Source organism: Leopardus geoffroyi, chromosome E1 (genome assembly GCF_018350155.1).
Source record: "Leopardus geoffroyi isolate Oge1 chromosome E1, O.geoffroyi_Oge1_pat1.0, whole genome shotgun sequence".
NCBI lineage: Eukaryota > Metazoa > Chordata > Mammalia > Carnivora > Felidae > Leopardus > Leopardus geoffroyi.
The window spans coordinates 58,206,861-58,267,808 of record NC_059330.1 but is presented as its reverse complement, the minus strand read 5'-3'; the positions used below and the strand labels follow the sequence as shown (position 1 = coordinate 58,267,808).

Here is a 60,948-nt window from a genome sequence, read left to right as displayed (position 1 = left end):
ACCTTCATGGAGAACCTTTGGACCGTCGAGCGGGGCGACAGGAATGTGTGTTGTTGTAGGCCATCGGGCTTGTGGCGGGTTGTCACGGCAACCCGGGGACAGCAGCACAGTTGCCTGCCTCCCGCCTGCCCCTCACAGACCCCTCGGGCACAGGGCGCCCAACGGGCCACGCCCCGCTGAGCCTGAGAAACACGCCCGGAGGAACAAGGCAGTTCGGGGCCGGCCTGTGCCCGCCGGTACCTAGGTTCCCGGTGCCGAGCCGCCGCGGGCCCCCAGGCTTCCCGCGGGCGGCCGGTGGGGTGCGGGGAGGGGGAGAGAAAGGGGCAGGATGTGGTTCAAGGACCAAACTGGAGAGGCCATGATGCTCAAACGCATGGTTCCAAGTTTAATGTTTTCCGAAAGAGCACCGGGACAGCACAAAGCAGCAGGCGGACGCTCCACTCACCAGCACGCCCATAGAAACACCGTTTTGAAAGTCTGACCAGCAGAAGTCCTTCAGAGGGAAGGAGGCACGGGGCCCAGACCCGGTGGCCCGGCCCCCGGGAGGGCAGAGGGATGGGTCAAGGCCAAGGGTCACCAGGGAAGGACCGACCCTTCCCTGAGGGAAGGAAGGTTCCCGTAGGGGCTTAGGGGCCCAAGCAGGTAGGAGAGGGACCTTGGCCCTGGGCGTTAACGGAGAGAGGCAGGGAAGGGCCACCGGGCCGAAGTCAGCCACGGGCCAGAGCACCAAATCTAGGCAGCAGCCGCTTCGGGTGTTTCTACACCCCACCTCCCAGAGAGGGTTCTGACTCCAGTGCTTCAGACGTGCTTCTCTCCTGGTCAGAGGGACGGCGCCCCGCGGGGGCCCCGAGGCAGGCGGAGCCTTCCAGCCCCTTCGGGCTCTTTCCGGCTCTTCCCTGCTCCGGGGCCCAGAGGAAGATCCTCCCGTGGTGTCCTAGGCTACTGGTCAAAGAGGCCTGGGGGAGAGCACTGAGCCCTCAGGGAAACAGGACTGGAGATGGTGTGCAGGGAGCTTGTATAGCAAATATTATATAACCACGACAGCTGTTACCAAAGTATGTCTCCAGTGCCTTCCATGGCGGACCCGTCTGAGAGGAGGAGCGGAAAGCCAGCGCCAGGGTGGCGGGCGTGAAGGCCCTGCCCAGGGCTCCGGGGCAGTCTGGGGCCGTGGGGGCAGAACCACACCAGATGGATGGCTCTGCCTTGATTGTGCTGAGCAGACCCAGGGACTCCCGAGGTCCCCGGCTGTTGTCAGGAGTCTGCAGGTTCCAACAAGCAGGCTGTTCGTCTCAGCCCGGAGGCCGAGGCCCAGGGCTTGGCTGCCCTGCTGAGAGCTGACATTCGCTACCCCCACCCCAGCCACCGCCCCCCCCCCCCGCTGTTGTGGCTCAGAGAGACCAGCCGAACCCTAGGTGCGGCCGGCCGGTGGGAAGGCCGATGTTGCTTCTTTAACAAACTTTACAATTTCCTTAATTACTTCCAGCCACGGGAGGGAGCGGGATGACTCTGGGACACCCTGCCCCGTGGCCGTGGCCGCGCGCCTGCTGGGTCGCCTGGGGTTACGTGCTTGGAGGGGAGCCGCCCCCCCCGCCCCCCCGCAGGTGCCCACCCGGGAGCCCCCAAGGCCCTTCAGCGAGGGGCGTGGTGTGGAGGGCCGAAGCTGGGCAGTGAGGCGGGGAAGCCAGGCCTGGGGGAGGGGCTGCAGTGAGACCCGTGCGCCCCCCACCCCTCCCCAGGGTGGGGGGGGGGGACGCGGGGCCGGCGGGGCTAGGGCTCCAGGGCGTGCTTGACCAGGTAGCCGCTGAAGGTGATGTACGTGTCAAACTCGTCGCTGAATATGGCGTTCTCCCGCTCGCCCTTGAAGAGCCGCACCCACACCTCGTCCTGGTCCCGCAGCTCCAGCATCAGGCTCTGACTCTGCATGATGCTGCGGTCGCTCACCTGCGCAAACAGGATCACCACCTCCTCCCCGTTCTTCATGATGTGCAGGTACGTCTCCTTCTGGTTCCAGGTGTGCACGTTGAGGCTGAAGAAGTAGATGCCCGGCACGTAGCAGTAGAACTTGCCGGTGAACATGTTGAAGTGGCCGTAGAGATTCACGAACTCCGTGTCGAAGATCACCGTCTGGTAGTAGTCGTTGCTGTGGAGGGGCTTCTTCCGGCCCACCGAGAAGGCGGCGTAATGGTTCTTGCAGCGGTCCCCGGGGGCCCCCATGGACCCTTTCTGCCCTTTGGGGCCCGTGTGGCCCCTGGCGCCCGCGGAGCCTGTTTTGCCGTATTTCCCCTGCAAGCCTCGGTCTCCTCGGTCACCCTTCTCACCTAAAAGGGGCGAGAGAGCACGCGGCGTCGAGCACAGCTGGCCCGGCCGCCACGGTGGTTCTATTTTCATCCAGAAGCCTTCATTGTTTCCCCCTCCGGAAAGTGCTGGCAAAGCAAAGGGAACATGTGGGTTTGTCCAAAAGCGGCAGGCGCTGCGGCCGGGCCCACGGCCGACTCGCAGCAAATGAACTGCAGATGTCGGGCTCGCCCGGGAGGCTCCCGGTCAGATTTTTGCAGGGCTGCGCGAGGTTATGCGGACCGCGGCGGCCGCTGGCATTTCAGAAGGCGGGCTGGGGGCGGGGGGTGGGGTGCTGAGCCCCTGAACAGAGGACACAGAGGCTCGGATGCAGCCGGGGGCGGGGGGCGAGACCCTGGTCCTGCGGGCCGCTTCTTTCCAATCTGCCGTCTTGGAAAGGGGACAGAGCCTCGGATGGAATTTCCTCCTCCTCCACCTCCAGAGGTCAGCCTGCCTCTGCTCTGTGCCCTGAGGGGCGGCCCGCCTCATCCACCCTAAAGACCACCGTCTTCCTGGGGTGCCTGGGTGGCTTAGGTCATGATCTCACAGGTTCATGTGAGTTCAAGCCCCGCATCGGGCTCCACGCTGACAGCACGGAGCCTGCCTGGGATTCTCTCTCTGCCCCTCCTCTGCTCTGTCTCTCAAAATAAATAAACTCAATTAAAAAAAAAAAAAAAAAAAAAAAGACTACGTCCTCTCCCCCTCCCCCCCGCCCCCCGCAGAACAGAGCACTCCCCACCCCCACCCGGGAGAAGGTCCCCTCGGTGGCTTGGCAGCAGCCTGACCTTTCAGGATGGTGATGTTGATCTGCGGCACCGGGATGGCCTGGTACACGGGCGTGCCGGGGTCACAGCAGCGGAAGCATCGGGAAGCGGGCTCGTCCTCCCCCTGCCTGGGGCTGTATTTTTCATGGTTCTTTTCATCCCTAAGGGAATAAAGACGTTACCGTGGGAGCCAAGAGCTCTCTGAGCTGGGACCTCTTCTCTCTCCTGCTGCCAGAGGGTCTGGTCTAACCTGCTTGCCTCCCCTCTCTCCTGGGCGTGCCAGGGCGTGCACTCGCTTTCCCTCCACAGAGGCAGCGTTGGCTCTTGGCGAAGTCTGGGACCCCTGAATGAAATTTCTGGAAGAGCCCCACCCCCCGCCTTCTGGTCACAGCAATCCTCACCAACAGCGGTAACAAACACAGCAGTAATTTGCGGGCCGTGGGAGCCGAGCCCGGGCTGCTTGGAGAGCTCTGCCCCTCCGGGAGGGGTTTCAGAGGATGTGTGACAGTGCTGTGAACCCCCTCCATCAACTGTGGTTCTAGAAGATACTACATGAAGCTGACTCATTTGTAAATGAAAGGGCTCGGCCAGATCTTTACGGTTCCTTTGAGCTTTGAGCTGGAGACTCCACTCTAACTTTTGCTACCCACGCTACAGGGGCGGCCGGGGCGGGGTGGCCGGGGACAGCTCCGTGCTGCCACCTCGCGGCCTCGCCCTGCGCTGCGCGGTGCTCTTTCTGGCTTCCCTGTTTGCTCCCAGGCTCTGGAGCTGAAGGTACCATCTCAGAGGTAGTCACTCCATCTCAAAAGGCCGGTTCCTTCTCTGCCTCCGCTCCTGCTTTTAAACCCCAGATAATCCAGGAAGCGGATCTGCACACCCTAAATTCAGGCCCCACAGGTGCCAGGTGGGGACTCCCAGGGGGACCCCCGCCTCTTGCCGGAAGTCTCCATCTAGACCCCGCAAACCCCACAGAGGTGATGTGTCCCAAAGTGTCGGCCCGTCACTGCGCCCCCAGAACCTTCTCCCTCCAAGCCTTCCTCACGTTACCGTCATCGGCCACCCAGAATGGAGCTTCAGGCTCATTTGGGAGATGTCTCTGGCCTCGCCACCGCATTCTGAGGACCACGGGGTCCTGAGCAGTCAGCACCCCCCACCAAGGCACCTGCAGAAGCTGGGTCCTCAGGCCTCCCCATCTCTGGGGGACCATCACCACTCTGACCGCCCTCCTGGAATCTGCCTCCCCCCACACCTCCCATCCATCTTCTCTGCCTTCTCCAGCCTTCTTTCTGGAACCCCAGGACCCTGAAGCCTCTCCATGACATCCCCAGACATCCCCACCTTCTCCGTGATAATCGTCCATGACTCCCTGTAGGATTAAGTTCAGGAGTTCCCTTCCCATTCCCACCCTCCACTACCCCAAAGCCACCCGGCACGGCCGCAACTTCCCACACACCCTCCTTCCGCACCCGGATGCCCCCCGGGTGTCCTTCAAGATGAGGTCACTCCTCTGCTCGGGCCCCCCCTCCCACCGCCACCCCCAGCATTGCGGGCATACCTGTCCTTCCTCACTGTTCACCACTCTGCTCCCCCATAGCCTCAGGGTTCCCGGAGGCCAGGGACTGTCATCTGTGCAGGTTCCCCCGGATGGGCCAGACCAATATGAAATGCTCAGTGTTCGTTGAACGAAAAGAGAGGAGGAGGAGGAGGAGGAGGGGGAAGAGGGGGAAGTGGAGGATGAGGAAAAGGAGCAGGAGGTGACAGATGTCACCGTGTGCCACATCGCATGCAATTCCATCGTCCTGTAAAGCACACCTAAAGCCTGGGGCATCAGGTCGGCCAGACCAATATGAAATGCTCAGTGTTCGTTGAACGAAAAGAGAGGAGGAGGAGGAGGAGGAGGGGGAAGAGGGGGAAGTGGAGGATGAGGAAAAGGAGCAGGAGGTGACAGATGTCACCGTGTGCCACATCGCATGCAATTCCATCGTCCTGTAAAGCACACCTAAAGCCTGGGGCATCAGGTCGGCCCGAAGCTGAAACTAATGCAGAAAGTCAAAGCATCGGGCTGGAACCTCACATGCGAGGAACGACAGTTTTGTGAGTAACACCCTAGGCATTTGGTGTGTCCCTACAAAATATTCCCAGCGGCGCTTCTCAGAGCCCTGGCCTGTCCTCAAAGGACAAGGCCAGAATGGAAAGACAACCCGAGGGCTGGGGTGGGGAGGCTTGGTGTACTCTTTTTTTTTTAATGTTTATTTATTTTTCAGAGATAGAGCACGCAGGGAAGGGGCAGAGAGAGGGGGAGACAGAATCTCAAACAGGCTCCGCGCTGTCCGCGCAGAGCCCGACGTGGGGCTTGAACCCACGAACTGTGAGATCACGACCTGAGCTGAAGTCAAGGGTCAGACGCTTAACGCGCTGAGCCACCCAGGCGCCCCTTCGGTGAACTCTTTATTTAAGGATGTGGCTGCAAAACCGAACAGACCCAATCCCTTTGGGGCTAGAACGAGGAGGGGTACAGACCTCAGTTTCAGGTAAGGCTCGCTGAAAGGGGAGATGGCTGGTCTGTCCTCAAGGATCGGCCCCCGCGAGGACCGTCCCTTGGCCTTGGCTGTTGCTCCCTCGCGTCCGGCCCCCCGAACGAGCCCCCTGCGGTGCTCCGGACCCCAGGCTCAACCCGCCAAGCCCGAGCGCCCGCGTGCACACCGCCCCGGTGTCTCACCTCTCCGCGTGGTCCAGCGGCGGCTCCTCGGTCCCCTCCTGCTCCTGAAGCTTCTGTGGGCCGCGCGGCGCACGGCCCAGCACCGGGCCACAGGCGAAGGCCAGCAGCAGGCAGCTCGCCAGCCCGAGTCTCAGTCCCCGGGAGCCCATGTTCCCGCGCGCCCTGCTGGGAAAGACACACGGGCAAGGACACGGGCTGCGAGGGGGCCCACGGAGACGCAACCGGAGGCGTCGCCAGACCCGCGAAGCCGGGAGGGGCTTCGGCCACGGCCCCTTCCGGGAGGGCGACCACACACGGGCCGCCGCACTCACCCGCTCCGCGCACACTCACACACGCGCCCTCGCGTCCTCTTGCACGAGACACGTGTGCACCCGTGCACTTAGTGCCCTGGTGCTTACACACGTGCGCACGTATCCTCGGTACTCTCACACTCACGTGGACCCGTGCACTCGCGTACTCTCACACGTGCCAGCGTGCACACGTACACTCGGTACTCCCACGCGGCAGGTGCACACGAAAGCTCACGCTCTTACACGTGACACACTCTTGTACATACGTGCACACGCTCTTGTGCTCACACACTTTTGCACAGTCCTAACACGTTTACTCGCGCTCACACACGCACACACCTCCGTGCATACCCACGCGCCCCGTGTACATATTCTCACACACTTGACACAGTCACACACTCTCACACACTCCCACACACATTCAGCACACTCAGTACCTGTATATACGCACACTTTCAACACACTTGCACCCGCGGGCATGGTCACACAATTAGCGTGCACACCCGCGTACTCTTCCACAGCCACACACGTGTGCACGCACACGCATGCACACACTCACATGCACTCACACACCGTCACGTGTGCACGTCCTCTGCCCCCGGAGCCTCAGCCAGTGGGCTCTCCGGGTGACCATTTATCAGCCCTGTTAGAACAATGAGCACACTCCCGGATGAATGCGTGTGGTCACTGCCCTGTGCCGTAGGCGTGGATGGGGAGGGAGGGAGGTTACGCATCTCACTCAGGGAGGGGGTGGGGTCCAGCCCTTGACGCCTCGGTCACTGATCAGAGCCAGCTCTGTCACATGTCTCTCATGGTGTTCTCAGGTGAACGCTCTGGACGGGTCCTCACCCAGTATTGAAAACAGTCCTTCTAGAAAGACACCTCCACTGGGGGTCCCCAGTGAGCCCATTAGGGGGCAGTGCTTGGGCTTAAAATAGGCAAAAAAGGGGCGCCTGGGTGGCGCAGTCGGTTGAGCGTCCGACTTCAGCCAGGTCACGATCTCGCGGTCCGCGAGTTCGAGCCCCGCGTCAGGCTCTGGGCTGATGGCTCGGAGCCTGGAGCCTGTTTCCGATTCTGTGTCTCCCTCTCTCTCTGCCCCTCCCCCGTTCATGCTCTGTCTCTCTCTGTCCCAAAAATAAATAAACGTTGAAAAAAAAATTTAAAAAAAAAATAGGCAAAAAAAACCCATCCTATCCACTTCCACCATTAGAGCCATCTCCCCGAGCTAACTTGGGGGAGCTTCTGGATGGATGGATAGACAGCTAGATGGCCTTGACTGCTTCTGGTGGGTTGGAAAACCTCCCCACTGCAGGAGTGAGCAACTGGCCAATCCCAGCCAATCTTTGTTCACCAAAACATACAATTCAACACCTCGAAGGGCCTGCCAGGACACCCTGCCCAACACTTTCAGCTGCCCAGTGAGAGACAGAGGCCCAGTGACGATGAGAACCACCCTCCCCTTGAAGCCAAGTTAGGAGTGGGATCCAGGTTGTTACTGACAGGCAAATCACAGAAGGTCCCAGGTCGGATTTTCCTTCAGTTCCTCCTTTATGTTTAAGGAGAATTAAGTACTGAGACAGATTTTGTTTTTTGTCAGTAATTATCCACCCAGATGAACGTTCCTTTCGCTGATCATGGGAGGCCGTGGACTTCCCTCAAACACCCCGTTGCTCAGAGGCCTTGTGGCTGGTAGGTCGACTCGGGGGCTTTGTTCTTTATTCTGTGTGTTGGTGGGCTCGCTGTTATAGCTCTGCGGAGAGGGTGCTCCGTTAGCCCTCCCTGCTGGAGCCCCCGTGCCAAATAAAGACAACATGGGGGAGGCAGACAGCCAGGAACCAGAGCCCTGGGATAAAAGGCAGAGGCCAGAGGTTCTCCAGATGGATCCTTGGAGATGTAATGAGCCTCTGCACTAGGGAGGCTGCGTCCCCAGAAACCCCTTCCTTCCTTGTCACCCACACCTCCGCCAAGTCTTCAGTTGGCTGCAGCACTCCCCACCTCATACACCGCAGTGGATTAGCTGGGCCTCCCTACCTCTTAGTTCTCTACCAACCAGCTATCCCTCCCAAGCTCCAGGACCCAGTAGAGCTTCCCAATGACCAAGAGACTGCTTGGACAAGCCCCCCACTCAGAATCTCTACTGTACATGTTTATGTGAATTTATAAAATACATATTAAAATTATCTATCCATCTATCTATTCATCCATCAATCCATCCATCCATCCATCTATCCATCTGTCCATCCTTCCTTCCATCCATCCATCCATCCATCCACCCATTTATCCATCCATCCATCTACCCATCCATCTATCCATCTATCCATCCTTCCATCCACCCATCCTTCCATCCATCCATCCATCCACCCATCTATCCATCCATCCATCTACCCATCCATCCATCTATCCATCCATCCATCCATCCATCCATCCACCATTTATGCCTGACAGGTCATACATGACACCCCACTCTTCAGCTACCTTGTACAGCACCCCTCATCCTACGCCCAAGCTCCCTGCTTTGCAAACACTAACATACACACATACCACCTGGGAAACCTGGTTTAAATGCAGGTTCTGATTCAGAAGGTCTGGGATAGGGCCTTGAGGGTCTGCACTTTCAAAAAGCCCAGATGCTGCCAGTGCTCCTAGTCCTCGGACCATACTTTGAATCCCAGCTTCAGCCGTGCTCCCCAAACTCCTGGCATCTGTCCATCTGTACGTATCCTTCTCCCCTGGCCAAGAGTTCCCCTTCTCGTCCTTCTACTAAAAACCAGCCTTGTTGGGCCACCAGTGCACCAGGCGCAGCCCTGAGCATCCACCCCAGGCATCATTTCAGTGCATCCTTCTAGCCCGGTAAGTTAGGGTTAGGTCTGAGAACACGTCCTCATTAGCAATTCTTACCCCGACATAGGCCTCAGAGGGACCTCCAGTGAATCCTTTAAGAAGACAATACTCATTCGTTATTACACCAACCTTACAGATGAGCAAACAGAGACGTAGGGAAGTTATTAGCTTCAGACTGCCCAATCTTTAAGCGGGGGCTGGTGGGGGGCACTGGTTTTGACTCAACAGGCTGTCCTCAGATCACATCATTATCCTACCTGGTCCTCCAGACCAAAGCCAAGTGCTTCCCCTTCCTCCCGACGCCTTCCCAGACCCTCAGCTGCCAAAACCTCTCCCTCCCCTTTTTAAACTTTGTTTTTCCTGTTGTCTTATTCTGCAGAGTTTTGCTTGGCCCGTAGGATTCTGCACAGCAGCCCGTGACCTCCTAGTCGTGTTCCTCTTGGACCGGCCAAGCATCCTGCGGCACCCTGAACTTGATTGCTACTCAACAAATATTTGTGAAATGGAGTTTTCTAAAGTTGTTTATTTCCCTTCTTCTGTATTTCCTCTGTTTTTCCTCGGCCCCTCAATAATTACTTTTTTTTTTTTTTTTTTTTCTGTAAATGCCAAGCTTGCATCACTTGAAAGGAAAAGAGGTTTTCCTTTCTTTAAACCTTTTTCTTCCTGAATCCAAAGTAATATATATTCATTTGGGGAAACTCAGGAAATAACAACAAACACACATAAAAAGCTACCTTGGATTCTTTTGTCCCCAGGGTTTCTCAACCTCAGCACTACTGACATTTGGGGCTGACTCACTCTTTGTTGTGGGAGGTTGTCCTGTGCGTTTGCAGGATATTTATCAGTATCCCTGGACTCCACATACTAGATTCTATTAACACGCCCCACTCCCAGCGGTGACTGACAGCCAAAGATGTCTCCGGACTCTGCTGCGTGTCCCCTGGGAGGCAAAACTCCCCCCCGCCTCCCCCAGCTGAGGATCAGGGCTCTGCCCCCAGTGGGAGCCCCGTTTGGCGTGTTGGCTTGTCTCTTACCAGTCTGGAAAAGGAATTTTCTGGACTTTGATCGGAAGAGGTGGGGACGAGAACGCAGCCGACCTAAGGGGGATGATATCAATGGGGACAGAGCCAGCAAAGAGTCCCAGGCGCCAGGCTGACGTCGTGAGGGCAGCAGAGGCTGGTGATTCTCCTCAAGAACCTCCTCTTTGGGGCCAAAGCAAACCGTGAGTGAAATCTTTTTCCTTCTTCAAAAATATCCTCAGAACCCGGGCGCCTGGGTGGCTCAGGCGGTTAAGCGTCTGACCTCAGCTCGGGTCACGATCTCAGGGTTCGTGGGTTCGAGCCCCGCGTCGGGCTCTGTGCGGACAGCCCGGAGCCCGCTACGGATTCTGTGTCTCCCTCTCTGTCTCTGCCCCTCCCCCGCTCGTGCTCTGTCTCTCTTTCTCTCTCAAAAATAAATGAACATTAAGATAGAAGAAAAAATGTCTTCGGAACCATTTTACCAAAGGCCACAGAAAAGTCAGCATCACGACACCACCATTTTCGTAACTTTTGGGCAAAAACAGTATTGCCCAACATCCAAACCAAACTTGCCTCCAAATCACTTTTAGCAATTTCCAGTGAAATGAAGTCACCTACAAAGGGTGAGGCTCTGCCCCCAGTAGGGTGACTCAGAAGAATATACACACACACAGCAAAGGCAGGTCCGGGAGGCGGGAATTCTCCGCCAGCCGTGGACAACCCTCACCGGCCCACACGGCCCGGTCTCCAGGCTGCCTTGTGGTCAAGGCCTCTGAGGCCAGCTCCAACGTGACTCAAGTTCCCGACTTGCCCTTCTGAAACCCTGTGAAGAAAGTCATCTGCCAAATCCCACGTCAGCTCGGTGAACTCCATTTTTCTCCCGTTTCTGCCCCAGACTCTCCAGCTGGGGGTCTCCAGCTGCTCTCCCCTCGGCCCTGCCATCTGCCTCCTGCTTACCCTCCCCCAAAGGAAAAACCCCCCCTCCCCGGGTAGGAGTAGGGGTGCGGAAGGGGGAAACGGGCCAATGGCAGGGTCTGGAGGAAGCCTGAGAACACGTCCTCGTTCATGATTTTCATCCGTTTGGGGCTCCCGGGTGGTTCAATGAGTGGAGCGTCTGACTCTTGATTTCAGCTCAGGTCATGATCCCAGGGTCGTGGGATCGAGCCCCGTGTCGGACTCCATGCTGAGCTTGGAACCTGCTTGAGACTCTCTTTCCCTCTCTCTCTCCGCCCCTCTCCCCAACTCAGCACTCTCTCTCTCGCTCTTTCCCTCTCTCTGCCTCCCTCTTTAAAACAATAATAGTAATTTTCACCCCCTTCTCAGACCTTTTGTGGACACGGGGTAAATCCTTCAAGCAGATGGAATTCATACCCACGTTCAAGTTTCCTGGTATCTGTTCAAGACGGGCCCCACCCACCCCCACAGTGTCCCGCCTGCCTGTGCTCTGATGGGAAACTCGCAGAGTTTGGGCACCACATGTTTGCATTTTTGCCTCGATGCCACACCCAGCCCAGTGCCATTTGACAAAAGCATTTATGAAGTTTTCCCTCTTCCGAAATGCTCATCGGGTGACCAGCTGTTCGGGGAGGCAAGGAGCCTAGGATCTCCCTGGATTAGAGGAAGCTTGGAAGACAAGCCCCACGGCCTGTGCAGCTCAAGATTTCCTCTTGGCAGAAGGCGTCACACGGGCCTGGCTTACTGAGTGCCCACGATTTGCCCAGCCTTGCGTCGGAACTCAGGAGAAACTGACTCCACCACCAGTGAGGTTTCCTCCCTGACCTCGAGAAGATTACGGTCCAGCGAAGGAGACGGACGGACGGACGTGTACCGTATAGCTCGGGACGGGACAGAAATTGTCGAATCAAAATGGTGAGCGGGTCACATCCCGGGCCTGTGCGGTCCGGTGTCACTGCCGCTGGCCACGGCTGGCTATTTCATTTTAAACTAACTGACTAAGATTCAAGACTTCAGTTCCTCTCTCACACTAGCCACGTTCCACGCCCTCCGCAGCAACACGGCTTTGGTAGTTACCACGTCGGCCGCAGCACAGAACAGAGCATTCCGATGGTGGCAGAAAGCGCTGTCGGACAAAACGCAACCAGCGGGGGGAGGAAGCGGGACTAAGAACAAGCAGCCGGCCGGAAACCTGGGAGTCATTTGGGCTCCTTCCTCTCATGCACGCGCCACGTCGAATCCGTCACCGACCGCCTTGAATGTCTCTGAAGGTCTCTTCTCCATTCTACCACTCGCCTCTCTGTGATGCCTTCCAGGAGCTCTGGCTGCATCCCAGACCTCAATACCCCCAAGACAAGTGACTTTGCCTGGCTTTTCTAGGGCCTGGACATCACCCCAAAATTTTACACGCAGCTCCCGAGGAAGCTCGGCACGAGAGGAGGACTGTCTCCCACACCTGATGGCGTCTAGGCCAAGAACGCAATTCGGCGTGGTGGGCAATCACTCCTTGTTTCCACGTGGCATCCGACATCCCTCCCCTATCTGTTTCTGCCACCTCCCTCTCCCCGGCATCCTGCCAGCCGGAAAGGGAGCCCCGAGGCTGCCCCTCTCCTCTTGGACATCTTTCTCCCACTGAGGAGATCCGAGCTCTCCAGCAGGACCTCTCCTCGATGTCGATCCTGGGGTGCCCAGGAAGGAGAAAGCGCCATGTTGGGGCATCCCTCCGGCCCTGATGACCGTCAGGGTTTTCTCACACATGACATCTGCTTTCCTGCCCCAGACACCATGCATCACACTGATTTTCCACTTACGGAACTCCTCTGGTGACGGGAAGGAGGGAGGCAGACTGACTTCCAGTTGATGAATGACATTTGCTCACCAACTCCAGAAGCCCATTTAATATCGAATTTCCCCTTCTATAATCGGGCAGCCCAGTGGGTCTCTGGCCCTCTCCCGCTTCCCCCCCTCCCCAAGCCCTGAAAAGGAAGCAGCAGTGGGCAGGATAAGGACCCCCTTACTGAAGGAAACTGGGTCAGTAAGGGTGGGGTCCCGGCATCCACGCCCCTCGCTGAATCTCACCCTTTCCCCTTCTCCAAGAAGCTGCTCTCTGGCTTAGAGAAGAAGGATTTATTTTCTAAGGTTTGGGGGTTTATTTGGTGACCTTCAAACACATGGCCAGGGACAGAGATGGGGTCTTTCTAGTTAATAAGCAAGAGCTTCCCTTTCCCTGCACAGCAGAGAGGTCTGGCTTGGGAGAAAACTGAAAAGAACAGAAGGCAAGAATCACCTCCCCCGGCCCCCACCCCATCTGCTGGGCGCCTGGCTGGCTCAGTCTCAAGAGCGTGTGACTCTTGATCTCGGGATCATGAGTTCGAGCCCCTCGTTGGGTGTAGAGATTACTTAAATGAATGGATAAAAACTTTACATTAAAAAAGGAAAAAGAATCCCTCCCCTGATTCCTAACACGTCTCCATCGCTCCTGGGGCAGCTGGGCCTCGGGAAGGAAAGGCTCACCCGGATGGAGAGGGTACACCGTGTTGTGCCCAGGCCCTGAAAACAGTGAGACCACGTGGGCTGCCGGCGTCGGGCCTCCGGGGGCACCTGGCCAGCCCAGCCTCCACAGCTCCGAGTCTGTCCCGGTGCAAACAAAGACCTCCTTGACTAGAGCACTGTCCTTAGATCACCTCCCAGCTGCGAGGCCTTGGGCTGCAGGCCTGCCCCTGCTTTGAGAGCTGCGTGACAGAGAAGGGCCACTGACAGCTCGTGCCCCGCCGTGAGCCCGCTCTGCAGGTGGCCTGGCCCAGGGCCCACGTTCCCACAGCAGGGACGCCCTCTGGGAGGAGAGAACCTGGGAGTTCCAAGGCCTGTGTCCCACCACACCCGCCTCTTTACAAGCGGCTCTAACGTCTGCTTCTTCTGAGGCCTGGACATCAATCGCCCCAACATCTCACAGACGCCTCCCAAGGAAGCTTGTCATAAGAGAGAACGTGGTCCCACACCTAAGGGCTTCTAGGCCAAGAACAGAATTTAGCTCAGCATGCAATCTGCAGTCAGGACAGGGCTGGCCACCTCTTCTGTCCCCGCTCTGGCCCAGCCTGCCTCCCAGCGTTCATCCTTCACGGGCGCGCCCGCAGAGACGGGTGTCTACGGGGGCTGTGGCCTGGGCAGTCAGCCCCTCCCCCTCCAGACCCGCTGTCTGTCTGTCACTTTCTACAGTGACAGCTCCCTGAGATCCTCGTCTGCGCTCCGGCCTGGCCTGAGGGCTTTCGTCCCACGTCCTCCGGAGCAGTAGCCGCTAGCCAAGGGGGCCAGTAAGATTTGTTCAAATGAAGCGAAATTGGAGAATTCAGTTCTCACCCACGGCAGGTGATGTCAGGCGACCAGCCTCTCAGATGGCACACCTGGGACGACATCTCCACGATGGCAGAAAGCTCTACAGGACAGCCTGGGTTATCAGTCTTCTGAGCACCGGCGCTCCGCTCTGCCGTAGACCCGCGAACCCCTGAATTAACGCCGCTCCTGTCCCCACCATACCTGCTTCTCCTGCAGCTACAGCGGCCGCCCACACAAGGGCGCCAGGCCGGAAATCTGGGGGCCACTCAGACCCCACCTCTCACGCACCTGTCACCTCTCACCCACCACCCAGCTTCCCCAGGGCCTCCGGTCCCCTCCTCGCTGGCCGGCCACCGCTTCCTTCCCAGCTCTCCACTGCCCCGTCTCCCCTCTGTCTCCCCTCTGTCTTCCAACCTGCTCACCAGAGAGGCACCTTGCAGAATCGCCAGTCTGAGTCCCGCCCTGGGTGGAAAAGGCTTCCCACGAAGTAAGGAAAGCGGGTAAACCCTGAGCGCCACCACCTGGCTCCTGCCCCGCCTCTGGCCAAGCTGCCGCCCCCCTGCTCCCATCTGGAGCCGCTCGCAGACCCAACACAAGCCACACGCTCTCCTCCGTCGGTCCCTTCCCCGCCACCCTCTCCATCGTGTGTTCTTCAGAGCCCGGCCTGGGGGCACTCCTCCAGAAAGGTGCTCCCCCAGCCTCCCGTAGGGTCTACACCCCCCGCCCCCGGACAAGGAGCCCCTCCAAGGCAGCTGTGTCTCCCCTCCTCGAGTCCCCAGTCTCTGGTGTCTGATGCGCAACACAGAACTCCACGCTCAACCTTTCCGCAGAGCCAACGTGCAACCAGGACTCGAGGATCCCACGCTTCTTGCTAGGGCCTCAAGCCAAGGTGTTCAAATCTCTCTCTAGCTCAAGGTGGAGCTGTCTGGGGAGAGAGGAGGGAAGGGGGCAGAGTGACCGAGGGTGCCCCGTAGAGTGCCATCGCAAGGCTGAATCCTGGTGTGGCCATCTCCAGCCACCTTACCCTCAGAGGCTCGTCTTATCTGCGCTCAGAAAACTCTCCTGCTTCACAAAGGGCTACATCCCCGGCTTCCTTTAGCCAAGGTTCCAAGCTCCAGGGGACGCGGGCTTCGAGTAAAGGCAGGTAAATAAATAAATAAAGCGGGGAGGGGCGAGCGCAGCCAGCCGCGCCAATTAGCAACCTCTGTAAACAGATGACTGTTTGCAGACGTGGAAAGACGTTCATGATGAGTGAAGGTCGGGTTGGAAACACACACACATCAGTGCCCGTCTGTGTGCTCAGCCGCCGAGATCTGAAGGCCACCCACCTGGCTGCTCACAGCAATTATCCCTGGGCGAGGAAAATAGGGATGTTTGCCATTTTCTTATTTTGGCTTCTCCGATTTCTTTCCCCTGCCATAGTTTTTCACACGAAGTACGCATTATTTTCCACTTAGAACAATGACAAATCCATAAGCCCCACCCTGGGGACGAAGAAAGGATTTTGTGTCTTCCGGGGGGGGGGGGGGGGGGGAGGGGGCGGGGGGAGGGGAGGGGACGCGGTAGAGAAGGAGAATGAAGGAGGGGGGCTCGGGGACAGTGCTGTGGCAAATCTGTGCCTCATCGAAGTGGGGACCGCGTGGAGTCGAAACTGCCCCGGAGCTCCCGCCTCGAGTTCCCGCACCAGCATTTATTAAGCGTCTGCTGTGTACCGGGCCGAGGGCTGGATTCCAGGAGACACGGCCTACCCGGCCCCCTCCCGGGGAGCAGACCCCCTGGAGTTGCCATGGCTACAGGTTGGGCCAGGGAGGGCCCTCTGACCCGGGCTAGAGTCAGGCCTGGTAGAGCGATCACGTTTCCCAGGAGGGAGTTCGTGTTCCGTCCCAGGCACGCCTCTCACTGCTGGCACCTGCTCCCGAAGGAAGCTGCCCGAGGCCTTGAAACCGAAGGCAACGGTGCCAGATCCTTGAGACCATCTTCAGGGATTCTGGGCGATGGCCTGGAGAGCTAACGGGCCCCCTGGGAGCAGCCTCAGCATTTATCAGAGATTCCTTCTAACGAAGCCCTATACCATCAACTCAGCAAGCACCTACTACGTGCCGGGCTCCGGGCACCGTGCTTTCTGGACGCCATTGAACCTGACCCCTCCGATGCGCCCGAATGGTGAGCAAGTGGGCGCGGAGGGAAGGAGTGCCCGCCCCAGGCCCCACAGCGGGGAGGTGCTGGTGCTCAGGTGTGTGTGACAGCACAGTGCCTTTTCCACTTCACCTCCGGCGGCCTTTGGAAAGAGGCCGGGTAGGCAGGCGCATCCTGCCACCCCACCCGACACCCGCTCGGCTCACTTGGTCAGAGCTGCAGCAGGGGCGGTGGCATCGGCTCTGAGGGGTCTCTCCACCAGCCGAGCCCTTGCATTCATTCATTCATTCATTCATTCAGCAGGTTCTTGAGTGCCTACTCTGTGACAGGCGTGGCACGAGGCGCGGGGCCGGGGGGGGGGGGTGGCAACCGTCTCCACCGAGGCCGTGCGCTGAGACCTCGCTGGCACCAGGCTGCCGGCATCTTAAAACCCACCGCTGAGTTTAATCCCTTTGGATTTAGGCACAGGATCACCAGGAACCACCCCGCCCCATACCTCAAAATGTAAGAGGCGTGGGAGGTGTGGTCCGTTGAACGTGCGTTTTTAGAGCATCGCTCTTGCACGGCGGAGAGAGCAGCCCATTGGTGAGTTCCGGAAGGGAGAGAGAGAGGGGGGAGGCCACGTGGTGGAGGGATGGCAAATGGTTTCATCGGGCCCCCAGTGCTCTCTGAGGGACAGAGGCCGACCGGAGGGCTGGACTGCAGGGGAACCTGAGGCCAAGTGCAGCCAGCAGGAACCAGTGGTATGAGCGGTTGCCGTTGCGGTGGGAGCAGCCTGGGTGACCTGTGTCTGCCCATCCTTTGGGGTGCTGCTGGGGATCGGGCTCGCGGGGAGCCCTAGTGGAGGCTCCTGCAGAGAAAGGCCTGGAAGCAAGAGAGTGCAGGAGCAGAGGGTGGAACGGAAAGGTGGGCGTCAGGCTCCAGCCCACCTCCCCAGATGCCGGGGTCTAGCTCTGTTTGCTCCCTAGGCCCGCGATTGGTTCTTCCCCAGGAACCATGGGTCTTGCTGTCATAGCCCTGGCTCTGCGGGGAGGGGGGCTGCCCTCAATGCCAGCGGAATTGAAGGGCCCCATGGCCACCCCGAAAGCCACCAGGACCTACTCGTCTCTCTCCGGAATCCGCTTTCAGACTCCTCCCGAGGGGAAAGGGCCCAAGTGTCTCTGAACACACCCCATTCCCCAACTCTACAGCCCAGCCCCAGAAACCTGCAGGGCAAAGTTGCTGGGCCCAGCCCGCTTCCGGCCTGCACCCGCCTGCAAATCCACCAGGGCTGGCAGCTGGCCCAGGAGAGGTCTTTTTCCCTCCCTGGTCCCCAGGGCAGAGGGCGGCTGGTAACCAGATGTCCCCATTTGGGGTGGGGGTGCAACTCAAGGCAAAAGGTTTAGGGCGTTCCCCATGTATGGCTCTACCAGCGGCCAGCAGGAGCCTCTGACCAAGCCTGGGGCACCTTGACTCCCGCACTCCTCCAGCCCCCGCCCTGCCTGCCCCCGCCTGTCTGCCTCCTTTCCCGTCCTCCCTTCCCATCCTGCCTCCCTGCCCACAATCTCCAACTCTGCTCCGTCTTGTTTCAAGGAAAATTCCTACAGGAGCCAGGGAGATGGTCAGACACTGAGGCCCAGCCTGGCCCACAGCCATCCCGACAGCCATCCCGGACAGGGCAGGACGTCCCGCAGGAGGCCTGCGCCAGTCCCGTCCAGAGCCGGACAAGGGGTCGACTGCAGGGGCCTCCAGGGCAGGCCGGAGACACCCTGGTGGGCAGTAAGGGGGGCCTCCGCACCTCCGCCCACACCCAGTCCACTTTGAGCCCAGTCCTAGAAAGCAAGCGTGGGCAAGAATGAGTGACTAGAGGGGATGCCGGGACCTCACGTCTCCCGCTCACAGCCCCGAGTCCCTCCCCGCGAGGCTGAAGGACAAGGGTCCGAGGACCCAGGCTGCCACAGCAGAACTCCCCCCAGCAGGGCCCCGAGCACCCCAAACCCCAGGCTCGCTGGGCTGCCTTGAGGGAGTGGAGAGCAGCGCCTTGCGCACGCTTCGATGGTCCTTTTCCACTCTGTCCTCCAGGGGGGCGGCCGGTTCCTTGCACCGTGCGGGGGCTCAGGGAGACGCCCTCGTTCCTGCCCAGGGAGCTGCCTTAGTCTCCCTCGACTTTAAGAGAAGGCGGATTTCAGCAGGTAAAGACAGGAAAAAAAATTAATAACCCTAGGCCCACGGAGTTGTCACATCACCAAGAAGGCGTGCCCGGGGGTGGGGTGGGGGAAGGTATCACCTCCACCTAAATATCTGGCCTCTCGGGGCAGGGAGGTGAAGCTGCTTCTAAACACCCATTTTCCTCTCCAGTGGATCCACAGACAGGGCTGCCTTAGGCAGTGAGTGCAGGAGGACCTCTCCATTCTTCCCTTCCTCTGTGAGCTGTCACCGCCACCCTGCCCCTGGGGCCCTCAGCCACCCCCAGCGCCAGGAGCAGGGTCCCACACAGGGGGCTAGCCCCTGAAGACATAAACCCGATGGCAAGCTTCTGTCCGGTGAGGACACCCAGCAGCAAGACTGTATCTACAAAATTCTTTTCATCTTTGTTTTGATGGGTGAAGTTCAGTGCCAGAATATTTGGTTTATGAGTCATGCTAATTATAGCTGGGGGTGGGGAGGGCCCAAGGCACCAGGAAGAACGACAGAAAGCACGTTCTGAAAGATTATGCTGGGTTGCCCTGGATAGGAAGGTTTACAGCCCAGGAATGAAGGGGGGAGACGTCTGTGCACCTTTCTGGGATCAGGTCAGCTTCTCACTGTCCACCTGTGAGGGTGCCTCTCGCTGGCTGGCTGCACCTGTCCCGGGCAGGCAGAGGCCTCCTCTGGCCGGCTGGAGCCCCACCAAAGATCCCCCCTGCACCCGTGTTTCTCTGTCTCCTTGACCTGCTGCTCACTGGGAACACCAGAGGCTGGAGAAGGGAGAAGGGGGAGGGAGAGAACCAGAGGAGACGGCCGCATTCCTGGGAAACGGAACGTGGCTGTCCGTCCTGCCCCTGGGCGCTTTCTCCGTGGACAGCTGGGAAATGGATTTTTGCAGACTTGAGAAGCTCAGGTCCCAGCCTCAGTTTGGAGAGCTGGGCATCCTTGAGCAAGTTACATGCCCTCTCTGGGCACAGAGATGCTGGTCCTCCATCGGGTCCTCTATCTACTGTCTGTGAGCAAGTCACGAGCCTCTCTGAGCTCTTCAGGGGTGACAGCGACGTCGATGGAGTCATCGAGAATCCACGTTTGCTCAGCGCCTGCCGTGTGGGACACACACACACACGCGCGCGCGCACATGCACACGCACACACGTGCACCCATGGCCACCGTTATTTTTATTGCCATTATTGTAACAGGTTACCCTAAGCTCCTCTCGGCTCTCAGGTCAAGGGAGGGGGAGGAACGCAGGACAGGAGAACCCAACCCTCTGCCCCCCATCTCCCCTTCCTCCTAATTTCTTCCCTCCTCCTGTTGCCGGGAACACTGGGCAGGCTTCCCCTTGCAGCAAACACAACAGTCAAATGCATCGAGTTGTGACCTTGCATGTGGGGCCGGCTGCGTGCTTTCCTACCCTATGAAAAGCAAAGGCCCGGCAGCCTTCGAGGACCTCACATCCTCCCCCAGGGACCTGGGGTGTCGCTCATGGTTGAGAAAACTCAGTTTCCCAGGACACTCCTCATTTTCAAAGCTCAGAAAGAAGGATCTCCAGTGTGCCAAACTGCCTCCATTCCTGGAAATGAAGGGACGGACGAGTCGCAGAGGGAGGCCGCTTCCTCCGATGGACCGGGAGGGGCCCGGAGGGCCCGTGTGCACCCCCAGAGGACACGGGGCTGCCCAGGAGTTGGCACGCTGGGAGCCAGGCTAACATGATGGGGGTGCCCAGGACAGGTGGGGACCACACCTGTCCCCATGGAACGCCTAGAAGAACAGGGCGGTGCATGCTGGCTCGACCCAGGGAGGTGTTTGAGGTCCAGAGACTCAAAGACAGCTGGGTGACTCGGCCCCAGGCCAGGCATGGTTCTCAGTGGTGCAGGCACCCCAGGAGCGTCCCCAGGGAAAGGGACATTATTCTCCCCTGTTCAGACTGATTCTCCTCCAGGAGCACCGAGACCATCAGATGCCGGGGCCAAAGTCAGCGTTTCCTGTTCTGTGTGGGGTCCAAACTGGCCACCGCAGGGCAAACCTGTCTCCCAGGTGACCCAGGCAATATCGGGGCGGGGCCCCCCTCGGGACAGCGGGGACCCGGGTGCCACTCCTTTTCCTCTCACACCTCGAGAAGTGTGGAGCGAGATAATCAGCCCACAAACACGAGGGGAGGCACAGTCATTCCCGACGCCATCCAGCTGCCACAGAGCCCCTGCTCCCTCGTCTCAAGGGGAGACCGCGACCCGGAGCCGCGGAACAGGAGCGGAGCGGCCCCCGTGGCATCCCGCCCGCCAGAGCCGCCACCTACCTCCGGCCAGCGTCCTGGGGCGGCCTCTCGGGCTTAGAGCATCTCCCAGCAGCGTCGTAGCCTCCTCCCAGCCAGGTCGGAGGGGGCAGAACAGCCTGGTCAGCGGAGAGAGCGAGAAGGAAGGAAAAAGTCCTCCGGGAAGAAGGTGCAGGATGATGGGGGGAGGGGTGGGGGGGCGCGGGGCAGCCACCCGCCGGTCCCTGCCTTCCCGGCACCTTGACCTCCTCTGTTCCAAGGTCTCTCTGGCCAGAAGCGGAAGCGCGGTTTCTCGAAAGTAAAGGAAGAGCTGAAGAGAGCGGGACAGACTCGTAAAGAGCAAACCCCAGCCAGATGTGAGCGGGGCCGCGGAGCCTCCAACGCTCCCAGTGCGTATTATCCAAACAGCAGCCGCCGAGGATTAACTGTGTGTGTGCCCGGCGGGCAGGGGAAAGCCAGCGCTGCCCTACCCCTGGCCACCCTGGGGAGCCGGCCCAGGCCGGCGGGTACGGGTGACCACTCCCAGCCTCCGGAAGTCCCTCCAGGTGTGGGGGTGGCTGGGGGCCGAGGACAAAGAGTCGGTTGGGAACCCCGACTTGCTGGGCGCTGGAGGATGGGCTCCAAGCAGCCCCGGGGGCACTTGTAGCCAATGCTGTGGAATCAAGCCCCCCAATGGCGGCAGACCCGAGAGATTGTCCATCAGAGGCTCCCCCTGGGGTCCAGGGACCACAGACAAGTTTTGGGGAATCTGTGACCCCCCCTCCCCCTAAAAAAAACAATGTGTGTGCACGCACGTGGGCACACACGTGCACTGTCAGACAGGGACGGACTTTCGCTTTGATCAGACTCTCAGAGAGCCCCGTGAAGACCCCAGGCTGGGGGCGCAGACTTTCCAGAGGACCGTGTGGCCAGGGGACAACGAGGAGGGACATCAGCATCTCTAGATTCCTATCAGCCTCTGGTTCCTTGATAGGAAACCCAGGCCTTTTCCCCAACTTAATCGCACAAGGTCTCACCAGGCCCCTTGGGCCCCTCCTCACACGCCGATAGCTGCTACGGGCTTCTCTGGAGCTGCCCCCGGGCCGGGCTGGTCTCCCTCCTGAGTCAGAACAGACAGTTCTGGAGTCTTATCGTATCGCAAAAAGAGGAAGGATCTGGCCAGAGTAACGGAGCTGCGCCGTGGCGATAACAGCACTCTTGCTTGCTTCTCTCTGAGCCACGTTCCCACGTTCTCCGCGAGCTTCGTGGACGTCACACCTGCGCCTGTTTGTCATTTATCACCGCTCCTCCCGAGGGCCCCTCTCTCTGGCTACCCGCGGACAGGAGATGTACAAACAGGGGTGCTGGTTTGGGGTGTTGCGGGCGAGGCACAGAGACCGCACCCCACCCCACCTTGCCTTGGAAATTCCTTCCCGCCACTGCTGCCCACGTGTCTGCCCAAAAGGCTGAGAAGTCGAGAGGAAAGGGGGCTGGGTGAGCCTGACACCCACCAGGCTCACCAGGTCGCCAGCAGAGCAGAGAACGTGGAGGTGGAAGGGGAGGGAAGGCTTGGGCGGCCCCGTGGCCGCTCCGCAGAGACACCGGCAGCCCCGCTGCTCCTGTGGGAACAAAGGGGAAGTGCCCTGACCCCCAGGGGCCCTGGGGAGCTCCAAGGGCACTACGGCAAGATGAGGTAAACACGTCCCATCGGAGACGGCGTTTCGGCTGGCGTGAGAAGATCCAGGAATTGCTCGTGATCTCTGGCGTGTGTCTGAGGCCTGGCGAAACTTACAACAGCCCTGGCTGCTTATCGACACGGGAAGCCCGGAGATAAGCGCGTCTTCGTTTCTGTGCGCAACACGAGGAACTTTCCTGGTCAGCAGGACCCAGGCCTAGCGCCCCGACTGACCTTCCGCCGGTCGCTCGCTCTGTCCTCGGATGGCCTTCGTGGCGGGGACACTGGAGGAGAGTCCTCAGAAGTCCCGTGCCCCAGGATCTCCCTGAATGCGGAGGGAACGCTCTCCACCACAGCACCCCGGAGGCCCAGACCTTGGGGGTCCTGGACGGACACCACGGCTCAGGGCGCACGACGCCGGGCGTGTGGCTTGGAAGAGAAGCTGATGCAGAGATCTGCTCCCTTTCCTTACTCCATCTGAGAACTGAAAGACAGTTATCTTGAAGATAATCCCAAGACAGAAGTCCAGGGGCCCGACGGAGAGCAGGGCTCTAGAAATACACCCACACGATGACCCTCTCTTCCAGCGGCAGCTTCTCGTTCTAGCCGGCGGCCTTAAGTCCTGAGCCTGGAACGCTGCCCAACCCCAATGGGCCTTAGTTTCCTCACCTGTAAAGCAGGGATAGGCCCAGGACCTCTTCTCTGGACCCCAGGCAGCCAGATGTGTTCAGAGGACGATGCAGACATCACCCGGAGCATCTCGCCCCGCCGGGCTCGGCCGGATGCCTGTGGATATTTCCCAACAGAGGAGAGACAGAAGCCGTGCGTGGCCTCACCGCACTACAGGTCACACTGTCCTGTGCCCTCACGCCACACTCAGGGGGAAACCACGCTGTCAGGGTTTTTTGTATCTGGGGCACTTGGGGTTCAAGGATTGTGACTCTGTAATTGTCACACGGCGGAGGAAAGGACCGACGGAGCAGACACAAGGCCCGAGGATGTTCGTCGCAACGGTCATGATTGTATGATCTTGTTCCTTCCCTCCTCTTGGGTTGAGCGCCCACATCTCCCCAGAGATTAGGAAAGCGATTCCTCCTATCTCTTGAGGCAGAAACCAGGAGGGTGACGGGTGCTGATAGGAAAGGTGGCAGTCAGGACCTGGGGTTTCCCGAGATGTCCATGCGAGACAGAAAGCTCAGAGGCGTGGGGAGTTCCAGAGAAAGGGAACTGCGGTCTGAGCACCTCCTGGGCACACAGCCCGCAGCTCAAGCCAACGGACAAATGGGCAAAATTTCTCAAGGCCAGTTCAGCCCTCAGTGAAAGAAATAAAATCTGTCACCCAAACCCAAAGCTAGTCAGGCCCCTAATGCCCTTTGTCACCCACTTCATTGTTGCTTTGACACGGTAAGTAGGAAAGCCACGTTGGGCAAGCCAGGGATGGTCTTGCAGACTATTTGAGCACCGCCCCCCCGCCCCCCCCCCCCCGAGCAACCGAGGCAGAAGGCTCCCGATCCAGCCAATATCTTCCCGTTGGAAAGTCCTGGCCAGCGCTAAGGACAAGAGTCATGGCCAAAACAAAACAAAACAAAACAACATTGACAAATCAGAACCCAAAGCCAGCAGCACTGCCTGGGGGAGATTTCATCAGCCCAGTGATGGGCAGAGGCCAGGGCCAACCAGAACCATGAACCCCCACACCCCCAAGGTCTCTCTCTTTGGTTCCCAAATGAGTTACAGGTCACGCCCATTCTGGAATTCCCTGGGAGCTCACACCTCCCACACAAGGATGTCTGGGCCAAACACCAGGGCTTCCTAAACATTCCCCAGGGGCCCCACATTCTCAGACAAGGGCAGCTCATGGGATGTAAAACCCAGAGACTCACGGGGAAGAGAACATTCCCTAGAATCCTTGCCCAGAAGACAGCACATTCTATGTCCTCTGTTTGGCAATCCCTTCTCTCTCCCTGGGCATATCACTGCGGCTCTCTCTGTTTTCTCATCACGGGGAGAAAGCCATGTGACCTCGGTTAACGTCTGTAAGGCGCTCGGTGCCAGATACGCACAGCCTGTCATTAGGAGCGCTGTGATTTTTTTTTTCCCCACTGTGGCCCCAACATTCCGCCTCTCCCAGCTATTTTGGGCCAGGCTGCCCAGTCATCCCACAAGGGCAGAGACTGGTATTGTGAACTTCTGAATTCAGGCTCGGATGCTGGCGTCCCACTGCCAAAGGGTGGGGGGGAAGGCGTCTCTGTGGACATTGGAGGGTGAAGCTGAGATGGAAACTTGGCGGCCAGACCCAGCCTCCCTGGCCGCGGGCCCAAGCTCGTTGCTCCTGGATGGCAGTGCCCGCGTTCTGGAAGGCTGGGGGGCAGGTGGGGATCAGGGCTGCAAGGACAGAACAGGGCCATCTGCTGCTCGGTGGCTCTCACACCTCCTCTGTCGGAGGAGAACAAGCCTTCCTCTGGCGGGTCCCCCCTGGACTCGACGCAGAGACGGGCGGCCAGGGACACCTCTTGCCATTTATGTGCTTTCTGACTCTCAGCAGGCATTTAACGCCCCATGCCTCGGTTTCCCCACTGCTCAGTCTTAGAACTTCCTTTTCAGCACTTTCAGAGACGTGTACAGATGGAATCATCACGCAGCATTTTGCCTGCTAGATAAAATGGGAGGGCCCCCTGGTGGACCACACAAGTCTAAGCCTTAACTGCGCAATGAGTGAGTGAGGCTGTGAGTAAGTAAACACACGGTGGATGATTACAGTGAAAAAATTTCAGTCTTTTATGTAGAGCCACAGGAACAAAAGGAGGAGAAAAGCTCCAGAAAAAGGCCATGGCGAAGTCTCCAATGTTGCAAAGGAGGGAAGGGGGATTCAAATCGCAGGAGGTGCCCACGAAAAGCACTTTCCCGGCACCGCCTGTCCGGAAGGCAGGAAGGCAGGGTCTATTCACCAGGGGATGCAAACGCCCTCTGACCTAGAAATCTTCCTTCCAGGAATTTATCCTGCAGATAGACTTGGTGCTGTGCTCAAACAAGCAAGTTCAAGGATATGCCCTGAAGCATTGTTGTAATGTAAAGATCACAGATATCCAAAGGGACGGTATTGGGGACCTGGTAAATAAGTAACAGGACATTCCCCACAGCGGAATACTATGCAGCTGTTTAGAGAAGGGAACACCTCTGTACGGAACCATACGGAAAAAGCCGTGTTGTGAAGAGAAAACTTACAAACCTCATTGAAAAACATTAACAAAGACCTAAGTAAATGGAAAGGCAAACCATGTTCTGGGTAGAAGGTTCAACATCAGAGAAATCTCAGTTCTCTCTGAATTAATTTATGGATTTAAAGCAATTCCATTCAAAACCCCAAAAGTGAAGGGTGGATGGAATGTAGGAGGGAGGTGAGGGGGAAGTGTCCTACAGCACATGAAAGTTTATTCTTTTTTTTTTATTTTTTTTATGTTTATTTTATTTTTGAGACAGAGAGAGACAAAGTGTGAGTGGGGGAAGGGCAGAGAGAGAGGGAGACACCGAATCCCAAGCAGGCTCCAGGCTCCGAGCCGTCAGCACGGAGACCGACGTGGGGCTTGAACTTGGGAATGGCAAGATCGTGACTAGAGCGGAAGTCAGACGCTTAACCGACTGAGCCACCCAGGCGCCCGAAAGGTGAGAGAGGTAAGAACAGTTGTATTGGAGTGCAGATAAGAGCAACTATACTGATACGACATAATAGAAAGTCCTAAACAGACCCATGTGTATACGGAAACTTGATCAGGGCAACAAATGGCATTGCATACATGCTAGTGGGGAAAAGAATGGATTATTTCCTAAAAATCACACTGAAATGTTGGGGCATCTGCAGAAGAAGGAATATAAATGGTGGGGGGGTGGGGGGAACCATAAGAAAGGTAACACAACTTCTCAGCAATCCAGACAATGAGAAGACATTTAATGCCATCAGATTGGCAAAACGAATGCACCTGATAATATCTGTAGAGCGACGGGGTCTCCCATCCATTGCATATAGTTTTATTTCATTTTTGTACAAGTTATAAGAGGCATATATATTGTTGAGGGATGCATATCTATACGCTAAAATTATAAGATAAAGGATGTGAGTGATTCAAGACTGCAGTCACCTCTTGGGGTGAGAGGGGTTGGGAAAAGGGAAGAGTATGGAGAGCTTTCGGGAGAGCAGGGCCAGCGTTTTCTTTCTCAAGCTGGAAGGCATATGTAGATACAGATAGTTCGGTAAATGAAAGGTTTGAAAATCATTTAAAAATAATAGTAATATATGATATGTAGTTAGGACTCAGTTTAGCACAACGGGAAACAAGTGAATTCCAGAAGGGTTTGTCCCCTTTCCACCCCCCCCCCCAAAATGCAGAACCGAGTGTTTAGCAAATTTCCATTCGGCTTTTTAAAAAGGTAATTTAGGGGCGCCTGGGTGGCTCAGTCGGTTGGGCATCCGACTTCAGCTCAGGTCACGATCTCGCGGTCCGTGAGTTCGAGCCCCGCGTCGGGCTCTGGGCTGATGGCTCAGAGCCTGGAGCCTGCTTCCGATTCTGTGTCTCCCTCTCTCTCTGCCCCTCCCCTGTTCATGCTCTGTCTCTCTCTGTCTCAAAAATAAATAAACGTTAAAAATTTTTAAAAAAAATATTTAAAAAGGTAATTTAACGGTATGTGTTCATGATTTGTTTGTGTGTCCCGAAATACCTCTGACAATAACCATGAGAAACTAGTAATAGTGATTGCCTCTGGACAAGGAATGCAGAACAGGGGTGAGAGGGTTATTATTACCGGACACCATTTACAGAATCTGAATTTTTCTCTCGCGCCTGTTACCTAATGCGAGGCTCCCCCGGGAAGGATGGGTGATTGCGCGCACGCAGAGGCTGGAGGTGCAGACCCGCAGCTCTGACCCTCGCCTAGCTCCCAGCTCTCGTGGGACACTTCACTGCTACCAGGCTTTTTTTCATGACTGCTAAAATGGGCATCTTTGCAGGACTTGGGGGTGGAGGGCAGGGATGTCCGTTAAAATAGCTCAGGGGCCAAGGAGGGGACCAGAGCAACAGGACGAACTGGATACCCTTATTTGGGACACTCCAGCCTGCAGACCTGAGCCCAGATCTTTAGTTTGGAACCCGAGCAGCTTTCCAACGTGGCGGATTAGAAGGGCCGAGGAGAGAGGGGCTCTCTCTGATGAGGGTGGCAGGAAGGGGTCCGCGCTCCCCCGCCTCCCGGGAGACCACAAAGGTCGAGAGGGCCAGGCAAGAGGTCCTCAAATCTCGGCTGGAGAACTGATAGCCGCCTCCCGGAGCCGTTGCTCCGCCAGCGTTCCGTTACAAAGCGGTGGAAAGAGCCTGCGGCTCCGGCAGCGCGAAGGTCTGCGCCGCCCCGCCCCTCTCCCCGGCCCTCGCCCCGGCTCGCTGAGCAGTAAAAACTACAACTCCCAGCAGCCCCCGCCCGCGCTGGCGCGCAGCCGCGGAGCCGAGGCTGCCGGGAGCGCGTCCCGGAGACCCGGCGAGCGAGCCGGGCGGAAGTCGCCGCCCGCTGGGTCCCGGCCCTGCCGCAGCGAGGCCCAGCCGCCCGCGGGCCCCGGAGCCAGGCCGCACCGGGTGAGTGACAGCTGCACCCGTAGCCGCCGCGCCCTTCCTCGCGACCGACCCGCGCCGCCGCCCTCTCACCCGCCGCGTCCTGCCCCTGGCCCTCAGACTCCGAGGAACGGTCCCCTTCTTCCGACGGGCGGCGGACCCTCCACCCTCCGACTTGTGAGACACCTACCTGACAGACTTGCAGGACTCTCACTGGCTGACTAGTGCGGGACACCAATCCCTTCCGACTCGTGGGACCCTCTCCGACTCTGAGGACACCTCTCCCCTCTGACTCGTGGGACTCATTCCCCCCTCCAAGTCTCAGGACACCTCCCCCCTCTGGTGCGACACACCTCTTCCCTCTGACTCGTGGGGACTCACCCCCTCCAACTCTCAGGACGCCTCACCCCTCTGACTAGTGCAGGACACCTCCCCCTTCTGACTAGTGTGGGACATCACCACTTCTGACCCTGCAGGACACGTTCCTTTCCTGACTCACGTGGGACAGCTGTCCCTGAGCGTGATCCCTTCCTGCCCCACCGCGATCTGCCCTTTTGATGATTGCCTGGCCTCTCCTCCCCTCTCAGACTGGCACTTTAGCTCACCTGCAGCAGGCCAGCCCCGCACCCCCACACCCAACCCAGGCCTTCCTCTCCTTCCCCTCAGCCCAGCTCACCTTCCTTCCTTTTGCACCCAAGCTGTCCACCACCCTCCTCCCCTCCCCCCTGTGGCCTGACCCTCTCATCCCTGGGTTCCTCCACCCCTGTTGCATGGGGCCTTTCCTTTGCCCTCCGTGTCGCCAGGCCTGGCAGGCCCCTAGCGCTCGCAGTCCCTCTTCTGTCTGCCAGATACACCTTAGTGTCCCCAGGAAACCAGTGTCTCGGCTCCGTCTGTCATTCTTGTCTCTGGGTACGTGCTCGCCGTCTCTCCCTACCACGTTTCCAACAGCGCAGAGGTTTGGGAACAGGCGTCTGCTGACGTCCACCGACTCTCGCTGGCTGTTCAGGGCAAGGACCCAAACTTGGCAGAAGCATGGCATCACCTTCGGGAACCTAGAGTCTCTGCAGCACCCCCCCCCCGCCCCCCCGCCCCTCCTCGTAGGAGCTGTGTGGGAAAGACCTTTCTGGGCGGGCTGCAGCTCCCCCCCCCCCCTCCAGCTCCTGGCCCCACCCCACAGGCCTCAGCGGCACAGTCCAGCCGGAGCCCGCGGGCACAGCGGGGCTCCTTCCAGAGCAGCCAGTGGCCTCCCCGGGCCCCTCCCTGATGGCCTCAATGAGCCTTCTATTCAGGCCTGGGGGCTGTGCTGAAAGGTACATTGACCAGCCGGGCCTCTGCCGTGGGACCCGGGAGAGGGGCGTCTCCTCCTGTGCCGGCCCGAGCGTCCTCCGCGAGGGGACTCAGGTGAAGCGTGGATTTGTTCAGGCGCTATTAGGCGGCCACGGGAGTGGTCTCCAGACAGAGGAGTCTCAGTCCTGTCGCGGTTTTCCGTCCGGGTCAGCCGGATCGCAGAAAGCGTGTTATGTGGCAGGGTGGTGGAGAAAGTCACATACTTACAGGTGTGTGGGTGCCCCACCGTGTCCCCTGCGATCCCTCGGTTGAGGTGGACATCTGAGTATTTGGTGCCTTGTGTTAGCTGAAAGCCCTGTTCCCCCAAAAACTGTACCCCAGACGCAGTTCCGGCCATACTTCGTGGCCCCCAACCGGGTAGCAAATGTTGGTTTAAGCAATTGATAATTGAGGAAATGTTTACCCGCCAGCCTAACTGCACATAATCCGCCGTGCTTCCCTTGAGCCACAGAGGGAGTGAGGACGGACCCGAGTGTGACAGGTCCAGCTCCCTGCGTGTGGCCACGAGGCAGCCTCGTGCAGGCTCACAAATACAGCCCCTTCCATCGGACCCGTAAGACCTTCTGAGCAGCTATGTGGCGGGCCTCGTGGCAAGCATATAGGGTAGGTCTATAGATGCTCTAGTGTTTTCTTGTTCAGAAACGGGACGGCCCAGCTCTGAGAATGTGGTCCAGAGTCCTGAAATGGATCCGCACCGGGACAGAGAAGCCGTTGCTGTGTTGTGTAGACATTTGTGGAACGGTACCTGGGATACTGGAAGGAAAATCCAGAAAGTACTGCCCTCCTTTCGCGAGTGCTCTGGACCGTGGAGGTTTTCTGGAAGGCTCTGCTTAAACGGCAACACTAAGGGAACGTAAAACGTTTGTTTTGATGTTCCAGGACTTCTTTGTTGATTTTCCCTCTTGTGAGACGAAGACAATTACTTAGAAAAAAAGAAATCCTGATAATAGAGCGATCTGGGAATACGTTCGGTTTTCTCTTTTTGTCTGCGTGTCCTTCGAATCCTACTTGTTTATCTGTAATACGTGCAGTAATTAAATGGAACTCGCTGCTCGGGGTTCCTATGCAGAGCGCAGTTCTCATCCGTGGGAACAGGCCATGGGAATAAGGCAGGAGCGGGGACCCAGATGGCATTGTGCCGACACCGGGTGACAGTGTGGATGTGAGTGTCAGATCAGAGCGCATCCAGAATGGCTTCAGGGGGTCCGGCAGGGCTGACCGCTGGCTGCATCCTGGGAGCCGGGCACCAGCAGAACAGGAGAGAAGATGGGTTCGGGCAGGTGCGACCCCACTGTCTACAGGAGCAGGCCGTGATTTGGGTGGATGGTGGGATTTTTATTGTGTCCCCTTATCTTCAGGCTCTCTGATAACGAGTAGCGTTGTTTGGGACGTTGCTTTCAACCGGAAGGGTAACTTTTGCTGAAATTGCTCCTGATGGTACGAGTTCATCACACACGGCCCTACAGCGATGCAGTAAATACAGGCTCTGAGGCTGTGTGTGGAGAGTCCTGGCCCCTGAGAAGCTGAGGCTTCTTTCCCTGTCTCCCTTCTTGTGGCTGGCAGAATGATGGCCCCCCAAGATGTCCACATCGTGACCCCCAGAACCTGCAGGTGTATTATGTGGCAGAGGGGGCCGAAGGTAGCAGATGGAATGAAGGGTGCCAGTCAGCTGACCTTGAAATGGGAGGCGCATCCTGGATGACCCAGGTGGGCCCAGCCTAGTCCCAGGGCCACAGAGCAAGTGGACGCAGAGACAGGAGAGCAGGGGGGAGGGCGTGCGAGGCTCAGAGAGATGCGGCGTTGCTGCTTTGAGGATGAGCAGGGGCCGCACGCAAGGGACGCAGGCATCTCTGGAAGCCGGAACCATCTGGGAAGAGGCTTCTCCCTGGAGCCTCTGAGGGAAGGGAGCCCTGGATTTTAGCCCAGCGGGACCCGTCAGACTTCTGTCCCGCAGGCCTAGGACATAAGAGTGCAGTGTTGAAGCACCACACCTGCCCGGAGTGGTCACAGCAGCCACAGAAGCTCGCTTCTCTCAGGTAGTTGACTATAAACAAAAACAGGGCTGAAAAAGAAGTTGTTCTGAGGTGTATTTAACCTGACTCAGGAGGCAGCCGTGAGTGCCTGCTGTATGCAGAGAAAGGGGGTGGGAGACGTGACCCGGGAGGCAGCCGTGAGTGCCTGCTGTATGCAGAGAAAGGGGGTGGGAGACGTGACCCGGGAGGCAGCCGTGAGTGCCTGCTGTATGCAGAGAAAGGGGGTGGGAGACGTGACCCGAGAGGCAGCCGTGAGTGCCTGCTGTATGCAGAGAAAGGGGGTGGGAGACGTGACCCGGGAGGCAGCCGTGAGTGCCTGCTGTATGCAGAGAAAGGAGGTGGGAGACGTGACCCGGGAGGCAGCCGTGAGTGCCTGCTGTATGCAGAGAAAGGGGGTGGGAGATGCAGAATTTAGTAGGATCCAGAGTGTTGGCCTTTAAGGAAATGATCTGGGAGGAGGGCCTCAGTCCATAAAGCACATGCCTGGCCGCTGTGACTTTTTCCTTCCCGGTTTCCTTGTGCCTCTCACCCCGTCCAAATTTGAAGTGTAGTTTCCTTGCTGAGTGCGAGGCGGAAGAATGCCGTGAGCCAGGTAACGTTTTCCAGGAGCCTGGCCCCAGCGGGTGTTCGACATTCGCTTCCCTGACCCTCCCGGCACTTCTGGAGTCCCGGAGCCCGCCAGCCCTCGCCTCTGTCTTTGTCACTCTGAGGAGCTCAGGGCCGGCAGCCTCCGCTCTTTTCTCCAACCGGGAGGTGCGGTGGGCAGCGAGCTCCCCCCTGCTGCCTGGACGTGCGCCCTCTTAGGACCGTTCAGTTCCGAGACCGGGGCCGTGCTGGGGGAGGGGAGGCAGCCACCGTGCAGGGGTGAGGCAGAGCCTGAGCCTAGATCCTGGAAAGGCGGAGGTTTGCTCTGGCAGCTGCAGCTAAACCTGTTCGTTCTGCCACCTGTCACACACCTGTCCTGAGGGAAGTGGGGAAAGAGTCCCTGTTGGCTGTGGGCTCTGTCGGGGGTGGCCGCGCCTGTCGTCTCAGCTTTATGTAGAGTCCTGTCATGGCCTGAGGATAGCGTGAGAAGGTAGGGGTGGCCGCTCCCTCCTGGGGCTCGGGCGGGAGCGTCTCCCTAGCAGGGTCCGGAGTCCGGGGACCCACTTGGGAGTGGACAGACCCCGGGTCACACTGTGTCGCTCAGGCCTGTGTTACAAGGAAGTGCTGGCGACAGAAACCAGAGATGTAGGCGAGGCAGTGAGCCGTTCTTGGTGCCCGTCTAAGAGAGAGGGGGTGGGGAAGGAAAGGAGGATTGGAGCCCCCGCGGGTGGGGGGGTTGTCCCCCCGGGTGGCTCTTTCCCGGGACCTCTCCCGGCGGTGTGGCTGGCGCAGGAGAAGGGAGGCCAGCAGGGGTGCGGCCCCCGGGTTTCCGAAGGGAGATCCGGAACAGGCGAGCGTGGCCAGCCAGAGATTGTGTGACATTTTGCCGTAGCAACTAGGTTCTAACTTCCCTGATTGTGTAGGATCAGCCCATTATGCCGCAGACGGTGGGGTTGACGACCTGGTTGTCACGATAAAGCAAACATTTGAACGGTGTAGAGCTTTGAGGAGCGCGGGCAAGGAGAGAGCCTCACCCGGGCCCTCTCCTGGGAGCGGCTCTGTCCATTTCGCTGTTGCCCTCGTGGCGCGTTTCTCTTGGGGTTCATGGCTGCACATTTGGGGTTGTGGTAGTGGGTGGAGGTGGTGGTGTTTCCTTTAAATACGAACGCGAGGCCCCGCCCTGCGCCAGGACACAGGCCCCATCGGTTCTGAGAGTTCTGGGTGCTGAACCAGCCTGGTCTTGGGGGGGGGCAAATGGAAAGACATCTGATTTTATCTCCACAAAATAAAAGTAGCTCCTAGGACACTAATGGAGGGCTGTCTTCAGAGGTTGGGTTTTGGTCCAGAGAGAAATTATTCCAGTCGTGAAGCTAAAGGGATTTTTCTGGAAGGCAGACAGAGCCCACTGTCGTCCTCTTGTTCCCAAAAGGTGGTGGGGCCCCAGGCTCTGCCTGCCGGTCAGGGGCTGGGACTAGCCTGGCGGAGCAGAGCCCCTTCCCCCCAGGAGCTCAGAGTGGAGCCGTGGTCGCAGGGGGCAGCACAGAGGACGGCGTGGGAGGAGGTGTGTGTGTTCCTGGGGCCCTGCCGTGGCAAACTACCACAAACGTGGCTGAAAACCACACACATTTATTCTCTGCCAATGCGGAGGCCAGAAAGCCAGTATCGGTGTCCCTGGGCCGACATCAAGGTGTGAGCTGGCACGTGCTCCCTCCAAGGCTGTCGGGGACAACCTGGCCTGGCCTCTTCCAGCTCGGGGGCCCCAGGCACTTCTTGGCCGTGGCCACATCACTCCCCTCTCTGCCTTTGTGGTCACAGTCCCCTGTCATTGTCTCATCCCCCTCTGCCTCCTTTTGTAAGGACGCTGGTGGCTGCACTTAGAGCCCACCTGGGTCATCTCCCCATCCCTAGATCCTTAACTTAGTCACGTCTGCAGAGTCTTTGTTGACAAATTAGGGGACACTCACAGGTTCAGCGTGAGGCCTGGATATCTTCCGGTCTCCACAGGAGGGAAGCTCACTGGTTGGGGAGTGGGTCCTTCACCATAGATGGGGGCAGGAGGGGAAAGGGACGGCAGAAGCATCACTGTCATGGCACAGCTAGGGACCTCCAGGTGGTTCTGTGTGGTCAGAGAGGTTGGCGTCCCAGGCAGAAGCATCACGCACAGGGGTCTGGCTCACGGACTGTGGAATTGTAAACAAGCCAGCGCTGCGTGCATGTGTGCGTAGGGCTGAGGAGTTTGTCCGTTAGTGGGAGAGCTTTAGGATCTAGTGAAGGGCTTCAATCCACGTTCGCTTTTTCGGGGAATCGATCTGTCACTTGTGTGCAGGATGGGTCTGAGAGGGTCCAGGCCAGGGCCCGGCACACTTCCTCTGTGGAGAGACGGTCCTCGTGTTTGGCCTTGCAGGCTGTGCCGTCCTCGACCTTGCTGCCGTGCTCAGTACTTCCCGGATGGTCCAGCCGCTTCTGGTCAAGCTTACTTACACGGCTAGGCCCTCCGGGCAGGCGGGCGAAGGTGCTGGCAGAGTGAAGGGGAAGGTGGGGGGGAGCCGGCCACACGGCTCTGGGAAGGTGGCCCTGTTCTGTCCCGGCTTACACGTGAAGGAGCCGAGGCCCAGAGAAGCGAGCTCAGGCCTCTGATGGGTGGCGGGATGCAGGTGGGACCTGGACGGTCCAGATCCCCCGAAGGCCAAGGTGAGAGATGGCACCAGGTGGAGGCCTTGGGGGTGGGACCCACATCCAGAGCTGGGGTGCAGACCAGACCAGTGAGGGGAGAGAAAGCGAGCTGCCTGCTCCCCAGGATGACTTCTGAGGGCTGCGAGTGCCCTCAGCCAGCTCAGCAGATTCCTGGGGGAACCCGTTCTGGTGCCCGCGGGCAGACGAGGGGGCCCAGCGGCCGGGCCTGGAGTTCGGGGCAGAGGTGCGGGCGGGGAAGGCGCGGGGAGCCCGCACTGTAGCAGTTCTGCCCCTGGAGACCGAGCCCACCTCACGGAAGATTCAGGAGAAGAGGTGGGCTGCAGGGAAGGAGCTGCAGGCTCACTGTCCCCCTGGCAGGAGGTTCAGCCTTGTGACATGGAGCAGGACGGAGGGGCAGAGGGGGCAGAGGGGCGGAGGGGCGGCTCCTCCAGGATGGTGAGGGGCGGGGAGGGACCGAGGTGTCACAGGCTGCGGAGGGGTTCTCATCCCTCAGACACGGTATTTACTGGGTGCGTTCCGTGTACCTGAGTGTATAACGTGGGGAAGAAATGGCCACTCAGATGGCTGATTTGGACACATATGTAGATGGTGGAGAAGGAACCAGAAGAGCAGACATAGCTGAACTACTCCCAAGAAGCAGGAGTGGGCCCCTTCTCTCCAGACCCCTTGGACCAGGGCCAGGCAGCCTGGTGCCTGGGAGGGGTGGCCATGTGGGCTCTGCCCTGGGCCCCCTCGTCACCTGCAGGAAGCCAGCGGGCAGGAGATGTGACAAGATGACCAGGGGCAGGATGACGAACCAGGAATGGAGAGCGTGCAGGCTAGGGGCCAGTAGGGTGACACCTCACAATGGTGACCCCTGGCGGGCATTGTGTCCACCTCCCCTGAGGCCCAGTGTGACAGCCGGGCCGGATGCGGGGGTGTGGATCTGCAGGATGACCAAGGTGGGGCCTGGGGTGGAGTTGAGGGACTGTGGAGGACGCGGGCCTATTTTTCATTCCTTCTGCAAATATATGCCGAGTTTCCACCATTTGCCAGGAGTGTAAGTTCACAGTGGGCAAGTCCCTGCCCCGTGGAGCCACGGCAGCGCGGAAGTGATTCCGTGGGTTGCTGAGGGCCTGGGAGAGGAGGGGCAGGATGCCGTGGCAGAGAACGGGCAGGCACTCCAGGGCAGTCCCTGCGGGGTGGGCGGCCGAGTCTTTCCGGGCAGCTGACACTTCAGAAAAATCCTGAAAGGTGAGGCAGCCACGCAGAGAGGCGAGAGCGTCCTGGCGGGGGGAGACGAGCCCCGGCCAGGGTGCACGAGGGCCACGGTGCCCGGCCGGCCAGTAGAGGAGCCGGCTCAGGGAGGTGGAGGTCTGGGTGGGGGCCGTGCCGCAGTGAGGGTTTACTCCCAGAACGCGCGGCAATGCGGTGCGATCCACCCGTGTGGGTAGAGCAGGTGTTGCCGCCCGCGGGGCAAGTGGGTCACCAGACGGGAGTGGCAGCAGACGGTGTGGTTGGAGGGGGTGGGTGGCCGAACTGCCAGGTCTCTGGCTGGAGCAGATGCTGTGGAGGGAGGGGGCGTGCCTGGGTTCTTCAAGGTGGTGGTGGTCCTCGTGCAGAAAAGAGCCTCTCCTGAGGTTCCGATGGAGATTTGGCCCCGGGCAGCAGAGAATATGGCGGCTCTCCGTCACCAGCACTATTCCTGAGGGAGGGGTTGGGGGGGAGAGAAGCTTGGGGAGAGCAAGCGAGACTTAGTTGGGAATAGTAAGTTGAGGAAGCGTTAGAATCCAGGCGGAACTGGGAACGGGAGGTGAGCGGGGGTTGAGAGCTCAGTGGCCACGTGGCAGAGGACATGGGCTCTGGGTGGCTTGAGCCCAGCTGTGGTTTGGGAAGCCCTGGGCTTGGGTGCAGCAGAGGAGGGGCAGTGGCCGGGACCCCCGTCTCCCAGCCAGGAAGGCCTCAGCCACCAGCTCTGTGGCCACAGCTGGGCCGCTTCCCGGGGGGGCAGGGAGCCCTCGCCCAGGAGGGAGGCCTGGGACCAGCATCTGAGGTGAGGCGGGGGGCTTCCCGAGCCCACCTCCCCCGCGCAGCACCCCTGCCCCCAGGGCCCCCCTTTTCTGCACCCGACCCTACGGGCAAAACCTACACGTGTCCAAAAGCAAGAGAAGGAAAGGGCTGGCTTCCACGTGGAACCATGGCCACGTTTTTCTACCCGCAGAGCCAGCGGCCTGTGGTGTGGATGGGAGCTCCTTGGCCCCCCCTGCTGTGGGCTGTGTGGACTGGGGTGCGGCGGGAGGGGGGGCTCGGGGTGGCGTGAAGCTGCCTGGCCCCCCGCCCTTCCCTGCTGCCACCCATTAGCAAGAGGAGCATCCTCCCCTGAAGTCACGTCGTTGGCTGTTTCGGGGCAGGAGGCAGAAGTGGCCTAGCGGTCCGGCCCGGGGACTTTCTCAGGCCGGGACTTACTGAGTTACAACTGAAGACGGAGACCGAGGGCCGCAGCCCAGAGCCGGCTGTCTGCTGATCGTCCCCAGCTTGTCCGGCACCGCTGTGGCCACGCCAGCCAGGCTGCCGTGGCCCGTGCCGGCGACGTAAGCAGGGGGTAGGTGGTGAAGAGCCGCGGTTCCTGGCCGCCGCCCGGCTGTGGTAGTGCCCCTGGGGAGTGGGCCAGGGTCCCACGGCTCCAGGCCAAGAGGGCCCGTCAGACTCTGGCCCCTCCGTCATTTGCATGAATAGAAGGGTGCCAGAGGACAGACTTTGCCAGAAACAGAAGTATTTCTGTTTGGTTTACGTCTGTTTTATACTTGTATCTGCATATTACAGACGCCTGGCCCAGGAGGAGGCGCGCACACGTCCGCTCTGTGCCCTGTTCTAGGAGTGCAGGACTCATGAACACACTGATAGTTGTGTGCCATGATGTTGGGGGGCGGGGTGGTGACAGATGCCGAGGAAGGGGACATGGGGGCTGCTGTCGGGAGCAGAGCCCTTGGAGCGGGCTTCTCGGATGAGGTGGCATCTGATGAGAATACAGCTCAGGAGCCTGTCCTGCCCAGACCCCTCGGCACCCCCACTCCCTCCCTCACCCCCTGCTGCTCCCTCTTTCTGAGCTTGTATAGCGCCAGCCTCCACAGAACTCGCCCTCGCCAAGCTTTCCATCCTGCCAGTCGAGACAGAGGAGATGGAATAGTTTTGCTCTGGAAAGACTTCTCATCTTGCCGAATAAGAGTAAACAAAGATATTGCTAGAGGCGGGTTTAATTAAGCCAAATCCTAACAGCCGCACAGCAGTGACAGTGCCGTTCCGGGTACGGCAGCCTTCAGGCCGTGCACCGTCTCGGGAGTGGGAAGCCGCTGACCTCTCTCCTCTCTCTCTGGGTGTCCAGGTACCGCCTGCCCTTCAGTCTGATGCCCGTCCAGCCCTCCAACCACCTGGAATGGAATGAGTCTATGCACTCCCTCCGGATAAGTGTGGGGGGCCTTCCGGTGCTGGCGTCCATGACCAAGGCGGCAGACCCCCGCTTCCGCCCCCGCTGGAAGGTGATCCTGCCGTCCTTTGTGGGCGCCGCCGTCCTCTGGCTGCTCTACTCCCACCGCCCGCCCCCAGGCAGGCCCCCCATACCCAACGCCCACAACTGGAGGCTCGGCCAGGCACCCGCTGACCGGTACAATGACACCTACCCCCTGTCCGCCCCCCAGAGGACACCAGGCGGGACTCGATACCGAATTGCGGTCATTGCCGACTTGGACACGGAGTCAAGAGCCCAAGAGGAAAACACCTGGTTCAGTTACCTGAAGAAGGGCCATCTGACCCTGTCAGACAGCGGGGACAAGGTGGCCGTGGAGTGGGACAAAGGCCACGAGGTCCTTGAGTCCCACCTGGCTGAGAAGGGGCGGGGCATGGAGCTCTCCGAGCTGATCGTTTTCAACGGGAGACTCTACTCTGTGGACGACCGGACAGGGGTCATCTACCAGATCGATGGCACCAAGGCCGTGCCCTGGGTGATCCTGTCCGATGGCGATGGAACCGTGGGGAAAGGTAGGTCAGGCCCTCTCCGCCTCCCGGCTTTGGCTGAGGTGTCGGGGGACAGGTTTGGGTTGACTGTCTGCCGGTCTGGTTTGTGCCCGTGTGCGGTGAACACGACCAGGAGGGACCACCGGGAAGAGCCCTGTCCCCCCTGCTTCTGGCCCCCGCCACCCCCCACCCCGAGCTGGGAGCCGAAGCCTTACGGGGCCTCGGACCAAAGCAGTTTCTAGCAGTAGGAGCGTCTTCCTAGAAGACTGGCCACGAAGCAGGCTCCTTTCCAGGACTAGTTTGAGGGCCCTGTCCACTGCTGCTCCCGGTGACCCCAGGATCGAGCCCTTTCTTCCATCTTCAAAGGTGTCTTCAGAGCACGCAGGGATGACACCCTCTGAGTATCTTACCTTTAAAGCCATGGTGTCCGATTGCCCTCGTTTTGAACGGAGACTTTATTGAAAAGGTAAACTTGCGCTTCCTGGGGCTCCTTTCTGGAAACCCAGCCGAGGGAGGGTCTGCGTAGCAGCGACCGCACTTGAGTGGGATCCGTGCTCAGAAACCAGCTGTCGCCCACTGCTCTGTTGAGCCAGAAAGGAGTTACCGCTTTCAGCCCGCGGGGAGCACAGAGCTAGGAGAGGGAGCCAGAGCGGGCCAGGGCCTTCCCCGGGGGAAGGGGCCGGGAGGCGCTAGGCACCGGCGGGGGAGCTGACAAAAGCCCCGCTCTCAGGCTGGGTGTGCACCCTCTAGGAAGCTAAGCACTGCGGCCTCTCTAAGGCCGGGGCAGTGGCAGCAACTAGCTGGCCCGTGGGGCGCGCCGTCTGCCAGCCCTCCCCCCCAACCCAGTGATAAAACCCCTTCCGGGCTTGCCCAAGCCTCGGGCAATTGGCAGGGAACTATCTCAGCCTGGGTTTTAGAGAAAACATTCGTTGCCCATTTCCTGCCACGGTTTGTCAGCGTTTATGGGCAACCATTATAGTTCTGTTCTTCCCTGTCGGATCGGGAAGAGAGCGGAATAATGGGAGCCTTGGGTTGCCCTGTGGTCAGGTCATCGGAAGGGACAGAAGACTGGTCAATGGAGAGGGCCTTATCTGAAAGCGACCCCGGGGGGTTGATGAGGTCCCTGAGACCACAAGGTACTCAGCGGGTCCCTCCAGAGCCACCCGCAGAGAAGCATTCTGGAGGCCACAGCTCTAGGTCCTTGGGGCCGGCCAGAAGCTGGCAGAACGTGTGGGAAAGCGGGCACAGTTTAGAACACGGGGTGCGGGGAACTGCTTTCCCACACAGCCTGAGCGCCCTGCAGCCTTCAGCTGGGCTCACAGTAGGTAAACCTGCCGAGAAGGAAACACGCTGATCAGAGCCGACTAGGAGCCCCCACCACCCCTCGTAGCTCTGGCCACTGGGGCTTCACGTCCGCTCGATGGGCGCCAGGCACGGTTGCAGAGACAGAGACCGCTGTCTGCTACAGTAACCTCTCCAGGCGCTCCCACTTGCCCAGGGTCGGGGGTGATCCTGAGGTTGGGGCACACAGCTTGAGAAACAGTTCGGGGATCAGTGGCCGCTGGGCCGTTGGGAGTGGGGGAGCAGGCGAGGCACCAGCGGCAGGAGCCATTGGAATCAGTTTAGGACAGGCTGTCCCAGCAGAAGGTCCCTAGATCCAGTGGCCAAAGAGAAGGTGACGGGTCTTGGGGACAGAGGACAGGGAGAATAGCAGGCAGAGGGCCGGTGCCCCACTGCTGACCCTCTGGGAATGGCGCCCTGAGCCAGACTGTTCCCCGCTGTCTTGTCATCGCCTCGTGTGAGGTCCAGCATGGGTGCCCTCTGATGCCCAAGGCTGCCGGACCCCCCGGGAACCCAGGGAGCAGAGGGGTGGCTGTCATCTCAGGCGTGCCCCCTCGTCTCCTTGTCCCCAGGCTTCAAAGCCGAGTGGCTGGCGGTGAAGGATGAGCATCTGTATGTGGGCGGCCTGGGCAAGGAGTGGACCACCAGCACGGGGGAAGTGGTGAACGAAAACCCGGAATGGGTGAAGGTGGTGGGCTGCAGGGGCAGCGTGGACCACGAGAACTGGGTGTCCAGCTACAATGCCCTGCGGGCCGCCGCGGGGATCCAGCCGCCAGGTAAGGGACCTGGCCCCGCCCGGGGTCATGGCAGATGCCGGTGCGCTGCGTGCGCGCTTTCTCTGGGCACAGCCGGTGTTGGGGATTTCTGCCTGTGCGGTCTGTTCCCAGCCCCGCCCCCCCATCCCTTCGCTGTCCCTGACAGAGCGCCTCTTGCTGTCTCAGACCACAGCCCCTCCTGTGCCAGCTCTTCTGGCCGTTCCCTGAGGGTGGGGCCCGGGCCCCCCCCCGCCCCCGACCAGGTAGAAGCAAGGTGGACCGCGTTCTGGTTCTCCCCTCGCCTCCCGGGAGAGTGTCACGGCTTGTGTGTGTGTGTGTCGGGGCGGGGGGGCCGGGGGGGTCGGGATGCTCGGAGCGGCCGGGCAGCTCCAGGCTTGGGGGGCATGGTGTTGAGGATGTTGCTTCGCCCCCAGATAGGAGGGTGTGCTGCCTCCTTTTCAGCCTCGAGGGAGCGTCTCCCCCAACCCTGATCCCTTCCTCACAAATCCATCATGCTGGCTTATCTCGCTCCCTTCCCTCGGGCTCGCTCGCTCATCGTGCTCCTTGGTTAGCAGCAAGGGAGCAGAAACGCAGACACAACTCCTGGCCACGGGTCCCCAGGCCTGGGCGGTCTCGGTCTGGCTTTCCCGTCTTTGTCTCTCGGAGTGACCAAGGACGAGGACGGACGGAGAGCGCCACAGGAAGCAGGGAGGTCTCGATAGGACGGAGTGGTGACGCTCCCTGGCGGCCCGCCCGCCACGCACTGTCAGCAGCGTGGAAGCCCGCGCGGGGAAGGAGGCGCCGCGGGCGCACGACCACGTGGTGGAGGGTCCCGTCCGCACCCTGCTCGCGGGCGGGGCGGTCTGGTGACCCCGGGGGTCTGTCGTGTGTCCCCAGGCTACCTCATTCACGAATCGGCGTGCTGGAGCGACACTCTGCAGCGGTGGTTCTTCCTGCCGCGCCGCGCCAGCCACGAGCGGTACAGCGAGAAGGACGACGAGCACAAGGGCGCCAACCTGCTCCTGAGCGCCAGCCCGGACTTCGGCGACGTCTCCGTCGGCCACGTGGGCGCCGTGGTCCCCACGCACGGCTTCTCTTCCTTCAAGTTCATCCCCGACACCGACGACCAGATCATCGTGGCCCTCAAGTCCGAGGAGGACGCGGGCAGGGTCGCCACCTACATCCTGGCCTTCACACTGGATGGCCGCTTCCTACTGCCGGAGACCAAGATCGGAAACGTGAAGTATGAAGGAATAGAGTTTATTTAAATGTACAAAATTCAGACCAGCAAGGCCGAGAGGTGGACGGTGTTCAGCCATCAGGACTCAAGTTTTCTGAAAACCAGAGGACTGCACTTTTCCGTGGTGTTTTGTTTTGCTTTTGTCTTTTCCTTTTCAGAGCTCAGGTGTGTGCCTGGTTCAGAGACCCTGCCCGCCCCCCAGAACAGGGAGGTCAGCCCCAGGGTGCGAGCAGAGCAGCCGCAGGAGGGGGTTCCGCAGTGCGCAGTGCCGGGAAAGCGGCCGGGACAGTTCCCCTTGCGGCCACCTGTTCTGTGCACTGCCACCTGGTGGTGGGAGCTGGTCCCTGCGGGCGTCCTAATCTGGGACCAGCCCTCCCTCCTGCCCACCTCCCTTTCTCTCCTTCCCTTTGTGCTTTCGTTCAATAAATGTTTCTTGAGCTCCTACTGTGTATCCAGCACTGTCCCCCCGTGGGAACAAAACAGTGAGTCTGAAGTGGGACCTGCCCGTCGGGAACTCCCAGACCACCCCCTTTTCTTCCTTCCTGGTGAACCTCGTGCGTTAAATCCACTCCTCGAGGCGCCCGGAAAGGAATCCGTCTACACTACAGGGTGTCACAGGGCTGTGTGGGCGAAGGCAGACCTCCAGGGACGCATCTGCCCACAACCCAAAGGAAAGGACACAAGTTTGCTCGTTTGTCCTCAGCCTCACATCAGGCAGTCTCCGCTCCGTGTGGCTGACTCCACGGTTTTTCCCTTCAGGAAGCTTCTGTGGCCAGGCAACACTTGGAAGTTTTAATTATGGCGCTCGCTTTGCCAGCATGTGTACTGAGGTTTTAATTATTAACTCATTTTAATTAAACCAATTTCCTTTCTCATAGTGGAGTCACCAAATCTTATCACACAGACCAAAGTCCCATAGTTAACGAATTCATTCCCAGCAGTGGAGGAGGCTGGAATTAAGTTCTGACAGGTGGGAAGACAAGTGATTAAGCATTTAGAAGTCCTCGGTCAGAAGATAAGAAGATATGAAGACAGAACATTAGCAACTGTCAGAAGTTGTCTTGCCTTTAAAGACTTCCACAAGTGACGATCTTTTCCTTCCTTTACGGGCCTGCCCTGGGTCAGGGGTGCTGGCTCTTTCCAAGAGAGGTCATGTACGAGGCCAGCCTGGCCCTGTGGCTTCTGTCCCCTGACCTTTTGTTTCTCCCTCCCCTGGGGAACTTTGCAGCTTCTCCTCTGGAAACTTCACACAAATCGCTTGCTTATCTGCGTCCCTGTGGCCTCTTCGTGCTCCACGGCAAAGGCAAAGGGCTTAGGACAGGTCAGCCAGGACCAGAGCCGAGGAGGGCCCTTCCCCTGAAGCTCCCTCACCCCTCAGGGAGTTGTAGGATGCCTGATGGTCTGGGAAGGGCCATCTTTTAGGCTCAGGTGTCACTGAGGACCCCTGTCTCACAGAGTTTTCCCGCTTACAGACTCTGCTACCGCTGCTAGGAAGGAACTCAGGGAGGCTCCCGCTCCCACTATGAAGTATCTGGCAAAAGTATGTGACACGTTTCTCTGGAACTCGATTCCTGCTGGACGTAGGCTGGAGCAGCCAAGTGTTTCCTGACTTTGCCTGGCCGGGCTCCCTGACCCACGTCCTTGATAAACGTCACTGACGTGGAGGCCATGTGAGTTTTTGAAACGGAAGCAAAATTAGGAAGGTTGGACTTGGGACAGTCTCTAAGTCGAGACCTTTCTGATGGCACTTCAGGCCTAGGTGCCCCAAGGGGGTTTTCACAGTTAGGGATTTGGGACCGTTTTAAAGCTAGAATTTTTCTGTTTCTGTATTTGCTGCGTAAGCATCAGGATTGCGTTCCTTCCTACTGGAGCCATTGTTTTCTAAACAATAAAGTGCTAGAGGGGACTGTGAATGCTCTGTCTCCGGCTCTGTGTTGGCTGTCGGCCAGGGGCCTCATGCAGGAAATATAAGAGGGGTGGCGATTCACAAACAGGCTGGGCTCTCTCAGGGGTGCGCTCTGTCCTCTTCTGGGGCGGGGGCGTCTGACAGGCCATGGGAATTGGTGGGACAGGCGCCTTCGCAGACCAGGGAACGACTTTTCTGGAAAACGAATCATCCAGTCCCAACTTTTCCTGTGTCTGAAGGAGCCCATTTGGTCATTGCAGTGAAGGACATGGGCTGTGAAATCACTCACAGGTTCCAGTCCTGGCCCCGACGCTTCCCAGCTGTGTGGCCTGGGACAGCACATCTGACTTCTCGGTCCTTCGAGTTCCTCGTCTGCAAAGGGAGGATGCTGCTGTGAACAGCCCCCGGTGCCCAGTTAGCATGCGCTCGCCCGTTCTGGCTCGCTGCGTGATGGGGTGATGAGGAGGGTCCCAGCAGAGAGGTTAGGCCGATCAGGGTGCCCTTGGCGTGTCTGTGGAGCTGCGGGGATGAGCCCGTTCCCCGGGGTGCGAACCCTCAGGAGCACCCAGGAGCAGCGGATGGGGAAGGGCTGTTGGAGAAGACGGGCCTGAGCTGGCGTAGGACCCAGAGGGCGTGCTCACAGGTCCTTTTCTCTCTTCAGACCCTCCCTTGCCCTTCCCCCTCGCCGCCCTGCTCTGCATCCCCAGAGACTGACCTGGGGGGGGGGGGGGCACGGAGGGAGGAGGATGAGCCAAAGGTCCTCAGTTCCCTCTAGCGGGGTCGCCTCCGGCAGGATCTCACGAGAAGGGGCCCCCCTGCCCTCTCAGCCTGTGCTCCAGTGACTGCTCCCTGCCCTCGGCCCTTCTGGCCTGAGAGTGGTCCACACTCCAGGAACCACTCTACCCCTCGTGATGTCCCTACCCCGGCTCACTCACACCTCGCAGGTCGTCCCCTTCCTTAAAGCCTCCGTCGGTGACCCCCGTTTGGGGCCATCTGTTTCCTACTGGGAGCCTGACCATCAGATACCGCAGGGAGGTCAGGGAAGAAGGGCCGCAGAGGGTCCGTGGACTGAGCCACAGGGAGGACCCGGTGTTCTTGGCAGTCCTCCGGAGAACAGCTCCAGGAGGGCCGCGAGGGGGAAGCCGGAGGGCGTCGGCCTGAGATGGAACCGGACAAGGAGTCATCTCTTTGAGAAGCTCCAGATACCGCGGGGTCTGGGCGCACACCCTCCTCACACGCGTGGTGACTGTGGCCTGCTGGCTGCTCTCTGTGTTCAGGGTATAATTCATCAGCAAAAGGAGAGCTCCCAAGCACCGTCTTGGAACGGAGTGAAAACAAGTGAGATTAATCTCTTCCCAAGCGTGAATCCTGTCATATGCACTTTAAATTGGTGAGTTTCAAGGTAAATCGTACCTTAATAAAATTGTGTAAAAGATGTGACTCAAAAGCCTTCACGCCAAGAAAATGCCAAGGCCACGTGGTCTTACTGGTGAATTGCCCCAAAGATTTAAGGAAGAAACAATACCAAGCCAACACAAAACCTTCCATGATTTGGGAAATCGAGAACACGTCCTGACTGATTTTCTGAGGGCTCCACTATCCTGATACCAAAACCAGACACATCTTTTACAAGAAACGACAGATACAGACCAGCATCCCTCATGAACAAAGACGCAGAAGTCTTTGATGAAAATCTAGCCAGTTGAATGCAGCTGTATATCAAAGCGGAAGTAATTCACGAGAGAGTGTGTTTTATTCCAGGAAGGCAAGGTTGGTTGAATAGTCAAAAAGTAACATAATCCACCACGTTGCCAGAGTAAAAAGGAAAAATCCTATAATTGTCTCAAAAGACACAGAAAAAGGTTTGGACAAAATTCAACACCTGTTCATGATTTTAAAACAGACAAAACTCTTAGCAAACCAGGCATAAGAGGAACGTCGCTCATCACTTGATAAAGGGCACTTGCCGTAAACCTACAGCGAGCATCATACTTTGTGCTGAAAGAACAAAGGTCTTCCCTCCCCCTAAGGCTGGGAACGAGGTAAGAATGTCCCCCCAACAACCTAATTTCTTATGTTGGAGCCATTTTAAACCAAAACTCGCACAGAAGTTGCAAAACTAGCACGGTGCCTTCGTGCAGCCTTCTCCGGTGCTAACAGCTTCCGGTTTTCACGAGCATAAGCGCAGTGATCAGACGCGGGAAACTGACCTTGGTTTCCTCACTTTTATTCACAATCATCCAATGGGGTGGCCCAGAGCGTGCAACTGGGCAAGGAAAAGCAAGTAAAAGAGAGTAAAACTATCTTTTTTTGCCAGAGACAAGATCAACGGGGCGGGAAAGCGTAAGAAGCCTTCAGAAAACAGCTACCAAAACTGAGAGTTGAGCTTAGCGGAGCTGAAGGACAGATGGCACACGTGCAGAAATTCACTTGTTTCTGTGTAGCTGACGTGAACAACTGGAAACCCTGTGTAGTAGTTAAAACCTGGGAATGACCCAAATGTCCATCGGTGCACGTAAACGCTTACGCAAGTTGTAGTCTGTCCCCGTGGGGCACGACTACTCAGGAAAAAAGTGAGCCGAGAGCTGGTATTCACATGTGGCACGAATGAGTCTCAAAAGCCTCGTGCTAAGTAAAAGCGGCCAGATGCAGAACATCACACGTTGTATGTTTCTGTTTCTATGAAATTCTAGGACACGCAAAACACATCGGTAGTTGCCAGGGATGGGGGCTGGCGGAGGGGACTGACCGCAGAGGGGCATAAGGAACGTTTGAGGATGATGAAAATGTTCTGTAGATTATGGTCATGGTTGCCATTTGCACACCTCTGTCAAAACTCATTAATGCATTTTAATGAGTGCATTTTAATGTATGTAAATCATATCTCAAGGGAGCAGGGGGGAGGGGCAGAGGGCGAGAGACCGACTCTTAAGCAGGGTCCACGCTCAGCGTGGAGCCCCACGTAGGGCTCGATCCCATGACCCCGGGATCGTGACCTGAGCTGAACTCAAGAGTTGGACGCGCAGCCGGCTGAACCATCAAGGCCTCCTGAGCCAATTTTTTTTAAAAAGAAAAAGTGGGGGTTTGAATTCCCAGCTCCTTCCCTTCTTGCTGCACAACCGGGCACATTTTGCCTCTCTCGCCTCTGTTTTCTCATCTGCAAAGGGAACCCCCTTTGCAGATACCACCCACGGGGGTTTGGGTAGCAAGTGGGCCGAGACCCGTGTGAAAGGTCCGTGGTAGACCCCAGCAGGAGCCTCTGGGGCCAGTTCCTGCGCTCGGCGTGCAGGTGGGGGAGACGCAGGAAAGAATACCCTATGAGCCGGCCAGCGGTCCTCGCCTCCGAAAACCCCCAGGCCTCTCCCTGCCGTGTTGGCAGTGGCTTCCTGGTGATAGCAGCCGGACCGTCTGCGGTGCCCGGGGCTTTCCGTCCTACCGGCACGGAGTCCCTCCTCACCGGACAAGGCTGTCTCAAGCTCGGTTCCGCCTGGAGGGCCCCGGGGGAGCCCACACCCGCACTCGGATTCCATGCAGAGGCCTTGGGCTCACACCTTCCTTGCCCGAACACGAAGGACTTTCCAGGACCGCGGGGCTAAAGATTCAGCAACTTGAGTTGGAAACCGCGCCACCGTGAAAATGAGGCCAAGGAAACCTCGGTGAGAATGGAGGGGGGCGGCGGGCGGGGGGGGCTCTCACCCCCAGCCCTGGTTGACCACCGCAGACCCAGCAGGAAGAGACCGCGTCACTGTCCCAACCTGGAGGAAGGAGGGTTTCTTCCTCCCCACGCCGCAGCTCAGCCACTGGGAAGCCGGCGGCTTTGCCGTAGCCTGCTTGCTCCGGGTAGCAACTCTTAGCTCTTCGTCAACAAACTGGTTTTTGCTGGTAAGATAGCTGGCAGTTTTATGTTTAAGGGTAACGCCACCACCACCTCCCAAAGGACTTCCTTCGTACTCTCTTCCTGTCGGGCGGCTTGCGTGGGCAAAAATCGTGGAGACTGTGAGAAGGGGGGGTCCTGGGGGTTCTGCACCAACGAAGCTGAAGCTCCTTCATCTGGATGGGATTTTAAAACTCACCACGGTCTCTCCTGCCAGCGCTGTTTCCAGATGCTTCTCCCCCTGGATATCTGGTTTCTCTGGAGGGAGCTGGAGGAGCCACGCAGCTCCCTGAAACCTCACCTCATGGGCAAACAGCCACTCAGGGCTTGACCTCGGCGCGCCTTCCTGGGATCGCAGTGCCAGGGAACCCGTGTGTCTCAGCCCTGGCCGCCACGGCAGCCACCTGGAGGGCTTTACGTTGCCGATGCCTGTCCCCACCCCGGAGATCGTGACGGAGTGGGCCTGCACGCCAGGAGTTTGTAAAACTCCCGGGTGACTGTCATGTGCAGACCAGGCTGCGAACCACTAGGCTGGGGAAACCTGGGGACATTCCAAGGGACAAATCATCCAGAACCGTGACATGTAGGTGACAAAAACAAAAGAGGGCGTTCGTTGCCCCATTTAACCGCGAATCCCAGGGCTTGACCTTGGCAGCTGGACCCAGGGGCTCGGACCACAGCCTCGGGACCTACCGCCTCCAGGTCTCAGCTCCACACCCCCCCCCCCACCTTCAGATGGGCTCTCCCCGGGGCATCCGCAGCCCCCGGGCACACGCACCCTACAGGGACCCTCCCTGAGGCCGAAGCTGACCCCCACTGGGCCGGCCGCCCTCACGGCCTCTCTCTGACACCATCCCTGTGGCAAGGGGCCTGCAGGGCTCTGAGATGCCAGGTCTGGGTCAGACTCCGGGGGAGCCTGGGCCCCCAGACAGCCTGGGAGTGGGAGCCGGTGCCTTCCCGAGGGAAAACTGCAGTGCTGCTTTCTGTTGGGGGGCGGTGGGGGGGGGGGGAGAAATGGCTGGGGGGGGCTCCGCAATTTACACCCGCCCTGCAGGGGTGAGACGCTGGGAGAACATCTCCGCCCTGCAGGGGGAGAACGCTGGCCCTCATCGGGGGTGGGTGGTGTGCCCCCTGGAGGTCACTTGCTGGCTGCGTACTTGGCCGTGCTGTCTCGCGTCTCCGAGCCCCCCTCGCCTGTCCAGGGATGACTCCGTGCAGCCTCGCGGAGGGCCTCTCAGTGACGTCAGGCTTGCCGCACTCTCAGCGCTGGGTGACGCTCGGTGAGCGGCCGTCCCGGCGGTGGCCACCCTGCTGGCCACGTGCCAGACCCAGGATACGGCCCGGAGCGTTCAGCGCGAGCCCAGGCCACACTGGCAGGTGCAGCCCCAGCCTGTCTGTTCCCACCCCCTGTTCTTCTTCCCGGCTCCCCCTTCTCCACTCCCCACCCCCACCCCCCCCCCACCCCCGTCACCGCCGCCCTCCCCCAGCGCCAGCCCTTGGGGCCAGTCTAGCTTGGAAGGTTGTTTACAACCAAGCCTAGCTGCTGCTGTGGGCAGGCCGCCTCGCTCCGGTTATCACGTCAGTTAGACTGCCCCCGTGAGGTCCAACATCTGCAGCTAGAGCTGAGAGGAGGGAGGGGACCAGGGAGCCTTGGGCCGGCAGCCAGTCCCAGAAGAGACCCAGGTCAGGTGGTTTCTAGAAATCGAAACTCCACTGTTTTCTGTGGCATTTCCTGGGACCAGCATGCCCCGCTTCACACTGGGTTTTCTGGGTTGAAGAGGGGATCCTGCAGCAGGTAGGCTAGAGGATCCAGAGCAGCCATCAGTAGTGGCCTCAGGTAAGCTCATGCCTCTTGTTCTCAGGTGGGTGTCCCTCTCACTACCCAATGTAATCTGGTGGGTACAGTCTCCCTGTGTGTACCCAGCTGGGATCTGGTGCTCTCCCTCAGCCCAGAAACCATCATTGCCACTCCCAGATCCACAGGGTCTCTATGTACAGTTGTCCAAGTGGTTCACTGCACAAGGACAAAGGGCAAACAGGCTTGGAATTCAGCCCAGTGCCCTCTCACCAGTTGGTGTATTCCAGCCCAGGCCTATACCTATCCCAAGAAAGAGTATCTTCTTTCTAATTTGCAAAAGTCAGGCAGCCTTATCCCAATTTCCCATGTGAGGGAGCCAGGCTACAGCAGGCGGCCGTGACCACCCCAAGGGCAGCCATATTTGCATACCACGTACCGGGTGCTTGATCGCCACTGTTAATGCACAACTGGGGTGCTGCCTCAGGGTCACCAGCCCTGAACTTGTAGGGGTGCCCACAATGGCGGCCTCGTTGCCCACTTGCTGGGCCCGGGAGTGGCGTGTGGCCATGGGATTGTCACCGAGACAGAGAGACGATGACTGGTTCCCCTACAGCCGGGGCCTGGCGGGCAGAGGCAGGTGAGGGGCAGAGGCTGGGATTAAGGCGAAAACCGAGCCCCAAGAATTGCAGAGAAGCAAGGACTCCAGGTGGACGTTGGAAGAGCTGTGCCCCCCAGGCTGGTTGTGTAGTCTCGGTGGCCCGAGCCTCTCCGCGCCTGTGTCTTGGGGACACTAACCTCAGAGGTGGCAGCACCAGGTCCACCGCTCAGCATCTCGCCCCCAGCCTGCTCCTCCGGCCCCCGTCTTGTCCACACCCCCACCCCCACCCCCACCCCCACCCCCACCCAGCTGCAGCCAGTCCCAGGCCTCAGCCCTGACTCCCCCGCCCAGCCACTGTCTCTGGCCCTGTCTGTCGCTCCTGCCTGGATTTCTGAGGACCTCCCGGCGTGTCCCCTCCCTTTGGGGCCCACAGAGAGCTCTCAGGCACGCCCACAGGAGTCCAGCTGCCAAAAGTAAAGCCCTACCTTCAGCAAGGCCCACCAGGCCTCTGGGGATCTGGGCCCTGCACCCTCTACAGCCTTGCCCAGGGCCTGGTTTTCGGAGATGGGCTTTCGTGCCCGCTGTCCTGCTGCTTAGAGACCTCCACCAGTTCCCCCCACCCTTCATCTGGGCAAGTCTCATTCCCTCCTTACGCGCCGAGGACCACCCCTCGGGGGAGGGGTTCCCGCTGCGGGGGGGCACCTGTCACACTCACAGCTGAGAGCAGGGACACCACACGTAGGGTCTGAAGGATCCTGGTCCCAAGGGCTGCCCAGCTCTGCCGTCTGACTCTTCCGCTTCCTTCCACCGCAGGACAGGGGCCTCCCAGGAGAGCCATGGCCCTCCCACGACTCCTCTGGATGTGGCTGCTGGTTGCAGGGACCCAAGGTGAGCTGAGCCCCAGGAATGCCCAAAGCGGCCATCTGAGGGGCCGCTGCTCCGCCTTCTGTGGGGCTGACCCCTCCTTGCGGAAAATCTAGGCAATGTTCTGCCTGGTCACCGGGGTCAGCCCGGGTCTTCTCTCCTGCCTGGAGCCCTGGTGATCCCCAGTGACGGTGGCTTATAGGTTCTGGGGGGACACCAAGGGATTCTCCGTTTCATCCAGTGGGACCCGGAGGGACTGAGCACTGGGAGACCATCACACAGGCCGAATGCTGGGGGTTGGGGGTGGGGTCACGAATCAGTGCCCTGTGGGCCCAGTCAGACTTCAGAGTTCTGGATGCCTGTCTTCAGAAGTGTTCTCAGGAGGCCCTTCCTTGTCCTGGTGACCCCATGGAGGCCTGCTGCAACCCTAACTGAGAACTACCCTTTGACATGGCACCCAGCTCCTGCCTGACCCTGTCCCAGAACAGCCCCACTTTCTCTCTGCACCTGGCGTTTCCTGCCAATGTTTCTGGGGGGGTCGCTGGGCCTGCCACTCCTGGATTCCCCCCCCCCACCCTCCCAGGGGTCCATTCTGTAGTGCACAGGCAGCATCCCTGAGCCCCAGATGCCCTCAGGTGGGGTCACATAGGCCCCTCCTCCTCCATTCTGCCCCCCGGGGTCCCGCCTCCCCCGTTCTCAGGCTTTAGGGTCCCAGCTGCCTCTCCTGCCCCTTCTCTACCAACAGAGGAAGGACTCAGACCTCAAAGATAAGAGGCGTTTTACCTCCTGGGGGGGGGGGGGCATGTCCTCTACCCCTCCCCTATAGGTGAACCCCTCGACGATGGATGGAGGGCTTTAAAGTTCGTTGCACAGAAGGCACCCCACCCTGGGGGGAACTGACAAGTGGTCCTCGGGGGGCAGGGCCCCCAGATAGGGAGGGAGGTGGGCCTTCCTCCCTGCTGACCTTTCTGTTCCCTTGGGGACCCTGTAGGTATGAAAGATGGGGACATGCGGCTGGCCGACGGGGACAGCACCAATGAGGGCCGCGTGGAGATCTTCTACAGAGGCCAGTGGGGGACGGTGTGTGACAACCTATGGGACCTGACGGACGCCAGCGTCGTCTGCCGGGCCCTGGGCTTTGAGAACGCCACCAAGGCTCTGGGCAGAGCCGCCTTCGGGCCAGGTAGGCCTGCTGATCCCCAGGTCCCAGAGCTGGGACCGGCTGCAGGAGAAGGGCCGGGCCTCCTCACTCAGCTTTGGCCAACACTTAAAGCAGTGCTAACACCCGAGCTGGCCAGGGGCACTCACACTGCCGGCAGCCAGTCCCTCAGGCCCTGGGAACCATACCTTCCTGAACCATCCCGACCGTTTCCACTGACGCAGGGCCCGTGATTCTGAAGAAAGGGAAATAATCCAACTATCCAGAGGCGGGGGGTCGGGTAGAGATGATGGCTAGTTTGTGGCGCCATCGGAATAACCCCGAACCCGCACTCGGATCGCCGCCAGGTCACACCTGGGGACAGACCCCGCAGGGCAGCGTGAGGGACAAGGGGCCGCCGGCATGGAGCGGGAGGGCTGCCCGGGGCTCCCGTCGCCGCAGTAAACGCAACTGGCCTCTGCAGTCGGCAGTTCTGGGGGAGCAGCAGCCCTGTCCACGCCCCGCCCACCCACCCCCCCCCCCCCCCCCCCCCCGCGGAGGGCGCCAGCTCCCCCAGCCCCGCCCTTGTGTGCCTGCAGGCGCGGGCCCTGTCATGCTGGACGAGGTGGAGTGCACGGGGACAGAGTCGTCGCTGGCCGAGTGCAAGTCCCTGGGCTGGCTGAGGAGCAACTGCAGGCACAATCAGGACGCTGGCGTGATCTGCACCAACGGTGAGCCCCGCGCGCCGCACGCCCGCCCTCGCCCTCCCCTGCGCCGCCCGCACCCTCCCTGCGCACCGCACGCCCTGCCCCGCCCTGCCCCGCCGCACGCCTGTCCCGGAGGGAGGGGGCAGGAGAGCCTCTAGAGCAGCACCACGCCCCAAGCGATCCCCCGTTCCCCACGGCCCTTCGCCCCCTTCGCCGGGCTGCTCAGAAATGCTCCCTTTAACCGGGTCCTTGGGCAAGAGCCGCCTGCCCCCTGCACGGGACACCTGCGTGCTGCAGGCTTGCGTCTCGAAGCCTTTTACTTTCCTTCGTCCTCGGTCGGCGACACGGAAGCAGCGCCCGCGTGCCTGGACGGCAAGCCCTAAACCCTGCCCCGTGGCTCCCGCCCCTCTGGCCTCCCCTCCCCCTCCCCCTGCACCAGCACGCGGGCTGGCCTCTCTGGGCCACTCCGCGTTCTTCAGTCCCCGATTCCTATCTTTCTTCTTCTTCCTGGGCTTCGCACGGGGCCTGGGGACCTGGGCAGCCCCCCCAGGCTTGGGGACGGAGCATTTACACAGCGATAGAGCCACCCCATGGAGGGCTCCCTGGGAGCGGGGCGCGGGGGGGCCAGGCAGGGAGCCGGTGGTGACCGTGGGGGCGGAGGAATGCGGGGCTGGACCCGCCTGGCTGACTTGTGACCCATTTGTGAAAAAGAAAGAACAGGTGGGATTTTTGTTCCCAGTTAGGCTTTGGGGGTGTCGGGACAGGGGTACATCACCCCGGGCACCACCTCGGGGCGGGGGGGGGGGGGGGGGGGCTTCAAGTGGCTTCTCTAGGCTCCTGTTCCCTGAAGGAGGCTGCTAGGGACCCCATGGCTCTGAACTGAGTTTCTGTAAGACTCTCTCTCCTCAGACGGTCCAGCCAGGGAAAGGGTCTGGGTTTTAGAAGGCACCACCTGGGTGACTGCTTGAGCAGCTGGGATTTTAAAGGGGGGGGGGCAGGGGCACTGGACGTGGGGGGAGGTGCTGCCCGAATGTGGGGGAGCAGAGGAGCTAACTGGGGTGTCCCACCGGGGTGGGGAGGCTCTGCACCACAGAGGGGACGGCACCCCCTGTCTCCCCTGGAGCCTTCCTGAGTAGATAAGGCGAGGAGGAGGCCGAGTCCAGGAGGCAGAAGTGTTCTTGGGTGACGGCCCCTGGCCCTTCTTGCTAACAGTGTGCCCCCCTCCACCCGTTTTAGAAACCCGCGGTGCCCACACCCTTGACCTGTCGGATGAGCTCCCTGCTGCTCTCGAGTGGATCTTTGACAGCCAGAGGGGCTGTGACCTGTCCATCAGGGTGAGGGTGAAGGACGACGAGGAGGAGGGCCTAGACGTGTGCGGCCACAGGCTGATCCTGTCAACCAACCCCGAGGCCGAGGCCCTGTGGAAGGAGCCTGGCCCCACCGTCACCATGGAGGTGGACGCAGAGTGCCTGCCTGTCGTCAGAGACTTTATCAGGTGACCATCCTCGGGACGGGGGTACCAGGGCCTGGGCAGGGTCCCCAGGGCGCTCCCACTCCCTCCGGCGGCAAACCTCAGGGGCTACGGCACCGACCTCACGGGTGCTTCCGCAAGCACGTGCGTGGGCACGACACAACACAGACTCACACCCGCGTGTGCCCCCACATATCCGCATGGTCTTAAACAGGCATACCCACACCCTCACGTGGACACACGTGTGCTTGCACATGCTCGGGCTCACAGTTGTGTGCGTCCCACCCTCACGCGTGCACACGCACACTCTTGTGCGCACACACAGTTGCGCACTCTACACTCACACACACACACACACACATACACACACACAAATACCGACTTTCACAAAACACTGTATAAAAAAGTCTCCCAGCAGTCGCCGCCGTTAGAAGAGGCATCAAACCCTCTGTGGGTCACGAGTCCACCGGGTCCAAGACCCGGACCGGTTTGGTGAGAGGTCGCTGGAGGGGCCTGGGGCAGAGCTGGGAAGGGGTCCCGCACACCAGAGGCCGCCGCCGGTCTGGGCCATGGCCTCCGCGGAGGCCCAGTCGTGTGCGTGTGTTCGAGGCGGAGTCAGGTGGTCCAGAAGCACACACACCTGTCTCTGAGGTCACGTGAGGTCACGGCCCAAGATTTGCAAGAAACTTAAACGTAGTTCCGAACTCACCCTCCTCCCCGTCTCGCTCTGACCTTGGCTTGTGTGGAAGGTGGAGCGCTTGTGACCCCAGACCCGTTGGAGTCTCCCCCGCCCGTGAGCCAGCGCCCCAGCTGGGGACACGGAGACACCAGGGGCCCGCCTCTCCGGGTCCTGGGCCGACCCTCCCGCCAGGCCGCCCTGCCGGGGCCCCCAGGGGGCTTGTGCTCCGAAAGCACGTATTTAAAAAGAGCTGCTCCTTCTTCTCCGGACCTAAAGCTCTATGTAGCTGCGAGCGACAGTGAAGAGAAAACAACAAATGTTGGCAATTAAGACAGATTGAAACGGTTTCTTTCCGGCTGCCCTGTGCTGCACCGCCCCCCGCAATGGGACCCTCTCTATGAGAACCAGGCAGGCGCCCTTCCCCCCCCAACTGCTGCCCTGTGCAGTGGGACCATCTCTACGATCCGTTCGAGAACCAGGCAGGCACCCTTCCCCGGCTTCCCAGGCCCAGCTGGAATCACACCGTTGGTCAGAGCTCAGGATTCTGGAGCAGTGGTGATGCCCCCTGTCTCTTTCCTTCTCTCTCTGTCTCTTCCCTTCTCTGTCTTTTCCCTTTTCTCTCTGTCTCTGTTTCTGTGCCCTCGCCAAAGGCAGAAAGGCTACAGCGAGCTGGATGCCCCTGGCCTCCGGACCCTGTCCGGCCCCGGGAAGGCCTCAGGAGACCTGATCCCCATCGGGGGCAGAGACTCCCCCCATTCCTCTGCCCGGGGCCCCCTGATGCCCGGGGCCTCCTCACCAGTTCCCGTGGTTTCTGAGGTTCGCCGACGCTCCCCGTCCTTGTTCGAGTCTGCCTCTCAGGGGCAGGCCGAGGGACGACTGGGACCCCCCTCCTCACACCGGGGCCCACCTGAGGCTGAGGTGGACAGTGACTGGCGGCCTGGGAACCTCCCGCTCCGGCCTGAAATGAGAATTGGGAGGGGTGGTAGCCACAGTCCCTCCCCCCTTTTGCCAACGCACCTGCGGGGACTGCCACCAAAGAGGCCGTGCTCGGGAGGTGTGCGCCCCAGTGCCCTGCCACTGCCCCAGGGCGAGGCTTCAGTGATTCGGGCAGATACCCAGCTGGTGGGTGGCCGGCCAGCGGGAAGATGCCCTCTTCCCCCTGCGAGTTCCTGTCGCCAGCAGGAATCACACATTAGGCTTCGAGAGTAGCGAGTGCAGGAAGGGACGAGGAGGGGAAGACCCGCGTCTGCCACCGTCACTGGGCACAGGGTCTCCTCCCAAGGGACCCCACCCGCCCCATCCCGGGAGAGGACGGCAGGCCTAGCCTGGCATTGCCCTCTAGGCAGACCCCTTCCACACCTGTTCTCACCCAGCACAGCGGGTCCTGGTGGCACCCCGAGTCACAGAGCCAATCATAGATTGGGTGCCACCGGCATGGGCTCCCCATCAGCAGGGGAAGCAGACAGGGAGCAACCAGGGTTGATGCCCGTGTCACGGGGGCAGGAGATGGGTGCTGGGGACAGAGGGGCACTGACAGGCACCCAGCAAGGGACCGAAGGGGCCCTGGCCCGGGCTGTGATGGCAGGAAGGAAGGGGTAGTGTAGTGCTGATGCCCGAGGTGGCCAGCAGGTCCTGGTGCCCAGGACACCAGAGGGTGATGACCGTGACGGCGGAGGCAGAGCACAGAGGCTGCTGGTGCTGCCTCCGTCGCAGGTGAGGGACGGAGCGTCGTGCTTGGCGACCCTGGGATCTGCCCGCTTGTCAGATCTGAGCAGATGTGAGATTGGACTGTGGATTGGCCCGAAAGATAAGTCCGTGGGGCACCGAACGCCTCTCGAAACGGGGCACCGCCGGGGGTGTCTGTGGGTCGGCGGCAAACACGGGATAGATGGTGATGCCAGAGAGGCAGGCCTGGCACACGCCCGGCCCCCTGTTGTCCCGCAGGGGCAGGGGTGCCCGGCTGGTCAGCGCTCGCTCCCCTCCCCAGGTACTTCTACTCCCGAAGGTTGGACGTCTCCCTGACGTCGGTGAAGTGCTTCCACAAGCTCGCCTCCGCCTACGGGGCCTGGCGGCTGCAGAGTTTCTGCGCCAGCCTCTTTGCCATCCTCCTCCCCGAGGACGCCTCCTTCCAGACGCCCCTGGACCTCTATGCCTATGCACTGGCCACCCGGGACCCCACGCTGGAGGAGCTCTGCGTGCGGTTCCTGGCCTGGAACTTCGAGGCCCTGACGCAGGCCGAGGCCTGGCCGAGCGTCCCCACGGCCCTGCTGCGAGTCCTGCTCTCCAGGAGTGACCTGGCCGTGCACAGCGAGCTGGCCCTGCTGATGGCCGTGGACGCGTGGAGCCAGGAGAAGCAGCCCTCCCACGGGGAGGTGGAAGGCCTTCTGGACGAGATCCGGTTCCCCATGATGCTGCCCGAGACCCTGTTTGAGCTGCAGTTTAACCTGTCCCTGTACCGGGGTCACGAGGCACTCTTCCAGAAGAAGACTCTGCAGGCGCTGGAGTTCCACACCGTGCCCTTCCGGCTGCTGGCCCAGTACAGAGGCCTGAACCTCAGCGACGACGCCTACCAGCCCCGGCTGTATACCTCGCCCACCTGGAGTGCCAACATCTCGGGCGATTCCCAGGCCTCGTCCGGCTACCCCGGCTACCCGTACGTTCCAAACTGGTCCTTCCAGACCCCACAGCACCCCAGCTTCCTGTTCCAGAACAAGCTCGTCTCCTGGTCGCTCTTGTACCTTCCCACCGTCCAGAGCTGCTGGGACTACCAGTTCTCGTGCACCGCGGACGAGGTCCCCCTCCTGGGCCTCTCCAAGTCCACCTACTCGGATCCCACCATCGGCTACCAAAGCCAGGCTCTGATGCTCTGCGAGGGGCGCTTTGTGGCCGACGTCACCGACTTCCTGGGACAGAAGGCCCCGATCCCCGACGCCCTGGGCACCAACAGCTCCAGGAGCGCCTCCCTCTTCCCCTGCCCGGAAGGGTCCTTCACCAGCTTCCAAGCGGTCATCCGGCCCTTCTACCTGACCAACTCCTCCAACGTGAACTAGGCGCCAGCGAGCGCCGAGAGGCCAGGCGCCTCCCAGTCCGCCCCAGGTTTGCCGTGGCTGGCCGCCTCCTGGCTGCAGCCACCCGCCACACCGGCCACCAGAGGGCCCTCGCGCTTTCACTGATGTCTCTGAGCTTAGAGAAAGTACTGGAAGGCTTCAACTAACGTTCACCATCCTGCACAGAAGTCCCAGTTCCACCCCCACCGCCCGGCTGGTTTCCAGGTCGAGAAGCAGCAGGACCTGGGAGGGGCAGCGGCTGGACTTTCCACCCGGCCTTTCCCTTTCCCGGTCGGGTCCTGTGCCGTCCCTCGTCCGAGATCATTAAAATTGCACTGATTGCCCAGTTCCCGCGTTGGTGCCCAGAGTCACGCGTCCATTCTGCGCTCGGACGTTGGGTGTGCGGGGTCCTGGGGCTCAGAATGAGCAGACACAGCCCCTGTCCTCGTGAAGCTGCGACCCGCGCGGTGGGATGGGCGGGGCAAGTAGACACCCCCGGCGTCATCGCAGTGGGGACGGCAGGTGATGGAAACCAGAGGGTGCGCAGGGCGGCGGGCTGTGGAGAAACGAGAGCCCGGGGCATATGGAAAATGGGGCGGGGGGCGGTGAGCCCCGGGGAGAAGGAGCGGCCCCCCCACCGCGACCCCGTGCCTCCGCGAACCCTCGCGCATGCGCACAGGGATGTGGACGCGGATTCTCCTCGCAGCCAGGCTCCTGGGAATTGGAAACCACCGTCATGCACGTCAGCGAGGGGCCAGAGCCCCGATAAAGGACCCCCACGACGGGGTGGGCGGGACAGAAAGGCGTGCTGGAGCGACCCTGGGCCACCCACACAATCTAAGTGAGGGCAGGGGACTGAGCCTGGGGTCCCGTGGGCACTTACCCTGGGTTCGGGGTGATCAACCCTCCCCCTCCCCCCCCCCCCCCCCCCCCCCCCCCCCCCGCACCGCCGAGAGCGGGGCAGGAACTCTGAACTGTCCCTGCTGCTGTGTGATATGCGCTCCAGGCCAGGGTCCCCGGAAACACGTGGTTGGCCGAGCCCAGGCCGCGTGCTCGCAGCTCTTGGCCAGGGTCTGAACGGCAGCATCTGGGCTGCTCCGGCCTCGGGAAGGGGAGGCGCCCACGGGAGGGAGGGTCAGACGCGGGACAGGCCGGAAGGCAGCAGGCCCGACGCACCCTGCGCCCCCGCCCCCGCCCCCGCAGGGGCAGAGAGCCTCCCGCCCGGCCCAGGCACAGCTTCGCCTTCCCGAGGGGTCCCCAGCTCCAGGCCCGCGGTCTTGGCCACGTCGGTGGCTGTGCCTGGACGTTTTACAAACGTTAGCGTTTCGTTTCTACCGCACACTGACTAGCACCAGCTCCTGTGTGGGGCTCAAACGCAGGTAGAGGTCGACGGGAAGGAAAGGTCGGTGGAAGTAAGCACTGAGTCCCAGACGTGGCCCCGGGGACCAGCTGTATGGTGTGGGCACCACCAGCTTCCACAGCGGTGTTCTTCTGTGGCTCTGGGAGAGCCACCTGCCGGCCTCGAGCTCCGCGTGCACCGAGGACCGGAGGGCGGTTATCGGCTTGTGTGGCAGCCCGCGATCGGATTCGTAAGGAATCCGGAAGCAGGGTGGTTCCGGCAGAACTGGCTGGCATGCCTCCAGGCCCAGGTTCTTCCGTCTCCCGCCCCTGCCGTCCCCGAGCCCTTCCACACTCGTGAGTCACGGGGCTGCCCGCCTTAGATCCTTGGGCCTCGGCACCTGCGTGCACTGGGGCCAGGCACCACGCCATTCGGTTAGCCCAGGGTTGGTAGGACAAAGGCCAGTATGACGGGTGGGGAGGGCCAGTCCAAATCTAGAATAAATGTCGGATCCCTCGGCTGGAAGATATCCGCCGGTGCAAGTGCCCTCGGGGAGACGGCGGTTCCGCCTCGGCATCACAAGACGCCAGGGGAGGGCTCGGGAGCAAACGTCAGATCGCATCGGCCTGGGTGACTAGGCCAAGGTCCGCCCGTGCACCGCCACCCTCCCTGCCACCAAGGCCACCTGGAGAGCCAGAAGAGCAGGCCACTGTGGCCGGGGAGGGGCAGTGACTGCCCCCGAGCAGCCTGCCTGACGCCCATGGCATGAGGGCCTGTTTGGTCAGAGACTCTCTTTGGTCAGGCTCTCTGATCAAACCCTGCCTCCTCTGCAGACAAGGTGGCCCAGACCCTCTTCCCTAATGGGGAGTGAGGTGTTGCTCAACCTTCTGCCCTAAGGGAGGGCGACAGTGCCACAGCAGGCCTCTCCCGCCTGGTGTTAGCCAACCGTGCATCCTGAAACCAGGCTCGCGTCTTCCCCAAGAGGCTGCAGGTGGCCGAGGGAGGGGCGACCGATGCGCAGAATACGGCAGCCCACAGATACGAGCCACCCACTACTCCAGGGATTGGTCGAGCCACTCCTTGGGGACCCACTCCACCTGCTGCTGGGGGCTCAGATCCCGTCGAGCTCAGGGAGGGCTGCTCAGGACGCGTGCTCAGGTGCTGGGGCCCAAAGCTGGTTGTGGCTTAGAAGGAGAGAGGTTCCCTGCTGAGGACAGCATCGACTTGACTGCAGACGCCCAGATACCTCCCGGATGGTCCTCCCACCAGGCCTCGTGGGCACCGCCCCCCCCCCCTCCCCCGCCAGTGTGCCTTGGTGAATCCCAAGCACCGCTGGGGAGGCAGCTCATAAAGGAATCCGTTCTGGTCCCGAGCCCCTCACGGACAGCTGGCCACATCCTTCTCCTTGCAGTCGGAAACCCCCACCAACTGGCACCTTCTGCCTCAGTGCATTTCCCTGGGGCGTTCAG

At 60.0% G+C, this 60,948-nt stretch overlaps 2 protein-coding genes and 1 long non-coding RNA gene across 8 annotated transcripts; 1 reads left to right on the top strand and 2 right to left on the bottom strand.

Moving 5' to 3' along the window:
- Positions 1-362: 362 nt before the first annotated feature.
- C1QTNF1 (C1q and TNF related 1) lies at positions 363-21,247 on the bottom strand. 4 transcript variants are annotated; one of them, XM_045489748.1, is made up of 5 exons: positions 20,853-21,247; positions 9,983-10,045; positions 5,818-5,982; positions 3,120-3,259; positions 363-2,318 (listed from the first exon to the last, which is right to left on the bottom strand). In XM_045489748.1, exons 3-5 carry the CDS (start codon positions 5,964-5,966, stop codon positions 1,768-1,770), a joined length of 840 nt encoding a protein of 279 aa, XP_045345704.1. In that variant the 5' UTR covers positions 5,967-5,982; positions 9,983-10,045; positions 20,853-21,247; the 3' UTR covers positions 363-1,767. The 4 variants fall into 4 exon arrangements, with proteins under 4 accessions (XP_045345704.1, XP_045345707.1, XP_045345706.1 ...); XM_045489751.1 differs by lacking the exon at positions 9,983-10,045 and having other exon boundaries at positions 20,853-20,947; positions 21,068-21,246; XM_045489750.1 differs by lacking the exon at positions 9,983-10,045 and having other exon boundaries at positions 5,818-5,979; positions 20,853-20,947; positions 21,068-21,245.
- A 6,719-nt stretch (positions 21,248-27,966) lies between these two features.
- CANT1 (calcium activated nucleotidase 1) lies at positions 27,967-58,486 on the top strand. Of its 3 annotated transcripts, XM_045489745.1 has the most exons (8): positions 27,977-28,097; positions 38,094-38,746; positions 40,636-40,839; positions 51,048-51,122; positions 52,090-52,281; positions 52,836-52,967; positions 54,180-54,438; positions 57,081-58,486. In XM_045489745.1, the coding sequence occupies exons 2-8, from the start codon at positions 38,116-38,118 to the stop codon at positions 58,141-58,143; spliced, it is 2,556 nt and encodes an 851-aa protein (XP_045345701.1). In that variant the 5' UTR covers positions 27,977-28,097; positions 38,094-38,115; the 3' UTR covers positions 58,144-58,486. The 3 variants fall into 3 exon arrangements, with proteins under 3 accessions (XP_045345703.1, XP_045345701.1, XP_045345702.1); XM_045489746.1 differs by lacking the exons at positions 27,977-28,097; positions 38,094-38,746; positions 40,636-40,839 and adding an exon at positions 49,547-49,675; XM_045489747.1 differs by lacking the exons at positions 51,048-51,122; positions 52,090-52,281; positions 52,836-52,967; positions 54,180-54,438; positions 57,081-58,486 and adding an exon at positions 41,716-43,971 and having other exon boundaries at positions 27,967-28,097.
- On the bottom strand, positions 45,696-48,268 carry LOC123604075. Its single transcript, XR_006715206.1, has 2 exons — positions 48,038-48,268; positions 45,696-46,230 (listed from the first exon to the last, which is right to left on the bottom strand). It is a non-coding gene; the product is annotated as an uncharacterized LOC123604075 (long non-coding RNA).
- Positions 58,487-60,948: the final 2,462 nt, after the last annotated feature.

Excerpts from the sequence above, each read along its gene's own strand:
- C1QTNF1 (XM_045489748.1), bottom strand. The coding sequence starts at position 5,966 with ATGGGCTCCCGGGGACTGAGACTCGGGCTGGCGAGCTGCCTGCTGCTG. Across the intron at positions 3,260-5,817 it reads CCGCTGGACCACGCGGAGAG|GGATGAAAAGAACCATGAAA; the intron begins GTGAGACACCGG and ends TTATTCCCTTAG. Across the intron at positions 2,319-3,119 it reads CAACATCACCATCCTGAAAG|GTGAGAAGGGTGACCGAGGA; the intron begins GTCAGGCTGCTG and ends CGCCCCTTTTAG.
- CANT1 (XM_045489745.1), top strand. The coding sequence starts at position 38,116 with ATGCCCGTCCAGCCCTCCAACCACCTGGAATGGAATGAGTCTATGCAC. Across the intron at positions 38,747-40,635 it reads CGATGGAACCGTGGGGAAAG|GCTTCAAAGCCGAGTGGCTG; the intron begins GTAGGTCAGGCC and ends CCTTGTCCCCAG. Across the intron at positions 40,840-51,047 it reads CGCGGGGATCCAGCCGCCAG|GACAGGGGCCTCCCAGGAGA; the intron begins GTAAGGGACCTG and ends CTTCCACCGCAG.